General features: G+C 47.7%; 1 protein-coding gene across 1 annotated transcript; it reads right to left on the reverse strand.

Annotated features, from left to right (window-relative positions):
- Positions 1 to 25,082: 25,082 nt before the first annotated feature.
- Positions 25,083 to 57,263, reverse strand: LOC126527521 (microtubule-associated serine/threonine-protein kinase 3-like). Its single transcript, XM_055068714.2, has 12 exons — positions 57,005 to 57,263; positions 56,197 to 56,448; positions 54,563 to 54,830; positions 50,975 to 51,140; positions 47,237 to 47,409; positions 46,544 to 46,614; positions 41,796 to 42,278; positions 40,422 to 40,552; positions 38,057 to 38,183; positions 36,772 to 36,920; positions 27,620 to 27,970; positions 25,083 to 25,708 (listed from the first exon to the last, which is right to left on the reverse strand). Exons 1-12 carry the CDS (start codon positions 57,042 to 57,044, stop codon positions 25,415 to 25,417), a joined length of 2,505 nt encoding a protein of 834 aa, XP_054924689.1. The 5' UTR covers positions 57,045 to 57,263; the 3' UTR covers positions 25,083 to 25,414.
- Between the last annotated feature and the right edge of the window lie 14,826 nt (positions 57,264 to 72,089).

Raw genomic sequence — 72,089 nt, forward strand, 5'->3', positions numbered from 1 at the left:
TTCTTGCTGAACGTATCTTTCAATTAGCTTAGCACTAAAGAAAGCTTACGCATATCCGACACCCAGTTGGGGAGCTGCGCACTGCAGGAAGTCGACGCAGCGATGTCACGAGGCCTAAAAGAATGTAAGGTGCTTGCCGAGGAAGTAATATATATATATAGTGACGCATAGAATCACATGAAATGTTCAAAGCATAGAAGCACGTAGGAAAGATAAAAATACTTTACTGGCGTTTCGGCCGCGGGACTCCGCCGAATCCTGTTATTTTTTCCTACGTGCTTGTATTCTTTGAAAACCAGTAAGGGATCTATATATATACACACGAAATCGTACGTGTGTCAGGACACTCCTTTCAGGAAAGACAGACTGAAGGAGGCAGAAAGCAGGAGGAAATGACGGAAAGGAATCGCTGGAAGAGCAGGTTCCAGCATGTGGGAACAATATTTTCCGCGACAGGTGGCGGCATTTCATTCGCGCATGTGCGGAAGGAATAAGGGTGGAGAGGAGAAGCGCTAGGGGAGCCGGGGTTTCTTTTCCCCATTGTGGGGCCTAGGAAGCAGGAGTGGGACCGCGGAGCTTTATTTATTCTTTATATATATGTGTGTGTGTGTGCATGTGTGTTTTTGCCCCGCGTTTTGACCTCCGCCTTCTTCGGGTCACGCGTTTGCACTCCCTGACGCGAGCCCTCCCGTCGCTGCACAACAACGGGGTTCTGTGCCAGCGCAGACCTTTGAAGCTTTCTTTTGTGCACCCGTGCTCCCCGACACTGACTTGTTACATGTGGATATATATTTCTTTGTATTACTTCCTTCTTGAATGCTTTATTTAAGATGTGCTCGCGTGCATATGTACACGCTTGGCGCATCTTGATGCAACCTGTTCGCTAACCTGCGCTTCGGCTGTGGCCGCACTGCACGATGGACGGATGGGCTACCTTGGGGAGGTTTAATAGAAACGTGCTTCTATTCCTTGAGCTATTTCTGTGCCGGATCCTGTTATTCTATGCTTCACAGTTTATATATATATATATATATATATATATATATATATATATATATATATATATATTGATGGAAATATTACACACACAGGACACAGGTTTACTTTTGAAGATATGGGGCGAAGAGAGGCACTGCAGATGGATGGGCGTTTGCGTGTGACAAATTGGCAATGGCATCGCACTTTCTTTCTTTCTTTCTTTCTTTCTTTCTTTCTTTCTTTCTTCTTTCTTTCTTTCTCTCTTTCTTTCTTTCTTTCTTTCTTCTTCTTTCTTTCTTTCTTTCTGTTGACGTGAAACGTCTTTAAGAACGGTCAAAGGGGGCCGCTTGCTGAAACCAATGTCACCAAAACGTGTTTTAGCATCGTCGCTTGTGTACCTCAAGGTAACCGTACTGCCCGCGAACCTTACTTCGACATCTTTGCGTAGAGGAGAGAAGCCATTACTCGACCACGCATGTGTCGCATCCGCAGAGGGCGCCGTTGTCGCGTCCCACTTGACGCAATCGGAGCCAAATGTTCAGAGAAGCGCGCGTAGTTCGGCATTAGGTAATGTTTGTTTATACAAGCACGGTCGGCTTGAGAGAGCTCACTACGTCACAGCAGGTATAATTTATCATAGTCAAAACTATATTGTTCATAAGGAGTTGTGAGGCCTACCAATGTGCAATATGTTTGCAAAAATTTCGCGCTTGCTGGGTTATGCCCCTCCCTCCACCAAAAGGCGAAGCTTTGACAACTTCTTATAGGTTTAGTGTTTGGGTGCTTCGGAGCACGACATAATTTCTTAACGACGAACAGTTAACGATTTCCGAGCAGGCTTTGTGAAAATTCGTGACGTCGCCAGTAGCCGTCTGGTGCAGAAATTTTGGGGTGGCGCCTCATCTTTCTCCGGCTTACCGAGCGTCCTTTCGTGAATGGATGGATGGATGGATACAACTTTCTTGTACGTCCTGTACAAAGTTTAACGCGACCCGGGCTCAGGCCTCCCACGGGGGAACGTCAAGGACCTGCCTCAACTCCGCCTCGCGGGCTTGCTGGACTGCCCACGTCTGGATTCCGAGGTCTGAGCTGCGCAGAGCGGCGGCCCACCTCGACGACAGGGTGTCCGAAGCAAATGCCATCTTTCACTCAACAGCACTCTTGCACTCCAACAGCATGTGTTTGAGTGTTGCTGGTCCTTCCTGGCACAATTTGCACGTGTCGTCCTGATGCTTATCTGGGAAGATACGTTTCAGACGGAATGGATTAGGCAAGGTGTTCGTCTGGAGCAGTCTCCAGGCGACGGCCTGCCTCCTGTTCAATTTGAGACTCGGTGGTGGGTATATCCTTCCGGCGTTTAGATATGCACTGGTTATATCGTTGTATCTGGTGAGCCTGTCCCGTTCTGGGCGAGGAGTGTTCGCTATCGTGCGAGAGGCGTTGCCCTGGTCGGCGCGGCGGGTCATGTCTTGCGCCGTCCGGTGCGCCGTCTCGTTTAGGTTCGGGATCACGTTGCCTTCCGTGGTGACGTGCGCGGGGAAGCATATGATCCTCGAGCTCGCGGTGTTTGATCTGCCCGCTTTGGCCAGAATGGACAGGGCTTCCTTGGAAATTCTACCTTTGGCGTAATTCTTTACTCCCGTTTGCGAGTCGCTTAGTACGATTTTGCATTCCTGTTCTGTGAGGGCCAGCGCGATCGCTACTTCCTCCGCTATTTCCGAGTGTTTGGTGTATACACTGCATGCGATTCTGATTTTGGAGTTAGTGTCTATGACTACGGCGGTGTATTTTTGGCCGTTCGGATGCGTCAAAGAGCGCGTTTTTGTCCCTGCCGAATGAACGGAGCAGAGCCTCGGCTTTTGCCTTTCTTCTGCCTCGGTTGTAATCGGGGTGCACGTTTCTTGGAATGTCTGCCACCTTAACGGTGTCTCTGATTTTGCTGGTGATTTGCATTTTCTGGCCGTGCTGGTTGTGGTACGTTATGCCGAGCTTGTTCATAATGCACCTTCCCGTCGTGGTGGTCGACAGGCGTTCGATCTGCGAGATGCGTTGTGCTTCGGCTATTTCTTCAATGGTGTTGTGTATGCCCAGCTGGGCCAGGAGCTCGGTGCTCGTCGATTCCGGGAGGCCCAGGGCTATCTTGTAAGTTTTCCTTATGAGCGTGTTGATCACGTTCTTTTCCGCGACGTACCAGTTGTGGTAGGCGGCTATGTAGGCGATGTGGCTGACAACGAAGGAGTGGATCAGTCGAATGACGTTTTCTTCCGTCATGCCCGCGTGTCTGTTGGTTATCCTCTGTATGAGCCTCGTGGCGCTAGTGGCTTTGCCTTCGACCTTCCTCACGGTTTCGCCATTAGCTCCGTTGGCCTAATGATCATTCTGAGGATTTTGATCTTGTTTACGTTGGGGATTGCGTTTCCGTCATGGGTGTACAGGCCGATTTCCTCGTACTGCCGGGGTCCTCCATATCTCTTTGGTGGCATGCCTCTGCACGTGGGTCGGTAAATGGGTAGTTCGGACTTGCTCGGGGAGCATTTGAGGCCCATTCCTTGGAGATACTCTTCGACTTTGAGAAGGGCCGTTTGTAGTGCGTTCTCACTTTGGCCGTCACTGCTGCGATCCGCCCAAATCGCTATATCGTCTGCGCATATAGCGTGGTGGATTCCTTCGATTTCCCGTAGTTTGCTGGGGATAACTCGCATGACTAAGTTGAAAAGGAGCGGAGATATAACTGAGCCCTGGGGAGTACCTCCACTTCCCTGGGTCCGTTCTTCGGACTCGAGGTCGCCAACCGTCAGGGTGGCTTTGCGATCGTTCAGAATGTCCCTCACGTAGTTGTAAGTCCTTTCCCCCAGGTTCAGATTAGACACTTGTTTCAGGATCGACTTGTGAGTGACGTTGTCGAATGCTTTCTCCGGGTATGAGGATAGCCTTGGACGTCTTCTACTGCTCCGGGATGCGGCCTTCTTTCCAGCACTTGTTCGTACAGCCCGTAAGTTTGGTGACGGAGCTATCGTCCAGGTTTCTGAGCGTTTTGTTGTTAACCCTGTCCGGTCCTGGGGCTGACTTGCCGTTGAGCCCTTGGAGTGCCGTTCTGATTTCCGCCTTACTAAAGTCTTCATATAACTTGGGACTGGGACTGCCAGTTTACCGGCCGTGCTTGACCGTCGGTCGTTGCGGAAGGTACTTGACGCAGAGTTTCATGGCGATTTGCTTCTCGGTCGCCGCCCCTTTCTCTTTGTGCAGAAGTGTCTGCATGTCGGCTCTTTGCCCGGATTTGCTTTGCGTTTCGCCCAGCAGGTGCCTCGGCAGTTGCCACGTACTTCCGTTGTGGAGTTGGCCATCCGCGGCGTTGCAGACTTCGTCCCACTGTTGCTTGTTCAAGGTTTTGCAGTGCCCTTCGATTTGTTTGTTTAGTTCGGCTATCTTTTTCCTCAGCTTTGGATTGAGCCGCTGGCCGTGCCATCGGGTGTGTATGGATTTCTTGGCTTCCCAGAGGTGGGCGAGGGGACTGTCCATCTTCTCCGGCTGAATTTCGGGAGTGATGGTTTGTGTCGCCTCCCCGACATCTCTGGTCAGGTCCGCGATCCATGTGTCAATGTCACCGATCGGCTCGTCGTCTAGCCTGATAACCCGGTGCTTGCGGAACTTGTCCCAGTCTGTCCATTTGAAGCTTTTGAGACTAAACTTTTCGCTCTGTGCCAGCAGCTGCAATTTACTGATAAAGCTTGCCCTGCGATCCGCGGCGGCTGTCTCTGTGAAATTGTGCTGCTGAACACGAAGGTCGCGGGCTCGACTCCTCGTTTCGGCGGCAGCATTTCCACGGAGGTACCGCTCGTGTATCTACATTTCGATGCACGTAATATAAATCCAGGTTTTTCATATTAATTCAAATCCCTCCACTGTGGCGTCGTCCATTGTGCCGACTCGCGATCATTAAACCCTGCAACTTGATTAAAAAATTACCTGTATCTGATTCGGCGTAACTTATTATATACGCTCTGGTATTGCCTTTTAATGTCTATTTCAGTTTAAGATGCACGTCTGGCACAGACATTGCTAATCCCGCATTTGTTTTGCATCAATATTCGTGCGATGCAAACAACGATCGCGGCGCATTCAAGGAGAGGCCGACACAGCGCTGACAACTGTTCATCCTTGACAACACAAACACTATATATAGTATATATAGTATATATAGTATATACAGTATATATAGTATATATAGTACATATGGTATACACAGCGTGGCCACAACGTGCTTTATTATCTTCGCAACTTATTCATTACATACTGGTGGGCTAGTTGGTCAATCGTGATGTAATAAGGCGGCGCACTCCGATACAGGGACGTAACGCAGTGAACAACAGCGCTCGTGCTTGTTCACTGTGTTACGTCTGCGTATCGAAGTGCGCTGCCATATTACATCGCAACTTCACTATTTTCTTATTTAAAACATTCGCTATATCGCGCATACGAATATCAAGGCAGCGATGTCTGGCATCATGATCTCATTTCAGACCCATATAGCGAGAGTGAAGCTTTACGTTACGTAGGCGCTACGTCACGCAGTGGACGCAATTAACCTTATCCGTCGGCTAGCCCAACGACAAGTTCTACCAATGTATTGACTGTAATTGAGTGGGTCGCGTTATTAATGCTTCTCACGAAATATCATTATGGCAAAAATTTTTTTTAGATGCGTTTGCGAAGTCATTGCCTGGCTTAAATCTGAAATGTTGATCAAGCATTTCGTATCGGAAACTACGGCTCCGGCGATAGAAAATTGACTAAGGATCGACGGCATTCCAATTCGGTCACTTTAACTTGGCATGCTCTACGTTATCGCATCATCAGCGGTTACCAATCCTTCTGACATACTTACACTTGAACGCGTTAAAAAAACAAAGAAAAGAATACATTAAACTTTGGAAACATTGAGTAGTAAATATCACTTCTTACATTATCGAAATAAAGACTTGGAATTCTCCGAAATGTTTGTTCTCGAATATAAGCTCCAAATCGAGGAATCTGGGCTACGTTAAGCGTGTACAATAATGCAGTTGAAAGAATTGAGCAGAGACGATGTTTATTTGCAATGTTCTGCAGGGCGGGTCGGTTTGCAGGCTCACTGAGGACAGCGTCTGGACGGGACGACCGAGACGCGGCCAAGATGCTCACCGGCCTCGTAAAAGGAACTTGTTTACGTTCCTCGCAAGCTGCGGCAGGCATCCCCGGGATTTCTCGGAACCGACGTTTCTTCGGTCCGGCTCTCGGTGAGTCACGGAGAATCTTCATGTTCTTTTCCTTGCTTTTTTTTTTTTTTTTGCGGTGCGGACGGAATGCTTCGGCTGTGCATGTAGTCGTTGCCTAGCTATTGCGACGCCTAACACGTGCACGAGCCGAAGGCGTGATTTATGCTCGTGACGTCACTCAGCGGCCCCGGCCGCCGTCGCTGTGACTGCGTGAGCACTCGGTATACTCCCTGGCTTCCGTGCTTGGTTGCTCACCGAGTGGATCATTAGATCACACAGCCCGCTTTTCTTTTTTTTTTCTTATTTTTTTTTGAATAAATGAAGTTATTGTCTCAAATGTTCACAATACGAAGAGCTCGCTAAGCAGCTTAGCACCCTTGAAATAAGTGACTAACTTACCTTATTGCGATGTAAGAACCATATATAGATAAAATTTCAAAACAGCAAGCGTTCACTTCTTTTGACTGCTTAATTGAAGCCCTGACTTGAAATTCAGCAGTACTGGTCTCACGATGACTCGTCGCGTTAGTGCGATTAGCATACTCAAGCAATGTATTTCACCGTATTGCTTAAGACATATATATTTATTTAACAAATTTTAGCGGCCATTCTGAGATTTCCAATGCATCGGCTTCGTGACCAGTTACACGCAGGAGGGGTCCTTTCATTTACCCCGGCAGCTGGTAAGGCCCATTTAAGTGTCATGTCCTAGCTGCAAGGGTGGCGCTGTAACCGGTTTTATACGTGGTCGTGATTGACGTCATAGCGGGTGCAAGGTGCAGCTGTTGGATTTTGCATATTGGGTGACCCATCGCATGCGCCGTTGTTTCGATAGCGAGAGTGGCGTCTCTCGGGTTAGATTGCAAGACAGCAGCACCAGCAGCACGCAAAAGTGTGTGGAAGTAGGCTAAGAATGCTAATCGCGTCAACGGAGTTACGACGCACAGTAACCATCGTTCACATTTCGCCTGACGGTTGCGTCCGTATACTCGGGGTGAACGCAACATGTGGTGACACCACGTTCCGTGCATCGTCATCACCAGTGGTTATTGTCGTAAAGTTATTTACAGAGAATCCTCACAGGTGGCGACTCAAAGTGTCGAGGTGAATCTCAAGGGGCCGTGGGCATAGATGTCAGTGAGACTCTTGACGAGTGCCAGCTAAAGTCTTAAAAGTTCGTAAGCAATCGACAGAGTAGGGAAGAACTTTAAATTGAATTTGCAATTGAATTTTTTTTTCACTTGCAATTGCAATTTCAATTGCAGCGCTCGGTCTCAAGTTAACCCCGTCTTAATGTATGACCACCAAGGGTTTGACCAGATCTGTTAAAGGGTTTCTTATAGCTCTTTGATGCGGCTGTTTACAAGTAGGAACGTTTAAAAAGCTCTCCCTACTTAGCATCCTGGTACATGACGCATGCGTGTGCTTCCTTATATGTATCTCTCGTACTGCACCGGTACATAATATATACATGCCAACTTTCCCTAATGTCCCGTGTAGTTGATGCATTTGGACTTGTCCCGAGATTTTACGAATGTTGCTCGAAGTTTTACGGGAAGTTCTGAAAAAGAAACATAATTGTTCGCGAAAATGTTTCGCTCGTCGATCCCCCAAACGTTCCCTTTGGAAGTATTCTCGTGGTTAAGTTATACAAGAGGGTGACTCGCTTCGAGCAAGATTATACAGACGAATTCCCGAAGCACGCGAAATCGGCAGTACCAAACCTACTGAAATAAAGTAACTCCACTAGAGGAAGGGGAAGTGTGGGGCCCGAATTTTCTTACCCACAACTATATGAAGACAGCATATAAGGAAGTCAGTGAAAGCGCCGGGTAAATTATTTGTTGTTCATAATTGATGCGTAGAAAGGATAAGTTAAAGGTAAACGAAAGTTGACGAAAAGCAATTTGCCGTGAGCGGGAAATGAAACGACATCGGCATTACGCCTGCGTTGTACTGCCAACTGTGCTACGGCAGCGGCTCTAGCCCGGTCCACATTCTTCGCTATTTATGTGTACGAGATATAACCTTGGGAGTGTTGGCTAGTGCCACTCAAGTACATGGCTGTGAATGTGTAACATTATAGCCTCACGTAGCGTCACGTAGCGCGTGACGTAGCGCGTGACGTATCGCGTGACGTATCGCTGGTGGCGTACGTAGCGCCGATGGCGTCACGTATCGCGTGAACTCTTTCAGAGCAGGCAACTGACCAATAAGCCCTCGTATGCTACCAGAGGGCATCAAACCTAGTGTAGTAAAGACCCTCGCTATGCAGTGAAAGAAAGGGAACCGAGGGGTCCGATTTTTTTGTTGGTGACAAACGTAAAAAAAGAGCAATGACCACGCAATTTTCACGCTGCTATAGATATGCTTGTCCCTCGCGATCCTTATCGCCCTGCTCATTTTCGCGCGTTCGCAACTCACCTTCTTTCGCAGCAGCAAGGTGTTATCGGCGAGAAAACGCGGTAGACACAAGCGGCGCACTCTCCCCGTTTTACGCCGACAGAGAAAAAAAAAAACCGCGCGACAACCTCGTAACAAAACGGTCCGCAACCCCATCGGTCCAAGAAACGCGAAGAAGACGCCGCCGCCGCCGCTTCTAGAAACGCGGCATTGTACTACACGCGAATGGCGGCTGCCATCCTCGTCACAATGGATTTTCCGGACTGCCGCCCCTATCCGAGTCCCATTGTCTTGAACACAGTCGGTTCCGTGCGCCCCGTGAGAAACGGAGCCCAGCACCGCGGCAGTGACGGCGGCGGAGGGGATTTCCCTCCCACCACCATTTGAATAACTTTAGCCGCGCTGGCTTGCGATGCCATATGCTACACTCGACGCCTCCGCCGCTCACCACCGTGGAAATCATCCTCCGGCACTTGCCGTGCCTCTCACCATTGTACGCCATTCGAAATAATCGCATGCCCACTGGTTTGACTCTCGTATTGCAGCGGTGAGAACGAGGAAGGAAGAAAGACGCGTTCGCACACGGTGTATTAGTGGCCCCCGGGCGTCACTTCTTTTTCTCCTCTCCCCCTCAGAGTCCGTCTCGTCTTCCACTTTGCGCAATCCTTTCGGCTTCCCGCGTCTGCCGGCCGATCCGGCGCGGGGAAAGACCTCTGCCTGAGGTGCGTGCTGGGAGCGAAGCTCGTTCCCCTGCCTTGACGTTTGTTCTTAAATTTATTTCTTTTTTTTTTTTTGCTTCTACTCTCGCTGCACCGTGTTCTTCGTGCGCTTGCTCTCTCTTCTGCACCTGCTCGCCGCAAAGCTAAAGAAGCAACGTTGCCTCATTTCCTTTCCTAAACATTTTAGTTTCTTTTTGTTCGTTTTCAGCTTCAATATTTCGCTACTTATGTGTATACACTGCAGTTCACTGTTAAAGGGAACTCGCCAATTACTGGTTACCGCTTCGCTGGCGCTCTAGCTGCAATTGGCGGCTGAAGTTATGTCGAATCACTGAACGGGGAAGTAGAACAGTGTGAGTGTCACCAACCCCAATTCGTTTGATGCGAAGCCGGCCGACCGCACATTTGTACAGTGTACAGTGCGAATGTGCTAGTAGATTGCCAGCCCATGTACTTCCTCGTAGTACTCCCGAGACTGTAATTTGCTTTCGCATGTTTTCCTGTATTTCCTGCCTCTATTTATATACATTTACTACTGTTTTATTTCCTCACCTGCCCTGTATACGCTGCGGCACAGTCCTTTGTCAACCCGATTTGTGGCTTTTTGGCTGTGTCCTCGCGACATGTTCGTTTCGAAAATAAGGATTTACTTGATTTAAATAGTCATAATCGATTTGGTGTGAATGTATCGCCATTCGATCACTCCTACTGTAATGTGGCAAATCTGTCCTGCGCTGCGAAAACCCGTGAGGCGTAGGGAGGCTCGTGAAAGGGAGATATTCTTATCGACCCAAATTGTAGCACGAACCTACAAACGAAATCTGTATGGGCTTCTCAGAACGAAAGCTTAATTCGCAGTTGAAGAGAAAAAAAAAATGTTTGTCCCGGTGTGAGGATCGAACGCAAAACCAACGGACAAGGTGTTTCCGTGACGGTCGCGCTCACCATCTGAGCTAACCAGTAGTTTCTCGAAGGTGACTAAGATTATTGGCCTAGACTTCCGCCACATAGCGGTCTGTATCGCGTTTCCGGTCTCTTTACTCCGGCAGTATTTCTAATAATAGAGAGTTTTAGTTTAGGGGACGCAAGCGGCTTGCGTACGCAAGAACTAAGGGCCACTGTACTGCGCATGCGCAGACCCCTACGTCTGAGTATGCACATGTGCAGTGCCGGCGCCCCTAGTCCTTGCGTGCGCAAGCCGATTGCGTTCCCTAAACTAAAACTCTCTAAGAAAAAAATTCCGGCACAACCCATCTTACGATGAATGTCGACGTTAGTGCTAGCATTGAAGCAACGTGTAGTGACACAGAGTGCACATGCAAACGTCGGAACATGTATGCAGCCAGACTCTCTCGTTCGCGCTGCCTGCTGTACATGCTGCGACATATAGCGGTGCTGCCTTAAGGGCCGCGTGTGGCGCAGTTTCAATTTCGCCGAGCATTATAGAAGCGCAACAGATCACTTTATTGGCTTTCTAGGGCAGCACATATGCCTATTGGTACATTCCTAGTTGCCCAACACATTCTTCAGCAAACGAAAGTTGCTAAATGTAAAACGATGGTTGCAATGCGAAGGTTGTGGGATCCATGCCCAACTGCGGCAAGTTGTTTTTTCATCCACTTTCATTTCCATTAATTTATCGTTTCTTTATTTCATTTATTAAGCACAAGTAATTTCCCCTACGTCGTCCTTGGTGTCAGTGTGTTGGCTTCTCATGATATGACTGATAAAAATCGGGCCCCTCGGCTAACTCCCTTTGTTCTCGTTTATTACATAACGAGGGTCTCGAATCCGGCAACATTGATGCCTTCAGGTAGCACTTGTGGGTTTATTGACCGGTTGCCTTCGCCCATATAGATCACGTTCTCGTGACGCCTGCTGCAGAAAGGACGTTCCACGTCCGCCGCCAAGGTCTGTGAGTGGTGGCGATGGCTAGCACTCCCAGGATTTTACTAGGACACATAAATACCCAAGAAAGTGGATGGGGAAACGGCGCCGCGGTAGCTCAATCGGTAGAGCATTGCACGCGATATACGAACGTTGTGGGTTCGGTTCCCACCTGCGGGAAGTTGTTTCTTTATCCACTTTCATTTCCATTAATTTATCATTCCTTTATTTCATTTATTAATCACAAGTAATTCCCCCTATGCTGTCCTTGGTGTCGGTGTTTGTTGGCTTCTTATGACGGGACACAGAAAAGAGGCACACGACACTCAGTCAGTCAGCGCATTTATCGTGTGTCTCTTTTCTGTGTTCCGTTATTCGCGCTGTTTGCTAAAGAATGTGTTGGTACCAACTAAGCCCGGCTAGCCAATATTCTAGTTACCCAAGTAGGCATCAAAGAGGTTCGCTGAATAGCGAGCACCACAGGCCCGAGTGACACATACCCAGTGCTCCAAGTCGGCTTCGAAGAAATGCTTATTGAATAAGCGGCACGTAGGTACGGAGTGCTGCTTGCCGAGAGACCCCAAAGTTGGTCCGACAGTTGGTTTCGAGCCCTGTTCCCTCAGCTCGAACAAGCCCGATGCGCTTCCGATTTGACCGCGGGCCATCCATGACGCATGTTGGCGGTGGAGAATGGTTAGAGGCGCAGATAGGCAGCCCGCCTCCCCCAAAAGTGCGTTAAGCGCCCAAGGAATGCTAATCGCGTTGAAAGAAATACTCGAAAAAATATTCGGTCCTTGTCGGTGTTGCACCTGGGTCCCCCTCGGCCACGATCACGGGATGGGCAATGGGGGATTAATTCTCGGCGTTTAGTACGCACCGGCATGCACATCACCGGTGCAATCTCGGAGGCTATATATGCACAAGGAAGGGGACTTCACGCGCACCCCTCTAGAGGGCGTAGCGTGTCCAAAGAGAAGCGCGAGATAGAAAGCTGCAGGAGACTGTTTGTACATACCAGTTGAATGCTGATCTCATTAGCGGTGATGAAGATCCCGAAGGGATATAGGTTCTGCCCGATTTTTTTCTTCATTGCATGGAAATAATGTCAGCAGTGTGATATGAACATTATTTAAATTACATTTACACTTGCTCGCAAGCATGCACAACCGCGCAGATGCACAAAGAGACTCACAGCATGCTAGCGAGCCCAACCAAACATCAAGAATCGGGCCAGCAAACCGAAACGGCCGGAAGGGCAAGCCACTATGGAATGTTCTCGAAGGTTTTGACCACGCTACGTCCTTCACCAACTTTTTCTCGAAAAAAGAGAGAACAACAAAGAACAGACTTCGTCGATGTGAGTTGGCTCAGTGTGTCTGTCGATCGTATGGCTGTTCCACAATGCAGAAGGTACTATTAACCTGAATAAACCGTGTGATTTATTAACGGTAGACAAGCCGATTGCAGATGGTGGCCGAACTAATGGACAACTAGACGCAAAGGAGCACCGAATGTGGCAAATCAGTTCGGCCCATGCACGCAGGTAACCAGTGTGGGTTTCCTTTGCTAGTTCGCGCTACAAGTCAGGTGGATGACAATTTTCGATTTCGTACACATGCTTTAAATTTATGTCACTTGAAGCAAAATAAATAAATTAAAGGAAAACGGAAGAAAGAAAAAGAGAATGGGATAGTAGGGTGAACTCAAAACATGATCTGCGGCCTCCCTTTGTGAAATGCTACGCCGAGGCATGTTATGCTTCTCATTTTGACGATGCCTTTCTTTTTTTCTGGAATAACGCCCCGCGCTCCAGCGGATCTCATTCCGAAGGTCGGGCCACTATGGAGGGGCTAAAGGAGGCCTATAGACATGGTTGCACGCATTGCACCGCTAGCAAGCACTCTTCTCCTCACGAACTAACAAAAACAACTATACTAAGCCGAAATGTCATATCCCATTGCCATTCGGTGCCAGGGCGGGCCCATAAGGGGCGCATAATAGACGCGGCATCTGAAACGACCCCCGAAATTGCATGCACCGACTTCGAATGAGGTGGGAAAAAAAAGTTCCTCAAAAAGAAATAAGGAGGAAAGGTGTTTTCCCAGGTGTTATGCTTTTCTTTTCTTTTATTTATTTATGTATTTTACCTACATCACTCAGTGATGGGCATTAGATCAAGGGTTACTGCGATACAGAAATGCATAAGGATGATAATACAAAGTGAAATTTACAAAACGAAGTGAATGAGCGTTGAAATTGCCTTCCGCGCGTCGACTTTGTGCGCGATTCGACTGCTACGCCTTTTTGCACCCCTCTGTTGCCCATTGTTGATATCCAGTGCATGGGCTCGGCTCAAATGGGTGCCCACCCCTGGTGCATCTAAGGTGCATCCACCCGCTTCCCCGCTCCCCAACTAGCAACTCCCCACGCTATAGTGTCATTCGCATTCGCGCGCAAGTGTTGCGTTTTGCTCGACAAGAAAGAAAGAAAAAGGAAAAAAAAAAAGGAAGGCGAACCGCGGCCCTTTCGCTTCTCTGCGCTCGCGGCAGGTTCAAGGGTTCAGGTGGGAACATGGCATGCGAAACCCCGTGAGTCATGCGCTTCACATTCCGGCCAGCCGGGGGCTTTCTCTGACTTGGACCGCGTGAGGCCGAGCAACAAAGACCCATGGCTTCATTCAGAGCCAAGGACGTGCCCGCTTGTTGCGACTTTTCTGTGTTTTATTTTGTGCGCGCTGAGGGCCATGCGATATGCTTATGCAGGCGATCGCGTAGACGTAGCAATGTGGGAAACTGTACACCTGCTCGGCGCTCGCGTTTGGTTGCGTAAGAACGCTTCTGTTACAAATAATTGATCTCGCATCGGCAGGTTGCTGTTTTAGCATGCAATCATACATACATACATACATACATACATACATACATACATACATACATACATACATACATACATACATACATACATACATACATACATACATACATACATACATACATACATACATACATACATTTTACCTCCAGAAATAGATTTCTGTTGAAAACCATCGCTAAAAGGCATTGAAAACAGCTCAATTAAGCCTGGTCAAGGTGTCGCAAATTTTGGTGGGTTTGCACTATACGAAAAAAAAATGTGCTGCAGGGCGCGTCATCACGTGCGTTAGCCAATCTTTACCGTCACCATATCGTCTTACTTTATGTACACTGCAGGATAAAGGCCTCTCAGCGACCTTCTGTTAGTACCGGCGTGCGTCAGCTGGCCCTATCCTCTGGCCACAAATTTCTTAATCTAACCTCACAATCTTTTCCTCTGCCCTCCTGGACTACGCTTCCCTTCCCGTGGCCCCCATTCTCTTCCTCTGGTGGACCATAGGCTATCTCCATTACGCATTTCGTTATCTGACCAACTTTTCCCCTAAATCTCGACTACCTTATATGTAATCATTACGGCTCGCGTTCACAGGCCCTTCCTCTAGATGCGCCCATGGCCTCCCGTAATAGCTTTGTAGGTGTAGTTAGTACAACTAACTGTAGAGGAAAAATCTGGACGAGAAAGTGCACTCTTAAGAGGAAGCTTTAGCTCGGGCCCAACTCCGACGCGGCCTATTCAAATATATGTAAAACGCAAAAACGCTTTTCTGAGATAACCCCTGGACCAATTTCAATGAAATTTATTGCATTTGAGAGAGAAAGTTAAATTACAGTGACTGTTGGAAGCGGAATTTCGATTTAGGGCCTGAAGTTTGTTACAAAGTTTTCAAAAATTCGGAAGTCTGAAAAAAAACATAGAAGCACAAAGTTTACAAATTAATAGCTCTGCATCAAGAACAGATATCGTGTTTCTGTAAACGGCATACATGAGATCGTTGAAAGCGAACAAATTCGGTGTGTCATTTTACATCTTACGTGAATTTGTTACATTGTTCACAAGCGTTCTGCAAGAGCTGCATTTCCATATTACTAAATGTATTTAGATTCATGAGTAACATATCAATTTTGTCAGCTTTAAATTCCGTACGTTGTTTTCGAGGAAGATCCCACGGCTATTTATAGAATTTATTGTGCGCGAGAGGGTGCGTTTGCAGGCACCTTAACTAGATGGCGCCACCATGCTCGTCCCGTCTCGGGATCGAGTTCGATTACGCGTCGCGTTTGAAATCGCATCTCGTCTTCTGCTCTCCCGCTGTCGACTCGCGCCGAGACTTTTCTCATACTAGACGTTGCAGACGCGGCTTCGTAAAATACTATGAAGTTTTATTGTTCCACCACAATGTGCAGTCACTTCGTGTACCGTTATTTGTTTTAACTATCGCCTTACGGGCGCAGTGTTATTACGTGCTGTAAGTTTCGTTCTCTTGAAGCGCAGAATAAGTCATCTTCAAGCGCGATACAAAATCTCGTACATGCATTGAAGGTCTGTGAGTTATCGCGGGATGTCCTTGCTTCGGGACTACCACGGTGACGCACCATTTGAACAACGTTTTACTCACATATATAGCGTTATATTTTATCTGCCATCCTCTTCTACAAAAAGTTGACGCGGTGCTGTTTTGTTTCGATAAAATAAAAAAAAAAGGGGGGGGGGGGGGTGGAAGGCATCTTGTCTGTCGTTTTCTCAATCTGTCTCTGCCTCTTGCTTGCAGGTGATTTCGGACCGTTTCATGAAAGCGACCAGCCGGACCATTTAGGAAGCTGCACCGGGGCAGAAAACGATACTTAACATAAAATAATGTGAACCTGCTAACTATAACGTAATTCTGCATTTACATAATCTCAACAAGCTATGACGCGGAGCGACAGCGATCAACTTTGAGTAAAACATTGACCTACATAGGCCGGGGCTCCCGTTGTGGTCTGCACTTCGTGCAGTCAATCCTCTTGTGCCCAACTTAAGTACTGGTGCAGCTTCGAAGTATCTCGATTACGCTGGTATTACCAGCGATGCGCGTATGACAGTTATTTAGTGGTTCAACAGGTTAATCCATCGTGGAAAGGAATTACATCGAAACAAAGGAAAGGGCAAGAAGCGATACGAAGAAACAAAAACCATACACTATCTTAAACGTCCTCTAGCCGCGTGCCTTTAAGGTATTGTAACAAAGCGTATTAAGCATAGAGCCCGTACAACTGACTCTGAACATCACTGGTCGAACTGGATATCGGGGTCGATGGAGCCAAAGAGTTACTACACCCAGTGGCGTAGCAAAAGGGGGGGCCGGGGGGCCGTGGGCCCCGGGTGCATGGGGCCAGTGGGGTGGGGGGGGGGGGTGGCATATACGTCTGAAGACACCCTTTCCGCGGGCTACACCCGGGGGTGGGGGGGTGACAGAAGACCTATGGGCCCCGGGTGCCAGACGACCTAGCTACGCCACTGACTACACCCTTAGTTGAGGTAAATGTATACACGTACCACACGGTGTCATAGGTTGGAAGATTATAGCTGGGTACGTATCGCCAAGTCTAGCAAGCGTCTCAGGAGCTCGCTACTTTCACAGCATTTTAACATTGGGGTCATGGTGGCGCCCTTGAGGTTACTGATTTCAATGCATGGGCGCTGTGGGGTGCTTTTCCTCTAGGGTTGGTCCTATTAACGTTTCTTTTTTAATGTTAATCGAGCTTATGCGTCAGCGAATTGAATCATCGCACAGTCAGGCTTTCTTCGTGGACCAATTATTTCGGCTCACATCGCCTAAGAATGGCAGTTGCTGAACTTTAAACGAAGGGTCGATCACGTAATTGACCTCAGTCCACCAGAGCTTCGAAGTTCCTGTGCTTGAGTCCGTGCTGTGGGAAGCCGATAATGCATTAGGAAGCGATATTATGATACTCTTAGCGTTCCTTGCCTACCTTCTTCTTGTGACATCGGTGCATTTGAACGCGATAATGAGTGTTGTCACCTTCTAGCGTTTTAATGCGCCTGTCGTGGCCTTAGGGTTCGGCATTGACCCTTTATTCTTGTCATACATTACTTCGCTATCTGTGCCCCAAATTGAAGGCTTTCTCTCGCGCTTTCTCCGAATTGCGCCTTTTCGCTTTTCACTTCCTACGCCGCACACGCCTGTCCTTCTGGAACCACGCTTATTATTTATGCTACGAAAATGTCGTCTCTTGATTTCCTGATTAGACGCCTTTCTCTTCCAAGTAACGCAGCGGCTTGCGTTACTTGTGCCGGATAAGTTCAAGCCTGCCCGTTATCGGTCGAGGAAATCTCGTCCTAATATGGGACATTGTGAAACACATCCCCCCATCCCCCTCCGCCAGTGACGTATGGGCGGCAGAGGAATTGAGGTCTCCATCTGGGATATCAAAGGTGGAAACTGTGATCCAGAATTTTTGCTCGAATCATCACAGTCCCTAGCGCATCAGCATAACATAATTAAGCGGGGACTAGTTGAGCACAACAACGAAATTTCGTTACTCAACTAATCCCATTCAGGGGAATTCCAAGAACAGGAGAACATTGTAGGTGCTTAACCGAAATGCGCTTTTTATTAGCTTCTAAAGCGTGCTTTAGGCTTTAAAAAAGAGAAGTTCGCGATGCATTCACATTCCTTCCACTGCAGTACACTCACTGAATAAGTTAGCAGCCATACAAACACACAACGTGACAATCGAGCTGACCTAGCTAGCGCTGTGTGTGTGTGTGTGTGTGTGTGTGTGTGTGTGTGTGTGTGTGTGTGTGTGTGTGTGTGTGTGTGTGTGTGTGTGTGTGTGTGTGTGTGTGTGTGTGTGTGTGTGTGTGTGTGTGCGTGCGCGTGTGCGTGTGCGTGCGCGCGCGAACCATGCTTGCGCTGTTTCTTTCCCAAACCATGTAGCTGTCATCCCACACGAACTCGACGTACTGCATCTTGCAGTAGTCAGGATGTTACGCGTCTCTAGAGCTGCCGGTAAACTTTATGACTAGCGCAGTGCCAGAACCACGCACATTTTGGCGCCTACACTGTAGCCTATGTATTGCTTCTGTCGATTCTCTTGCAGAGGAGCAGTTCGCGCCGGTTTGTGCAGTGCCAAAACCACGAACCTTTTAGCGCCTACACTGTAGCCTATATATCGCTTCGGTTGATTCTCCTGCGGGGGAGAAGTTGGCGCCGGTTTGTTTATACACAGACCACCCTCCTCTTCGTCCTATCAAGGTGTGTCGCTCCGTCGTGCGCATATCCCAAGGCACACACACATAAAAATATTAATGTGCATAACACAGAAACGGCGCGCCAACGAGAGCGCGACCTCGACTTTCGCCTGCAGAGACCACTTTCGCTTTTTAGCCAACGCCCGTCACAACAATCTGACGGCGACGCGCGCGACACGTTATAGACGACGTCTTACCCGGCGTTGTTCGGTGCAGCGTATAGGCTAGCGCTTGGCTCATGTTGGCCACGGAGTGTTTAGCGTGTCCGGTATTCCGGTATACGCGATGGCTTTTGCGTACAATACCGGGTTACCGAACGCCGGTTTTCGACATACTGTGACGCATCGTCTGAACGCAACGCTTTATAGACACTTCATTTTCGTATACTACGAGTGTTCTTGAAGCAAAAAAAAATCATTTAAAAAGTCAACGCGTGTTCGCGATTACGCTGCTGCCGGAAAGTTACACAAGCAGCGAAATAGAATACACTTGGTTACTGAAATAGTAGCTCTGCGTTTGGCTGACCTCTGGGCAACCAGGTCACGCCACCAGCCCGCCGACTCACGTACACAACTCCGCCGCGATTGTGCACGTGCGCGAAGTATTATTGCCTCGCGCGTTTGCAACAAAATTATGATTGCTTCGGAATTTTGGGCCAATAGAGACGGAAAAATTGTAGTAGACAAAGCTGCAAGAATGTCTGAAGCCACAAAGCACGAAGATGGGACAAACTCATAGCTAATAAAGGCAATGTAGAAAATGAAGAAAGAGCGCTCTTTCTGTCGTCACCTTTTTCTTCCATGTGTTATTTTACATTGCGCCACATTGCCTTTGTTATTCATGTACTAAACCATCATTCTCATGTTAGCCGAACTATCTCAGAGCTGAAGTTCTCTCTAGTATAATTTTAGGAAGGAGACTCTATGCATTGAACCACACCATCGAAGCCATGCGAGTCGGTCCAAAACGTGATCCTCCCTGCAGAGAGAGAGAGAGAGAGAGCAAATGATAAATGAAAGGTAGGAGAGCGCGCAGTATGTTTTAGTGCTCCCGTTTTGCAGGCAGAGCCACGGCAGAGCATTCGGACAAGTGCTCATCGATTGAAAACTACCGAGAACCAAACCTTCTCGGCCAATGCGCAGTCTCAGAAGCCACGTGTTGGACCAGCTTTTCGAGCGGAAAAAATAAACGAAGGGGGTGGCTTCACGGGGAGCTGTCTCGCCAAAGCTGGCTGCGTGCCGTATTGCTCGCTCCTAGTTTAATTATTTCCTTCCTCCATGTACTCAATCCTTCCGTGAAGCTTCCGATCCGTCTCTTGCAACCACGTGAATCCAAAAAATAAAATAAAAAGAAGGCTATGAAGCCTTGGAAAGCATAGGGAAAATCAATCTATTTCTTTTTTAAGTGAAATGTACAAAGAGAGAAGGAAAACGGAAATGAATGTGGATGAAAAGACAACTCGCTACCGGTGGGAGCCGAACCTACAACCTTCGCGCTACGCGTGCGATCTTCTACCAATTCAGCATACGACGGTGGTTGCTGTCCCGCCCACTTTCGTGAGAGAGAGAGAGAGGGAGAGAGACGAAGCGGAGTGCGTAGTGTTACGGGACGAAAACAAGAAAGAGAAAACGCTAAAGCCATCGCTTCGTTCTGAGATGCACATCAAAAACTATAACTTCGCTCACTGAGAAGTACGTCTGTCGATTTCAGGAACTGCAGTGCACTTTCGTGTGTGCGCGCATGCGTACTAGACCTAACACTGGGAGCATTTGCCAGCGCCACTCACGACACGTCGGAACCTCCTTTCAGCCGCTGGCGTCGCGCAGAAGCGTAAACATTGGCAATAGGCAAATGTCCAATAAACCTCATGGCGTCTCACGTGGAAATGGGGGGAGAAAAGGGGAGATCATAGGCTGACGTGAAGGAGCCCATCTTCAGGTTGTTCAAACGTATCTATTATAGCACACATTCTCCTCCTCTCTTGACTATTGTCATCACGGATAGACGAAGCCGGAGTGTCCTGGAACCTTAGAGTAGGGCCACGTACGCAGCCCGCCTCACCAATTGTCTTTCCATCTTGGCTGACGGTATACCCGTATAGTTACCGCTGCAGTGCACGGAACTTGGAAAGACAGCTGGGGTGTACACGCACCCCCTGTAGGCATACAGGGGGTGCGCGCTCACGTGCGCCCTGCCCACGCCTCCGGTCCAACAGCAACACACGGCCACGCGCATGCGGTCGCCGCAGTGTCGCCAGACACCGAACGAAACCGCGGCCACCACCACCGCCGCCACACCTTGCGCGTGTTCCACTGCACGCGCGCCCTCGCTTTCGTTCAGTGGGTCAAACGTCGGGCGCGCGCGCCCCAATCCTATATCGCGCTTATCGCTCGCCCGGAAAGACACACGCACGCACGTATTATAAGGCTGCGGCGGCGACGCGAGGTCGTCGCTTTCATACCGTCTTTTCCCGAGGCGCCAGCGCCGCAACAGCAGCAGGGCGCGACACCAGACGCTGCATCCTTCATGCCCCCCCCCCCCCCGCCTCACCCAACTACACCCCCCCCCCCCCCCGCGCCACCTCCGCCCCTATTGAGATTATACTTTCGCTCTCGGCGTTTCGTATTACGGCGCTATCTGTACAAGTGAGGAAGGACAGTTTGCGGGGGCTTATAGCGCGGCAATGTGATACCCGCGCCTTGCGGTGGCTTTAAGCGTGCCGCTGGAGATCCTTGCATGGTGTTCTAACCAAGGTTTGATTTGCGACATGAGCCGAGGGCAACATGGCGCGAGGCAGCATGGGGCACATAACCGTTGCTGCACGGCCAGCGCAGTTCAGCCTGGCGGAAACCATGACGTGTGTCAACAGCGCTGGCGCGATGCCGGTGCGTCGCATCCTCACGACGATGTGACAAAACGCTAAGCCGGCGTCGTATACGCGCTTTGAACACCGCCCAAAGAACGGAATTAGGTTAAATTTTTGCTTGACGTCCACTGCCCCGTTCCGCTCGGACCAGTGCACACCACAGAATGTGGCGTGCACTCACTAGCTCGGCAGCAATGCCAATGTGCGTTCGAGCAACGGTCATACCAGCATCGCTAGGCTGCCCTGCAGCCCTTACAAAAAATAGTTGTAGAGAAACTGTTGTGCTTCTGTTGACTTTCTGTTGCTTTCAATGTAATGTCTGTTGATATGCAATTGAACACCGTGCGCTATTTCTGTAAGGGCTATAGCTGCGCTGCATGCTGCAGAACCGACTGAGCGGAGCGCGACGTTACGCCTCGACTCCGTCGGCTCTTGCAGCCAAAACACACTGCGCGTTTCCTGGATGCTTTCTAACCTTCCACGCACTCGTGACATGCAAGCGCCGCCAGTGCCGTGACATCACGCCGGCGGCGACGCGCTTCGAGTGTCCGCATAATTGGTGTCGAAAGAAAGAAAAGCAACACGAATATGCTTTCGGATTTCCTCTAGAGACCTCCTTGTATTTACACTATCAATTGACACACAAAAGTCCGAGAAAAAAATATTTTTTTTCTGATCACCAGCCGATAAGCAAGATGTACAGTCAACTACATCAATCAGTGCTTCTCCAGGAGGGTGCTAACAACATACATGCACTTGGTCTCATCCACTAAGAAGGCTAGCTTCTAAAGAAAAAAAGAAGTTGAGTATCGCATGTGCGGTGGCAAACTGTTTGAGTGAACCTGCTGCTCTTGTTTAGCGACCATTTGCAAGTGTGGAGTGCCACGATTAACTACGCCCTCTCGTTAGAACCCCCGTACCTTTCCCCTGCCACCCCAAGCTGCAAATTCCAAGACGGTACATCCACAGCGCACAGAAAATGAAAACATTTGTACCACCACAACCAAGTTGGACTCTTATTCATCGGCAAATACGTCGCTCAATACGAACTTGCTGTGCTTGAAAATGCGAATCCATGCATGAGTACGATGTAATGACGACGGCATGAGGGTACTGGGATCACGATGCTGAACTGCCGACGGAATGTGACTGGGGAACGACCACGACGGCATCATGACGGTGGTGCGAATACAAGAAATACACGAATACACGACCACGACAAATACACGACAAGTACACGACCACGACGGCATCATGACGGTGGTGCGAATACAAGGAATACCTGTAGGATGACGGCGCATTGACGGCAATGGCATGACGGCGACTGCACGACGATGCAATGGCGACGACTGCAGATTACGACGGCGGCACGATGACTGCAGAAGTGGCGGCGACAGAATGAAGGTGGCACGGCAACGAAGAAATGATTACAAAGGAACTAGTGAAGGCGATGAAATGACGACGGTATGACAACGCTTGTGTTTTTGTTGTAGTTCAAGTCCGCGCTTGCCACCCCAGGCTGCCTTGTTCGCATTGTATTCGGTTCCAATTTGCACAATTTTCGATAACCACTAATTGTGGAAAACAACAACAACAACAACAACAACGACGACGACGACAACAACAACAACAACAACAACAACAACAACAACAACAACAACAACACAACAACAATAATAACAATAACAACATCAACAATAACACCACCACCAACAACAACAACAACAATAACAACAACACCGATAACAATAACACCACCACCAACAACAACAACAAATAATAGTAATAATGTCCACTCAGAACAAGGCCTCTCTCAGCGATCTCCAATTACCCCGTCTTGTACCACCGGACCCCATCTTAAGCTTTCGAAATTCCTTTCATTACGCGACTTAATTCTCTGCCATCTTCGACTGCGTTTTTCTTCTCTTGGCATCTCAAACTCTTAACAGAACGCCGATTATCCGTCCTATATACGCATTACGTGGCCTGCCCAGCCCCCTTTTTTAATGCGTTAGCATTAGGAGTGTCAAAAGGGGGGGGGGGGGGGAACAGTATGTGAAGTGTGGGAAGCTGGTCACGTGGTAGAGGTATACCGCGCGTCTCAGCTAACGTTAGCCAAGCTGCTTAAAATAAAAAAAAAATGATAATAAGAACACAGTCCGAGATACGATTATGAGGCCTACCGTTCTAGTTCATCAGAGGTCTGGTTACAGAACACCGTTGGTGTTATAATCATATCTTGCACTGTGTATTTATAATTTCTTTCTTTTATTCTATCATTTTTTTTTTCTTTAGGCAGCTTGGCTCAAATTAGCTTGGACACCCTATATATGTATAGTGCAACTGACGCTGATCTGTGCCGGACCACCGTGAGTTTCACTCTGCTCCTAGAAGAGGCAGGACGTATTTATTTATTTATTTATTTATTTATTTATTTATTTATTTATTTATTTACATAACCTTATAGGCCCATTGAAGGGCATTGAGTAAGGGGGGCAACAGTAATTACATGACAAAAATAGCAAAGTGCAACATCGTTATACAATATTAATACGCAACGAATTCAGGTTATCACGGACTGTTTCACGATGGGAGATGGATGCAATGTGATCACGGAGACTGTTCCGATGTGCAAGAGCACTTGGTAGTGGTGATAACTTAAATGCCTGCCATGAAAGCGCATGCAACTAAGTGCGTTGTGAATGCGACGAGATGTGCGCACAGGAGCATGAAGCGGTAATCAGTGAAAGTCATTACTATAAATGTACCTGTGAAATAGGCATAAAAGAGCAATGACGCGGCGATCTTCTGACTGAAATGCAAGGTCTTGTTTTATTCGGGTAATGCTCGAATGATAGTCGTAGTTGCCTGAGGTGAATCTGGCTGCCCTATCCTGAACGGTTTCCAACATACGGAGTAGACAATCTTGGTATGGTGACCGTGTGGATGAAGCGTATTTTAGTTGGGGGCGAACATAAGTATGCTAGTTTTCGTACATTAGAAGGCGCGTTGCGCAAGTTTGTACGCAGGCAGCCGAGAGATTGAGAAGCCTTGGATGAGTCAGTTGCTACATGTGTTGTCCAGGATAAGTCCGATGAATGATAAAGGCCGACATATCTGTAAGATGGAGCAGTCGAAACTACGGTATTATTAATCGAATAGTGGAGCACTGAACTCGTGCGCTTTCGACTAAACGTCATTAACTTGTTTTTGGAGGCGTTAAGGGACATCTGCCAAGTTACGCACCATCTATAGGTTAGTTCAAGGTCATTTTGGAGAGTAAGATGATCATCGAAACATTTAATATTGTGATAGATGACGGAGTCATCGGCGAACAACCTAACTGGGGATGAAAGGTTAGTGGGCAAGTCGTTAGTGTACGTTGAGTGAGCTCCTGAAAGAACACATTGCAATGTAGTGCAACCGATTTAAATTATAGATCCGGGACCTTACAGAGGTGCGAAGTAAGGCTAACGCATTTATTTCGCATTTACCGCAGCATCGCCATTGACTGTTTTTCTTCTCTTGATCAAATCATGACCGGCAGCTTACCACCATATTTTTGAGATAATTGTGCAATCATTGCATTATACTGGACTAGCATAGGGCGGAAGCTTTTAACAGAGAATCTTGAGAATTAGTGTAAGACCGCCCAACTAGTGAAGAAATAAAACAAGGAAATGTTATAAAAAATAGAGACATGGAAGACATCGGAGTCGATTACGGGTGTGGCAGAATTTCTAGTTGACAGTGTCAGTGTATAAATCCACAAATATATCCGACGAGATACGGACCGACCCAGCAGCGGTCACGCCTACCGCAGGAGGGTGTATAGGCAAAGAAAACTTCGCTTTACAATATGTATCCGTGCTAAGCAATGGCACCTTGTATACGTCCATGGACACAACAGCTTACAGGTAGTGAAAAACCCTTGCCGGACAATTCACTGCGCTCGTAATTTTTTTTTTCTTTTGTCGAACGTGCACACTTGATCCGTCTTTGCACAGTTTTAAGGAACGCAGCCGACACAGCCTGGCCTGTCGTCCATACTTTTGATCCTCGTAGGTGTTTCACGCCTCATTTATTCGATTCCACATTTGCCCGCAAAAAAGAAAAAACGTATGTCACGCCAATGTGGCCGAACGTCGACCGGTGGTCGACCGTGACGAGGTCGGCGCTCACGGTTTCGCTGCCGCCGCCGGCGGCGGCGCGTTTTCGATGTTGGCCTTGGCCGACGGTTCCGGCACGTTGGCGTCCGTCATCACCGTCTCGTGCAGACGGGTGTACGAGGGCCTCTTGAGCCTCAGCGGAGACATGGGCGCGATGGTGATGTTCAGCTCGTTGGCCCCCTTGGACATGGCCGCCTTGACGCCGTACTGGTCCATGTTGTCCACGGGTACGCCGTCCACCATGACGAGCACGTCGCCCGGGTACATGCACTTGTTGGGCGTCACCACCTGAACGTCGCAGGTCTGCACGCCAGGCATAGAGAGAGAGAGAGAGAGAGAGTCATTAGTATCTGTGTGAAACAGTTCTTGACAGTCCAGGACCAGCTGTGGAACAAGATGTGAGCAGGCGATGGGTGTGTTGTCTTGAAAGCGGTGTCAAGGCTATGCGGTTTTTTTTTATCATGAAAGATTAGCTACGTAGCTGTGACAGATGGTCAGCAGTCGTCTAACAAGAGGCACGTCAGGCAGGAGCGAACGTTTCGACAAATTAACTTTTCAACAGGGTGTCCACTTGTCAGTTCTGGGAAATTCAGTGTAGGACAGGAAATTTTTCCGTCGGTTGCTTCGAATCCGAGAAATTGCAACTTACAGCGAATGGCAAAGCTAGTGGTAAGCTAATAAATAGAGGGAGCCACATTTTCAACTGAACCTGCGGAATCGTCGAATAGCGGTGTCTTAATTGCTGGCTTTGTGTGTGAGGGCTTGGCCCTGTGGGTTAGAATATCGTAAAACACATGGTTCCGTCAACTCTGGTATTTCATCTCACGGGATTAGCAGCTTATACTAGTTGAAATTTATGTGCTGGCATGGCAACATATGAAGGTATAAACTGCCATTTCTCTTTCTTTGCGCCTACCACTCCAATATCATAGACTTCAATGAAATTGTCACAAAAGAAACAGTCAACCAAAACCACAGAAAATAAGGCAACTTGAAAATGACAATGTACTTGACATCAGCAATCCTTTCTCCAACCAATATTGATAACATGAGGCCTTTGCCCTGCTATGAAACTCTACTTCTATAGCTTTCGCAAGACATGTATCTATAAAAGACGATGAAGCGCATACACACATGATGTTGCGCATTGTTTGATGCGCGTGTGATCATACATCTCTCCCTTGGGGAAGGGTGCAGCTAAGCTTGACTTCCTTGTTGTCGTGATCGATATGAAAGGAGAACTAGGGACATCTCCTGCCGCAAGCACTGTTAACTGTCCCGCTCAGGGCGAACTGATCTACGACGTCGATGCAGTCATGTGGCAGCGTACATGTTTGCGCTTATAATACACAAGTCCTCGGGAGTGTAGGGAACTTTGAGTGCCATCAATGTAGAGGGGTAAGAGAATATGAAAGCATCTCCTGAGCAGTTTAATTGTTGAATTTGAGCGAGAAGCTATAGCTGCCTGATCTGAGATATTAGGCGATTATGAAGTCCGAAAAGTGGGACGCGTTCGAAAGCGTAGGCAATATACCATGAATACCCAGTTGTGTGGCTATAGGCGCAGCTATTCAGAGAGGCAATGAGAGCCCTTTAAGAGTCATGTGACAGAGCAGGGCTTTTCTTCAGGAATGATTTACCACTTTCGCGATAACTAAAGTTATGATTTCAAGCTACGTACATCAACAACAATAAAGAAAGAAACAGAACAGGGTGGCTCATAAGGAACTCCTGGTGCCAGAAGTAGTACGCATTTCTACTGATGCGGTTATTGAGCCAGCGACCTTCACCGAAACTTATTAAAACGTCAGCTTGAGCGCAACTGTGTTCAAATCTAGCATGGTGTCCATTCCGCGATCTTCCGTGATGGCACAGAGCTGTTCTCTTACACAGAAGAGGGCACTCTTGAGTGGAAGTTAGATTAGGTACGTCACCGAAAAGAAAAATTAGGAAGCACTTGAACACGTAAACAAGGAATCGAGAATGTCTATATAAAAGAAATCATTATACGCATACAAGGAACGTGTCACAACCGAATATCAGGGAGACGTCAGTGGTGTGCTTTTTTCATGCTCTGTGCGCGCGTGGTGCATGAAGCAGCTCACAGTGCGAAATACCGCCGCGGTCACTCTGAGCTATACGATTTCTTGTAAACGCTTTATAAGGACTACGCGTTCCTCATTATTGCGAGAAAGCCACAGGCTTGCTTCGTACCTTCTGGATGACGTGGCAGTGTACCAGGGCCTTCTTCTGCTCGTTCCACGCCTTGGCCTCGAACACCTTGAAGCCGTAGTAGCCACTGCCGCTGCATGCGGTCCTGATGGCCCTCACCTGGATGGTGTCCTGGCCGGCCGCCTTGAGGATCTGGTCCCAGTCGCGTCGGGACTCGAGCAGCCTGAAGGCGCTCGAGGACAGCACGGTGACAACGAGCTGGTCACCGCAGTCCTGCATGCGGCGCTTGACCTCAGCGACGGGCAAATCCGAGGTGTCGGCTCCGTTGACGGCCACGATCACGTCGCCCTCGAGCACGTGCGAGACTTCGGCAGGACTGCCGCTCTTGACTTTCTGCGCGGGGTCGAGAGGAAGATCTCGTAAATGGACAGTAAAGGAAAAAAAAACACAATAATTTGAGCAAGATCGATCTGTTATATTCGTCTAGAAGTCTAACATCACTTTACGGTGTCACGATAAATGACATTTGGTGCACAGAAAATTGCAGCCCAAGGTGTCGCCGCTGCTTCTGAACTTGAACCACCCTCGCAAATACTGACTACGTAATCCCTACGGGACTTACCCTCTATGCCGCTCTCTGCGAAGCAGCTAGCGCTCACGTCGTATGAGAGGTGCCGTCGTCCACAACAGGTGGCCCCACTCCGATAATTTATGTGAGATCGTATAAGAGGCAACAGTTTATAAGAGATGAATACGGCAACATCCTTGAAGGAAATGACTCGCTGCGGTATGTGAGTGATGCCATTAGCTATAACTTCGGCTAGAAAGAAAGCGTGGTCCAGACGTGATCGGATCCAGCAAAAGACAAGCGTCAGAGCTGGAAATTTAACCCAGAAACGTTTTACGGGAAAAAAAAGCTGAAGGAAATGCCCCTGGAAATACGGCGAGCAGGACAATATAAAATCCGAATTCAGCTAATCAGACAGCTGGCCCTAAACAAGTCGCATCTGAGCAGTGCCATAGAGCAAGTAATTGAAGCGAAGATAATTCCAATTGGGTGAGGTGAAAGCAGGATGAACCTTATATATAAGGGCAAATGTGACCAGGATAAGACAAGCTCGTACAGGCCGGTTCCAGTAACGTCGGGGATATATAAAATGACAATGCAAGCCATAAATGATCCGTACTGTACATCATGGTATAGTACGGAGCAGCACTTGTTAGCAGAACATAAGTCCAGGGTCCATGACGTTATTAAAGTGTGTCGTTGAACTTTCTGACAAATTGTACCAGAATTTGCAGTATTGTCTCCAGTTATGCTGGCTAAATGCAAGAGAACGACTAATCGCTTTGCTTGGCATACATCAAGCTGATATTGATCAAGTTCCCTGCTTTTGAGAGAGACAGCAAGTTACCTATTGTTAGGTGGTGATTTGTATTTATACCTCGAAGCTTTTCGGTTTTGTTTATGAAAATTTTCGTATATTGGTTACCGGCTAACCGCATGGCAACGAATATATAATGTAGACGCTTTTCAAACTGATGGCGCTGTTCAGGAGGTGTCGTTATGAATCATATTGACACGTGGACTTGTTTATCTTTTTCGGGTGACTGCTTTTCACCGTCTAACAAATGTTATCGCTCAGCGCTGGACGCGCCTGCATGTATCGGAAGTTTCTGGAATGTTATCGACGGTTACATCCGCTGTCTGTTGTCACCGAAACTTCTGTAATCTGAGTGCGTGTATGAGCGACGCGAATGGTGTAGAACTTTCTGGAAGACAAGCAGGCATGAACGATTACTCTGGAACGTTCGATGGCTCATGTATAAAAGCCGACGCGCTTGACCGGTAGATAAGATTTCGACTATCGCCGAGCGTGTTCGCCGCTATCGCTGTGCTTTGAGTGTAACTTGCTCTTGTGGGCACAAGTTCGACCAATAAAAGTTAGTTTCGTCATTGAAAGATTTGCCGCTTTATTATTCCCCGTCAATGCTACGTGACAATATAGAAGCCCACGATGTGGAGAAGGATTTGTAAGTAGGGAAGTTGTCATTCAGCAATCTGTGGCGTGGTGCAACACAAAGCGGATCCATGCGATCTCCCCTGTAAGACAGCTTCTCAGCTCAAGAGCGATGCATCCTAATTCGAGAATGTAGAAGATGCCAATATACATAAACTAGAAGTTAAAGAAGACACTCCGGCAAAGTGACAATTAGTCCCCTTTAGTACTTTACTTTCGTTACAGTTCTTTCTTTTTTTCCTTCTGAGGACTATCTTAAAATGTGAAAAATATGCCATTTACGTTTCCTAACTGTTTCTGCTGCCTGCCAGGCACTGCCGCTCAAGCCCCCTGTGGCTTTGGTTATTGAACCTCTCCCCTCATTGCGGGTATCAGCACTTGGCTACGTCATTGTTCCCGGCATCGAGTTATTGCTTAATCCTCTTTCGCGCTGGCACCTGCAATACGACTGGCTAGCTGGCCAACTCGTAGAGTGACTACCTCAGGAGGGCAGTGGTGCTGGGTTCGATCCATTGCACGAACAGGGCCAATTTAAGCTCCAGCTACGAAACTTTCTTTCCGAGAAACCCGTACGGGTGCCCTTTGCAACGTCGTATTTGCTATCAGTCCACATCCTCCGTGGTTTCTTTTTGGCTATGACATTGTACTGCTGAGCATCGATCAGGTCGTAGGGGCAATTCCAACCCAAAAGTGTTTCTACATTGACCGTTGCGCGCACGTTAAATAACCCCGCACAGTGAAATATTGAACAATCGAATAAGTTTTGGAGAATTCTGCAAGCTAGAGAAATATTCAGTGAAAGAGAAAATAGTCGTCTACCCGAAAGCACCACGAAGTCTCTAAAGGCTCATCAAGCTCAGCCGAGGATCCTGCTGCCTGCGTGTAAATAAATAACTGGAATGGGCATATATATATATATATATATATATATATATATATATATATATTGTAAGCACTATTAACGTACTTCGTCGTTTTCATTTGTACATAGCCATCATCATCTTCCCTGCTCTACTTCTTCACGCGTGAGCTGGGGCGTTCCCTTTTTTGGAATAAACAGCGCTGGACAACTTGATCGGTCTCGGTATTATAAAGTGGTGGGGGTACGTCAAGACCCCGACGTCCTCTCGCGTTCCCGTCCTCCCTGGAGCTCCGTTCCGGTCGCCGCCTGCGCCCAGCTACCCCTACAACAATGGACACTTCCAACCCTGGTCCTTCCGGCGCCTCTAACCCTACCACACGGACGACCCAACCTGCGGTGCCCTCTTGGACTCTGATGAGCCCTCAGCGCGATCCCCATGTCTTTGCGGGACTCCGCGGTGATGACGTCGATGATTGGATCGACCACTACGACTGCGTGAGTTCTTGCAATAAGTGGAACATCACCCAGAAATTGAGGCACGTCGCCTTCTTCTTGACCGGTGTTGCAAAGACGTGGTATTTCAACCACGAATCCAACATCGCGGATTGGTCCACGTTTACCTCCAAGCTGCGGCAAATCTTCGCTTCCTCGTCTACCCATTAAGTCGCCAAACAGAAGCTGGGAACGGACCGCCAACTTCCACTAGAGTCTTACACCTCATACATAGAGGATGTCTTGGCTCTGTGCCGCCGTGCGAATCCTAGCATGACGGAAGCCGAACGCGTTCGCCACATCTTAAAAAGCATTGGGTCTGTCGCGTTCAACGCCTTAATAGCGCAAAATCCGGCTTCTGTCCAAAACATCACTTCAATGTGTCAACGCATAGACGAGCTGCAGTCTATTCGTCTTCCACATTACAGCAGCGATCCTCAGGTTCCCCATTCTCCAGATCTACGTGCTCTTATCTGCACCATCATCCGCGAAGAGCTTCAACTACCAGACTTAAGGCGTCCACCTGCTGCCTGCACCCCAACCCCCACCTTCGGCTTGCGCGAGGTCGTAAAGCAAGAGTTGACAGCGATGACTACACACACGACGTATCTTGCTCCGGTAGCGCGCCCCACACGTATACCTACGCGGATGTTGCTTCGTTACCCACCCCTCCCGTGACCTCCGTGCCTACTGACGTTTCGTATGACCATTTGGCTTCGATGGGAACCAGAGCACTTGCTGCGCCATCGTACCTTCAGTGGCGTCCACCTCGTCTGGTATGTTTTTACTGTGGTATGCGCGGCCATATATCTCGCTTCTGCCGCCGCCGCCGCCGCCAGCAGGATGAAAGACGAGGCTATGCTCAGCACGAGAGAGACTGCACTCGCCGATCAGACGCCTACTATCCCGGATCGTACTCGTTCCCTCAACAGCGTTCTCCGTCTCCTCCAGCTGCTCCCAATCTGCCTTATATAGTTCCCGTTCGGCCAAACGTCGTTCTCCATCGCCTTACCGGCGCTCTACATCACCACTTCGCCCTACTTCCCATCTTGTCGACCAGCACTCGGAAAACTAACTGTTGCACTTTTTGGAGGGGAAACTGCTTCTTATCGGTCTTGAAAAATTCCTTCTGTTCGCCCGGCCAACATGCTTTCTGTAACTGTCGAAGGTGTTCCCGCGTCAGCTCTCATTGATACCGGGGCCACCGTTTCTGTTCTTCGTGGTGATCTGTGTTCCCGGCTCCGGAAAGTAATAAAATCGCCTTATCTTGGATCTATTTCGCGTGGTGCTAATAATGCATTCATTCACCCCGACGGACAGTGTACTGCTCGTGTTCTCATCGACAGCATACTCCACCACATTGAGTTTATCATCCTTCCAACGTGTATCCATGAACTTATACTGGGTTGGGACTTCCTACATTCTGCTTCAGCCGTCATTTCATGTAGAGAGGAAGTTGTCCATATCACGGATACAGCGCTTGCACCTGTTACGGAGTCTTCACTTCCATGAGTGAACTTTGCCATCGCTGCAGACTACGTCCTGCGTCCTGGTCACGAAGACGTTGTAGCCGTAACATCCAGTCAGATCGCCGACGGAGACGCCCTAGTAGCCCCTTCTTCCCGCTGTACTTCTCGCGGAATTCTCATTGCCACCTGTCTCGTCCGGTTTTCACGTGGCCGCGCCCTTCTGTCTGCTTGCAACACGACCCCAGATCTTGCGATGCTGCCCGAAGGGATGACTGTGGCAACCCTCGCCGACACTCAACCTATCTCTATAGTCACGCTTTGCCCTTCTGCATCGCCAGCACCAACCTCAGGTTTTGATGATTCTTTCCCTCCTCCAGCCGTCCTTGGTTCTGACCTAACAGCCGCGCAGTCCGAAGCCTTAATGGTGGTCTTGGCAAGGCACAAAGCCTGTTTCGATAGCTGTTCCCGTGTGTTAAGCCAAACTTCTGCGGCTACACACCGCATCGAAACCGATGGTTCCACTATAATACGATGACGCCCCTATCGTGTATCACCGTCCGAACGAAAGGTCATTGAACAACAGGTTGCTGACATGCTTGCGCGGAAGATAATACGACCTTCATCTAGCCCGCGGGCTTCTCCCGTGGTCCTGGTAAAGAAAAAAGATGGCTCCGTTCGCTTTTGCGTCGATTATCGAGCGCTCAATAAGATCACACGCAAGGACGTATATCCAATACCTCGAATTGACGACGCTTTGGACACACTGCAAGGGGCGGAGTATTTCTCCAGCCTTGATCTTCGATCAGGATATTGGAAAATTCCGATGAACGAGACCGACAAAGAAAAGACCGCATTCGCTATACAAGACGGACTTTATGAATTTAACGTGATGCCTTTTGGCCTTTGTAACGCTCCTGCCACATTTGAGCGCATGATAGACAACGTACTTCGTGGTCTAAAATGGAAGACCTGCCTCTGTTATCTGGACGATATTGTCATCTTTTCGTCTGACTTCAGCCAACATCTTCATCGATTAGACGAAGTTCTCAAGTGCCTTGCAAAAGCTGGTCTCCAGATCAGCACAAAAATGAAAATTTGCAAGCAAGACTATAAAGATATCGGGGCACGTCATCTCAAAAGATGGTATCCAGCCAGACCCCAAAAATATTAGTGCTGTTCTCCACTTTCCTCGCCCCCAGCAACAGAAAGATCTACGTAGTTTCCTTGTGTTGGCGTCATATTTTCGTCGATTTATACGCAACTTCGAAGCAATAGCAGCTCCTCTACACAAGCTACTGGTTACCGGTGCCTCTTTCACATGGACTAGCGACTTCGAGTCGGCTTTTCAAGCTCTTAAGCGATTTCTTACTTCCGGACCAGTGCTTCGCCACTTCGATAATCGAGCTCTCACCATGCGCCATACTGACGCAAGCGCACAAGGTATTGGCGCAGTACTTCTGCAACGTAATGCCGCCTCTAAAGACCAAGTCATAGCATATGCCATCCGAACACTTTCTCCAGCTGAGCGGAACTACACCATTACAGAGCAAGAGTGCCTGGCTATCGTTTGGTCGATTCAGAAATTTCGCCCATACCTTTATGGCCGCCACTTGACCATCGTCACCGACCATCATGCTCTGTGTTGGCTGTCATCAATCAAAAACATGTCAGGACGCTTAGGACGCTGGATACTCCGCTTGCAGAAATATGACTTTACTATAACGTACAAGTCTGGAAAAAGTCATCATGAGGCAGACGCATTGTCTCGCTGCCCACTCTCGCTCTCTCCCGGTAACGCGCCGTCGTCTTCCCCACCAAGTCGTTCCGATGCTACGCCTGCCTCACACCAGCTCTCGATAACGCCCCTGGACCAAGTTACGCTTTCATCACGCTCTGATTTGGTCTCGCTTCAGCGGGCCGACTCCTACTGTCGAGCTCTCATGGATCACCTTATGGGTTCGCCGAACCACCTAACAGCCGCTTGCGACGCCAACTTCCACAATTCCGCCTTCAAGGTGGCGTGCTACACCGCTACGTTTACCGTTCAACAGGTCACCGGTGCCCCAGTTCTACCTCGCTGCCTTCGCCTGCGGGTATTAGAGGCACTTCCCGACGACGCATCGGCTGGCCACTTATGCTTCCACAAGACTTACGACCGCATAAAGATCCGCTGCTTCTGGACTGGCCTATCCACAACGGTGGCCAAATACATTGCCTCTTGTGCGTCATGTCAGCACCGCAAACGCTCGACATCCCCTCCTGCCGGTTTACTGCAACCTCTCCCTTGCCCGCACGCACCTTTTGAATTTGTTGGTATTGATTTATATGGTCGCTTATCGTTGACACCCTCGGGTCACCATTGGATTGTCACTTCGGTCGACCATTTAACAAGATATGCCGAGACTGCCCCTCTGCGATCCAGTACCGCTTCCGAGGTCGCCGACTTTTTCTTGCGCTCCATCATCTTGCGCCACGGGGCTCCTCGCGTTCTTCTCAGTGACCGTGGCAAGGCGTTAATTTCACAAGTTCTCGAGGAAGTTCTTCGGGCCGCTAATACCCTCCACAAATCTACTTCTACCTATCATCCGCAAACCAATGGCCTTACTGAGCGCTTCCACCGTACGCTGTCTGACATGATCTCCATGTACATCCGTCCTGACCACACTGACTGGGATAAAATTCTTCCTTTTGTGACATTCGCATACAATACTGCTATTCAACGGATTACCGGCTAGAGCCCTTTCTTCCTTGTGTATGGACGATCTCCTTCCACCATATTCGACAGAGAACTCTTTTTCGCACCTTCTTCGCCTAACGCGTCGCTTCCAGAAGATCTTGCTGCCCGAGTTGCACATTGCCGTCACATCGCCCGACAAAGCACAGAAGCTACCCAAGCTGAGCGCAAGCGTCACTGCGACAACAAACGCCGTGAGCTACGTTTTCACCCTGGAGACCAAGTCCTGCTTTGGACTCCAGTCTGCACCCCAGGCCTCTGTGAGAAGTTCCTTCAACGCTACATTGGCCCATACACCGCTGTGCAACAAGCATCTGCATTGAACAATCTCGTCCGCCCGGTACACTCCGTCACTGAACGGCGCCGCCGGAATGCCGAAATTGATCACGTGTCGCGGATGAAGCCCTTCACTCCCCGTTTAGATAATCTCTAATCTGCGGCCCGGCTGGCCGCTTCCATGAGGGGGGGAAGTTAGTGTAAGCACTATTAACGTACTTCGTCGTTTTCATTTGTACATAGCCATCATCATCTTCCCTGTTCTTCGACTTCTTCGCGCATGAGCTGGGGCGTTGCCGTTTCTTGGTATAAACAGCGCTGGACAACTTGATCTGTCTCGGTATTATATATATATATATATATATATATATATATATATATATATATATATATATATATATATATAGGGCTGACATAAGCACATCACTTCCTGATATGTGCAGCAGTGAAGTGAAGCATGGGAAGCTTCAGCGGCAGGTCAGACCACGTTCGTCTTTAAGGCGAAGATTTTTGTGACGCTCGTTCGTATTAGTTTGTATAGCTTCTGTCTACTTTTGTATGGACGACTGATTTTGCCTTGAACAGTCAAGATTAATTCGGAGGCCCGGCCCTTTGCCGTTTCTCATAGGACGTTCATTTCTTTGGAACGGTGCAAGTAATTCACTTTATATAGAAAGTCGACTCTCGTTACATCAAGCTCAGTTAACTCAACCTTCTGCGTAATTCGAACGCATTGGATACTCCAGGCGATAAACCATACATTTCTATAGAAAGAAAAAAAACCCGTTTACGGGTTAATTCGAACGCTAAAGCATGCCGCTTCGGGTAATTCGACCCTGTCGCGTGCCTTTATGAGCGCAGCGGTTACTAAAGCTTGGAAAGCGAGACAATCAGTAGATGCCGCTACTGCTTCCCTGGCGATGAAGCTGTGTTACTATATATTTTTTTTACTTTCATTTTCAGAACCTTGAGAACTTTACTTTTTCTTCCAGCTAATGCTGAGGCAGCGATTAAACGTGTCGGCGCTCGGTTGAGTCGAGCTTCGAAAGCAAGAGGCAGGAAAATATTACAGACTGCCTCAGGCAACAAACAAAAAACCAGAACTCGTTCATTCTGCCGCCGTTTGTTAATTCGACCTTTCGGATAATTCTACCGAATCTCGCGGTCCCGCAATGGTCGAATTGACGGCAGTCTCTATTGATACGTGTACACGACATGCCCATGGCATGTGACGAAATGTTGCCTCCCTGACAAAGCATCCACAGTAGTACATTGCACAGTCGGCGGTTAATTAAGCGAAAATATGCATTGACGAAAACATGCCCCGTCCAAGCACTGACCTCGACCATGTAGAACCTCTTGTTGTTCTCTCCGGTTACTTCCACGACGGTGATGCCGAAGCTCCAGTACTTTCCGAGGCTCTTGGTCCGCCACATGATCAAGTCCATTCTTTCCTTCGCCGTTATCGACTTGTCGGCGGAGGCTCCAGCTGCCAAGCAGATAAAAAAAAAAAAAAGAGCTATGCAGACAGCTTTAGCGCACTTAGCGTGCGCGTTTTCCAACCGCGTTGGCTGATTGATACGGCACACTGCTGCTCAGCGTAAGGTCGGGGATCCGACTCCTGGTGGGTGATGGCGCACTGACCACGCTATTTTGTCACATCTTTTTTTTTGCTAATATTTCACGCTCCTCCCCATTCCAGTCTCGCCTTTAAGAACTTGCAGCTTACCTAATCAACGATAACAGAGAGGGTGCGCACTATTTGCAGAAAATTAAGTAACTTTCGTACCCGATATTGTCACGTGGTGGTTGTGTTGCCTCGCTTCATCACACAAACATTTTCTTTTTCTCGTGTATAAGCTTTACTACAGCTTAGCCGAATTTCGGATACCGCGTGTGAAGAGCGGTATACGAAAGCGGTATACCCGGTATACCCACTTCATAAGCGCTATACCGCTTATGAAGTGCATAAACCCCTTATGAAGTGCAGTTCATGAGTCATTTCCAGAAGCTGCCACTAAGCTTTAAGTAAGCCAATCTCGAAGGCTATGCTTTCTCTGACTGCAAGCGCCGGAATCAGTCGCAAAGCCTGAGAGACGTCATGGGCGCCATGTTTTATGCACCCACAATAACCGGCACTTTCTTTTATCTACTTAAGTTTAAAAAACATCAGGCCCATTCAGTAGCAGTCGTATACCGCCTCGCGTCAATCGGAATTCTTTCTCGGCATCGTTGATGAAGCCGTGGGCAGATTCACTGTGCAGCTTTTATTCATGATTAGAAAAACGCGATGGTCGAGGACGTTAATTCTGTTAACAACCGTTTCTTTGTAACCATGTTGCGCATTGTTGGAATAATACTGTACCACGAAGCGTATAAGAGAGCTATCATGCGCCTGTAAAATCGTTCTTGACGGTAGATCCCCGGCCGAAACGTCGAAGTATTTTTTTTCAATGCATGTAATGTGCAATGTGTAACATGTTTGTCTTTATACCAAAGCCCTTTCGGGTAATAGCGAGCGCTTGCCCTGTATTATTCACTCGTCTTTGTCCCTTCGTTGTTTGCCGACTACGAATCCGCGCCAATTCGTCCAGGTTGGCGATTTCGTTGAGGCTCTGCACTCACTCAGGCCGCTGATGCCGGCTTTGACGTCCACGTCCGAGGCCTTCTTGTAGTCCAGCTCCTCTGAATCCCCGGCAGTTGACTTGAACAAGGAGTCCCTCACTTCCACGGGACCAGCGGCCGATTTCGCCTGCAGGGAGTAGTAGCATAAACTGTAGTAAACCAAGCCTACTGCAATTCTGCGTGTTCCATCAAAAAATGTTACTATATAACTCACAGTATGTGCCACCTAGTAGGACACGCTGGGGATCAGAAGTGATGGTCACGTAAACTGCATGGTTATCGGTGGAGATCAGTGAAACAAATGTATTACAGTAAAGCTTCCTTATAATGAAGTTGAAGAATTACTTGTTTATCTTAATTATTACATTATTACTTTACATTATTACGAATCTTTCAAGGTATTGCAATAGAAATTCCAGTTGTTTCGTTATGTTCAATATTTCTTCATATCTCGTTTCGTTATAAGGAGTTTAGCTGTATTGGTTTAAAAATGAAGAAAATAATTGGGGCAGATTTGTCAAGGCACAGGTAACCTTACAACAGAATGATAGATTGCTAGATTGCACTCAATATTGTCACAGCTCGAGCAGTGATAAAAAGAAACTTGACAACTGTGACACGCCGTCTCAACCACGGCGAGCACCGCTGGGACGGTGCTTCGTCTGCCGGTGCTTATGTCGCGGCTGAGCTATGAAGAACGCAATGATGTTGGCTTGACTGAACTCTCGGGTTACGCTGAAGCTGATGATTTCTGTATGCATATAGCTCGACGAATGCCAACTAGCTACTGCTGATAAAATATTCATCGTAACAACGTAGTTAAACGTAAGTAGGTCAAGCAGTCTAAGGGACTCTGACACCACTAGCGACTATCATCAGTCATCATCATCATTATAGCAGTGTGTTTGCGCGAGCCTCTACATTGACTCTTGTAAATAGTGTCTATCGAGTCTCTATAGCAGAAGCGCAGGTAAACTGATCTGCAGGGGCGAACAGTAATAGAACGCCGGGATAATTAATGAAGGAGTAGGGACGCCTACATAACAAAGAAAACAGTTTTTTAAGGCAAATGCGATATTATTATATTTGATGGTTTGTTAACGGGATAGAAACACAATGTGAAGTACGTGAGTATTTTTTAAGACTCGCTATGTTTCATTTTATTTCTTATTTTAGCACACACACACACACACACACACACACACACACACACACACACACACACACACACACACACACACACACACACACACACACACACACACACACACACACACACACACACACACACACATATATATATATATATATATATATATATATATATATATATATATATATATATATATATATATTATAGAACGCTTTTCCCACCTTTCAATTATATTCTACATAAGTGATTCTTTGTGCCCATTGCATAACTTATCACTGTTATGCGGAATAGACACGTACCTATCCGGTATTGCTACACATACTACCTAAACAACACTATGTTGTCTAGGGACCCCTGTTAAATATCATTCTGAGTTCAGGGATACCAACTGTTTGATTATGAGGTATAGGATTCTTCTTGCATCTGAACAAACTATTCTGTCTGCGTCAGGGATCAGAAGGGTCGACAATGAAAGCAGCAGAACTAGCAGCGGTACAGTACACTTAGCTGTAGGCTTGAGCAGTTGAGTTCGAGGCCGTGGGTTCGACCTGATCGTGCTGACCTCAAATCAGTGGGCGCAGCTTGCAAAAACACTCGTGTGTTTATATTTAGGTGCATACTAAAAAAAAAACAAAAAAAAAAACAGGTGGTCAAAATAGCCTGGAGCACCCGCTATGGCGTTTCTCATAACCAGATCGTGGTTCTGGCACATTGAACCATAATTAACTTTTTTGTAAATGAGCAGAAAGCTACCGTATTGTAGTTTTGGCACGTAAAACTCCAGAGTTCAATTTTTTAAGCATTAGAAGGCTATCCAAACGTGCTTCGTGGAGCCAGTTGCTGCTATATATATATATATATATATATATATATATATATATATATATATATATATATATATATATATATATATATATATATATATATATATTCTTAGTAAATCACCTAAATGTGTAGCAGAAGACCATCACCATGACGTGCGTAGCTTGGGGGCTTTGTGTACGCAATCCTCCATGTCGATAGGTTCTCTCACGCAGGCCGATATTGAATGTTGTCACAGAAATATGACTGAATAAAACGGGCCATACAGAATGGGAGTTTTACATACAAACTATATCACAAACACTAAGCGTATACGTGTAACATTGCTACCGCAAGTAGAGAAGAGGCCAGTACCATCGCTACCGCAAGAGAGAAGAGGCCAGTACTCACAAAGTTCATCATCTTCTTGAAGCTGGGGGAGGCGTAGGAGTAGAGCGCCTTCTGCGTAGATGCCTCGACGTCCACCATGTCGTCCACCTTGAGAAGCTTTCGCTTCAGGGTGTTGCTCGTAGCGCTGACAGCTGCGAATCAGCAACGAGAGGCGGCACGCGTTAACGTTGTCTCTGCATGTTCGGAAGGGCTGAGCAAAGTAGTGGTAACCGACAAAGATGCCATAGTTGACGAACAGGTGTGCATTGCGTGGTGGCTCACTGGCTGTGACATATTGTTTTCGTAACCTCGTTCCGCATAAGCTCCTCTAAGCAAGTCCAACACATTCGCAGACATTCCGCGAAAATTTTCCGCTACGTGGAACATTTAGTGTTCCACCAAGTAGAACACTATCACTCCTAATATCGTTCCACGTAGGTAAACGCAGATTTCATCAACCAAGTGTTACCACTCACGTGGAACGAGATTGAGAGCGTGCTGCTGAACACGGGTACGTCGGCTCGACTGGCGGCCGCGGCGGACGCATATCGACGGAGGGCTATGTCCAAGAACACTGATGTAATTTTAGGTGCTCGTTTAAGAACTCTACACTACCAAAATTGACAGTTAGTATTCGTACCCACAACCATGGCGTCTCTCCCAACCTCAGTGCTGCAGGGCGACATGTAAGCCCACCAAGTAATCAGTAAGTGCACTTCCAAGTGCAGGTCATTAGCCACATTTACATAGCATGCGACACAACACAGCGTGTCGCATTCTCTAAAGCATCGCGGTAATTACAATTCGACAGCGTTTGCAAGCAGCGCATTATTCTTAGTTGGAACCTGTTTCCGGCGGCTTGCATTGCACCGGTGAGTGGAGGAGAGAACACGGCGGCAACCTTCTCGCTGCTTCAATGCGATACGCCAAGCGTTTTAGACGCACCACACGAGGCGGCTTACCCAGTCCTGAACTACCTTCTGCTGTCGCATCGACACGATTCACCTTCCTGGCGCATTACTCTCTCTGTTATTTCCTCTTTATGTCCACCTCCCCTTTCCCAAGGCGCTTAAACGCGCTCCCTAAGGGGCTGTAGGAAGAGCGCCTATTCCTCGCTTCAACCACTTTCTCTAGCCTATTTACCTCCGTTTACATCAATGCGACGTGCTATAAGTTCCACATGATGGGCAAGTTGTCGTATTCATGTAAACGCCCTTATAGGTATTGCCCAAATCCATGACCTGTGGGCGGGGCTCTCCGGCTGACAGAAGCGGATCTCGAAGGCCGTGCTTTTGACAACTACGCGCACCAGAAGTCATTGCGGAGCTGCAGACACGTCGTACAAGCCATTTTCTCAGCACCACCAATTGCAAGAGAGGAGAGCGGCCCACTCACTGAATCGTTCCGGCTTGTCCCCGTCCTTCTTCTTGGTCATGCACTCTCCGATGGCGGGAATGTTGCAGAGATCCTTGGTGGTGGCCAGCCTCTTCCAGTTGAAACCCGCGTAGAACGGGTGCTCGCGGATCTCCGCGTACGTGGCCGAGCCGAGCCGCTCGACGGGGTTCTTCTTGAGCATCTTGAAGACCATGTCCTTGGCTTCGGGCGTGGCCGAGTGCGGGTGCTCCTCGACCTTTGGCCACTTGAGCGGCTGGTTGATGATCTTGTCCGTCAGCTCCTGCTTGGTCTCGCCGCGGAAGGGCACACGGCCGGTCATCATCTTGTAGAAGGTGGCGCCCGCCGACCACCAGTCGCAGGACCGGCCGTACGGTCTCCGCTTGAGGATCTCGGGGGCCATGTAGGGTATGGTTCCCGCGGACTCGCCGTCGTAAAACTCGAACGCCGTTTTGGTGAAGTAACCCTTGCAGACGCGCCTCGAGACTGCGCGTTATGCGGGGAGGAAACGGGTCCGCAGTGGTAAACCAGCAACACACACGAAAGTTTTGAAAAGCAAAGAGTTTTCTAGAAACATTACTAGAGGGAACTCTGATACGTTACAGTGTCTTCAGGAGCTGCAGGCAGGGCGGTTCAGCGAGTGTGTGAAAGACTGGCGCATGGATTTGCCTAAAATTCGTGCTTCTGGCTCCGAATGGCTTTGTGACTTTGCAAATTGGTCATTTTCAACAATCTATTGCGTCATAAAGGCCACTATTCATAGTGATTATACTGTGCTCACAATCTCATTGCTTTCTGCGTTTACAAGAAAAAAGCAATTGCACAGAAATTTCCGCCATAAACAACCAAAGCATTACAAAGCGACGAGAATGTCGGAAACCACCAGCACGAACGTCAGATGAATCCATGAGTACCAAACATCATTGCCATGGTGGCTGAGCAATAGCAGTGCAAGAGTTCGGTTCATTAATTTTAGTAGAAAACGGTGTGATCAAAAGGACTAAACTATCCCCTTCCAGGTGACAATCAATACTTTCAGTTTACAATTTAGTTCAATCAAATTTGTTGTATCTTTAGAATCATGAAAAGCATGCCACGATGCACGGTGGATGCGGAATTTTCAATGGTTCAGTGAGTTTTGTCAAGTTTCCCGAATGTCGACCCCGTGATCTACACAGAAGCGGTCATACATGCGAACGTCGACTATTTCATGTCTAGCATGCTCGGAGCGCACTTATCTGGCCACTTGGAAACTAAGCGTGGTGCTAAGCATCGTCAATAGCAATATAAATAAGTCAACCCGCTACACGATGACATGAACCCGCTACTTGACGATTTAGTAAGACCGAGAGCAAACAGCTGTATGTATTGCAATTCGCCTTATTGAAGGGCTTCACACATATTCAAACTTGCAACGCAGGTTCGTGCACAGGTGCTTCAAGATGTCTACGAAGAGTTCTCAATATTATGTTCATAAGCACCTTTGCTTTTGGTGCTCTATATTTGCGTGCACAATTCTGCACACAGCGCCTGAAGGGGATAGCAGTACTTGCGGACGACTTTCTGTGGAAATATAGGGATAACTACAGAGGCGTAGCGTAGTTGTGAAATTGCTGCTGAAGTTAGTCCCACAATGTCTCATTCGCGTTTGCTTAGAACAAAATTAACGCTTTCCTTACTACAGCACTTATATTCAATTTGGATATAACAGTTATTATTTTATTTTCTTGCTCTACTTTTCGATTCGTCGCAGTCGCGAAACCAGCGCAACTGGAAGCTACGCTGATTCACTGTCTGCTCCAAGAAACTGAAACCAACAGTGCTGTCAAACTCCGCCGCAACTGCTTGGCGCTGTAACACATGGGCAGAAGCTGCGCTCCCCGTAGCTTGTTTTGCATTGACACAGAAGGCTTGTCCCTGAGTGCAGGGGAGTAGACAAGTTCTTCAGATAGGGTGGCCCACGTTTCGATACGGAGACCATCGTTCGGATTCAACCAATTCTCAAAGTGTGACTTTTTGCTACAGAACGTCAGTGCCTGACATCACAGAAGAGCAGCGCTAGAATACAGCAAAGGACAGGAAAGAGAACACAGTCACTGCGCTGACTAACAACTGTATGTATGCGTGTTTACTGAACGCCTGATTGGCAGCGGTCAGGGAAATGGATCGAGCAACACTTCCCTGACGAGCACCGGCCGGTCAGGCATATGTGTTTGTACGATAAACAGAAAGCACAAGTATAACGTTAGAAAGCTTGCAATCTATAGAAACGTCTTGCACTGTCGCCAGTGCAAATGTCCGCCCGTGTTTTCCGAGTGCGAACCGCTACACAAAAACAACGATTGACTAGAAATCTTATGCTCATCTAACGTACAGTCGAGGTGCAAAAGTCTAGAGACCACGGCATGTGAAAAAAAAAACGAATTAATTTCTTCTAGCACAGCCATGCAACGTGAAATTGTATAAAAGCAAGGCGCTGGTCAAGCAGGCGCACGTGGGCAGTACACTTGATTTCGGCCTTTATGCCTGGGCTGAGAAGAAAGAAAAAGAAATTTAGCGGCAACATTGATCCCCAAACTTTTGCCCTCGGCTGTACATGTTGGAATTTCTGCGAAGCGAAGCCCTCGTGAAGCCGTTGCATAATTGCTATAAAGCTAAATGTGATACGCACAGTCGCCTTCATCGTCATCTATTCAGCATGTAATCTCGCGCAATTTTCATGTTTACACACCTTACTGTTCACAAACTTTAATGTGATGCAATGTTTGTGTTTACGCGCTGCACTGCGCACTATGTACGCCGTAATGCACACGATAGAGTTCATGCTAATAGTGCACGATATAGACTCGCGCGCAGTGATGTCGTGAGGACGCAGGGGATGTTTGTCGATGGAAGAACGGTGAGGACGGATGCATGCCACAGGAAGTACAGCGCGAAAGACAGGGCTAAAATTAAACCAGCATGCTTGCCGTTTCATTCCCGAATCCACGGCTTATTGGAAACTGACGCGCGCACACGTGTTGTACATGATGTCAGGCATGCGCTTCTTCGGCAAGCCGGCAACTACGGTCAAGACAGTCTTGTTGGCTTCACTAGGAAAGATTGATTTCACGATTTCAATGATCGAGATTGATCGTTCAAAGATGATAGCGTCAGCATTCCTTCCCTGGAACATTCCACGAAATGAATTGATTCTCTTGCTACGGTCTCCTGATATGAATGCCTCGTTTGCAACCCATTTTAATGCGTTTAGCGTTCTTTGTGAAGCTAACTGTGATTTCTTGCGAACGTCTGGAACTGCAACCGGGGTTCGTTCCTTTTTCTTTTTTTATGCTGCTTTTCACTGGGCTACCTAACCGCGCAATAAGAAATGCACTTTAACTTGAAATCAATGCTTTACTTGATTACTTGATCTATATAGATGACTCTTGGCGTGAACGGGCCGAAGGAAACGTGATTAGAGTCTTGAGCACGTTCATGCCCGAACGTCATCTAGATCAAGTGAAGCGTGGTCTTCAAGGTTAAGGCACGTTTCTGAATAAAAGGCGAGTCTCTGTATGAAAGGCACAGCATGATAATACATACGTACAGTCTTTAGTCAGCGCTGTATGGTGCGCATTCCTTCCCATTTTGTCCCTTCTTCTAGCACTAGTTTTCTATGTGATCATGAACGAAGTAGCCCGCCAAGTCAATCCCACTCTTTATCAAAAGTGTTGAGAAATAAGTACTCGAAAACTGCAGCGAAAATCCTTTCGGTCCCAGTTAATATGTTTCCGCACTCTTGAAAAAATTATTCATTGTGGAAAAAAGGCTTTCTACAACAGGAATGCACTTCACGGTACCTTTGAGTTTCCGCATTTCTAGAAATAGTGCGGAGTACGGAGTTTCTAGCACAAGGTTATGTATTGTGCAATGGCTGACTTCAGCTATGCAGTGACACGTCCCGTAAGAAGAATAATTAAAGCACTGAGTGTAGTTTTTACTAATAACTTTATTGGTCATTATGGCGGAAATCTTGATGTTCTCCAGTGCTACGGAGCTTGGTGAACAAACGTTATCATTTTATAACTTTGGGTAGCCTTCGCAGGGACACGTTATAGTTTTGGCACGTGCAGAAGGAGCAGCACCACTACTGTAACCTTTTAATGACGACGCCTATAAAAGCCAGAATTTATTTCTGTCTAAAATGTGCAACCAGATCGAGAATAGGCATAATCAACAAAAAGAAAAAGAAATATATTGCGTAAACTTATTTCAGCGATACGGGGAAACCCAAGGCAGAGAATTGGAAGTGGCCTTCACCCCAAGCCACCTATGGCTTAGTTTTGGAACTGGTGCAGACAGCTGTCATTATATGCAAACCATAGTGTACATTCCAATTGCTTTAAGTCGCGTGCGCGACACCACATCAGCCGAAAATACTGCATAGGTATGTGTCCTCTGACTGCTTTCAAAAGAAAGCAAGTCGCGTGCCGAATCCCTTCTACCGCGTCCTGTGTTCCTGCTCTAAACCGACAAATGAGGCTTGCCGCCTGTAATTCAGCGTTGGCCGAAGAGATTTTAGCCAGAGACTTCGTGTTCAGTCTTGAAACCCATCAAGCAAAAAGTAATTCCTTGTATGTTGCCTGTAGGCAGCACTCGAACATAAATGTTTAATTACTGTCGTTGCTGTTAATTACTATTTCGGCAGTGGGACATTAAAAATGTTCACAATTTTTCAGCAATAATCAGATGCGACCGTTGCGACTTACAATGCCCGATGCAGACCTTGTTGGTGTCGAAGTCGATGACCTTCACTCGACCCCCTGGAATGATCAGCATGCTGAAAGGAAACAATTGGCAATTGCACAGATCCCACGAGCATGTTGGAATCTCATGGAAACAGAATTTCCTAGACTGCAGGTCTTCAGTTGCCCAAAGTACTCTTAGTAGTAGCAGGTACGAACGCGAGTATTGAAATAAATTTCAGTGCAGTTGGTTAAATTTTTCAAGGCGAGAAGACATGCTTAAAGCACTGTCTCTGGAGAAGCTTTTGTTTCTTCACAAATCAATGTAGTTTTATCAGCCCTGAATAATGTCGGGCTTAGTATTGCCTCACCTCCGGAGATCTTAATGCCAGAAAATAATATAACACACATGTTAAACGTTTTCTTTAGGCAACGAAATTATTAGTGCGGAAGCATTACGCGGCTCATGAGGCGGAAAATCCGCCCTAGTTGTCGGCATTGCCGCAACCAACAATGGTCCAAAAGATCATCGAGCCCTCGACCTCTGGTGGGAGTGTAGCCCACACGACCTTTGGTGTTAAGATAGAGTTAATTAGGGCACTCGAGCCCATGGCCATTGGTGTCAAGGCACGTGAAGCGAAGATTACGTGAAAACGAATAATCAGTGGTCGTGCAACTGCACATCTTCATCGGCGCGGAAGTGAGTCGGCCACTCACTTGGACACTTTGATGTCCCGGTGGAGCAGGCCCCTGAGATGCATGTGCTCCAGCGCGAGGATGAGCTGCGCCATGACGATGCGGCACTCCTCGGTGGGCAGGTACACCGCCTTGTCCACCACGCGCATCAGGTCGGCGCCACAGATGTACTCCATCACGGTGATGTAGGCGTCCTGATGGCATAGAGACACCTTACGTCATCTCCATGCGGATCTATTTGCTACAGATAATTGCAACAAATGTTGGCGAGTGAAGAACCCCCTCACTTGCTCCTGTGGTGCAGTGCATTCGTAGCACCACGGAAGCAACTCTTGAGCTTCTGTGCTGCGCCACGGGCTGTCGGCCGACAGTAAGACTAAGAGTTAAGTGCTTATGAGTCAGCACCGAGGCGCGCTAACTCGTAGTTCTGGTTTTACTTGGGAATTCCAGCTATAAGTGAATTCTTTTTCCAGTTTGTATCTACCTATGGTGCCGCGTCCACATAAGCTATCAAACTATTGTCGAGTTGTAGTGACGGTGAAGGGTTGTGAATTACCTTCTCGTTGTGCCCTCAGCACCACAGCCAAAGGTGCCGCATGTCCTGCATGGGCATCCGACAGCTGGGCAGCTCGGTTTCTCTCCTACGCTCGCGAGGATACAAGAGAAGTATACTACTCGCCGCAACTAACCGCAGATCTGAAGTATCGAGTTTTAAGTACCTAGGACTATTAATTAATCATGATCATCGTTGGAATAATCACGTGACCTACATAATTAAGAGAGCTATGAAACGCTTAGGATATGTACGCAGATCTTTAGGTAAATCAATGGCAGAAATTAAACTCTTTGCCCTATAAAATTTACGTAAGACTGATCCTCGAATACGCTGCAGTAATTTGGGACCCCCATACAAAAGCTAACATGCAAAAACTCGAGAAAGTACAGAGGAAAGCGTTCAGATTTATTTATAACTCTTATAGTTGAAAACATCCCCTACAGCACTTTTACAGACAGCCAACTTGGAGAGCTTGGAGCCAAGGCGTTATCGTGCTAGACTAAAACTCTTCTATTTACTGTATCATGATTTACTGTATCAGGTAAGAATTTATGCTTTCAACCACTGCAGCGACGGCAAACTCGATCCTTCCACTCCAGGAAAGTCTGTGAACATTTGGCCAAAATGAATGCTTTAAAATACTCGTTTTTCCCATGTACAATCCGTAACTGGAACGACCTGCCCGCTGAGGTGGTCGAAAGCCCCACTATTTCGTCTTTCATGTGCGCGCTTGATCGTTCGTGATAAGTAATTGCCTTCTATTTATCAAGCGTCCTTTTTTTTTTCATGCGTTTTCATTCATGTGAATTCGTTCTGAGCTGCGATATCGAATACTCACTTTGTTATGCGCAGTGCCAGGTGCGGCTACGCGCAACGTTAGGATGCTGTTAAGGAATTTTTGTACCCTTGTAATTATTATTTACTCTTGTATTGGTTTCATAGGCTGCTGAGCACGAGGTCGCGGGATCGAATCCCGGCCACGGCGGCCGCATTTCGATGGGGGCGAAATGCGAAAACATCCGTGTACTTACATTTAGGTTCACGTTAAAGAACCCCAGGTGGTCGAAATTTCTGGAGTCCTCCACTACGGCGTGCCTCATAATCAGAAAGTGGTTTTGGCACGTAAAACCCCATAATTATTTTCGTTGTTTCATATATACCCGCTCCTGCCCAAGGCCTGACACTCAAGCCAGCAGTATGTACCAAAAAAACAAAAACAAAAATTAATAAATTGTTAGTGTCACCCGGAACAGCATTCCACATACTTCCAACCCCTGTCCAGAACATTGTTCCACGCACTTTTAATCTGCGACAATGTTACATAATAAATTTTAACGAAATACGCGGTATTGTATTCCAGTGAAATAGTCCATGCCACTGGAAGCATTATTTTGTGCGTAGGACCCGCTTGCCAGTGAAGCACCGCGCGTACATCAAGACACAGGAGGTTTCTAAGACATTTGTAAAACACTGTACACAAAGTGGAGACGAATGACAGCGCTTCTTCCGTCTTCTTCCTACGCCCTGCGTCCTGCGCTGTCATTAGCCATTTTTATACAACGCAGAACGCAGTTCCACGCGCAATTTTTTTTATCTAATCTGCAAGTTCTTCCGTAAACTTTCACCTATTGAGACGTCTAAAGTGGGCAAGATTGATGTAATATAGACCACTCTGAAATATACCACTGATTTGTGAGTAAGACTTCTGCACAACCCTCGTAAACGGAGTCACAACTTCACGCAACCCGTAAATTTCTGTGTTAAATTTGTCCGATTCAGACGCTCAAATTGATGCAACGACGAAATTTTGATGACTGTTCTCGGTGTGAAGTTATGAATTTGTAAACTTTGTGCTTGAATTTCTTCTTTAGTTAGGACCCCTCTGCAATATTATTTTTCAAATTTGACATCCTTCATTGTAAAAGATGTTTACACTCTTAAGGGTGTTTTTTCGTCGCACTGGTAGCACCCTTACCGTTAGGGCTTTACAAAAATTTATGGATTCCGACAGCGGAGCTCTAACTAGACGTGCGATGATAAAAGACGTAGTCGAAAACTGTGCGATCATTTTGACAGTCTTGGGCGCACACAAATACGCGACAAGATAATTTCACAGGGAGAGATATAAAACTCTCCTGTCAGATATTCCTGTGCGCCCAAGGCTGTCAGAATGATTACATAGTTTTCAATTACTTCTTCTGTCATCGCGCGTCTAGTTATAGCTCCGTTGTCGTCCTCTATAAATTTTTAAAGCCCTAACAGTAAGGGTGTTACCAGTGCGACAAGAAAACATCATTAAGAGGAAGCTTTAGCTCGGGCCCAACTCCGACGTGGCCTATTCAAATACATGTAAAAACGCAAAAACGTTTTTCTGAGATAACCCCTGGACCAATTTTAATGAAATTTGTTGCATTTGAGAAAGGAAGTTAAATTCGAGTGACTACTGGTTGCGGAATTTCTATTTAGGTCCTGAATTTTATTAAAGAGATTTTCAAAAATTCGAAAGTTGGAAAAAAATAGAAGCACGCAGTTTACAAAGTTATAGCGCTGCATAAAAAACAGGTATCTCGATTCTGTAAACGGGATCCATTATAGTAATGAAAGCGGACAAATTCGTTTCGTCATTTTACATCTTACGTGAAGTTGTTACATTGTTTACAAGGGTTCTGCAAACGCTATATTTCCATATTACTAAATTTTTTGAGATTAATGTGTAACAAATCAATTTTGTCCGCTTTAGATGTACTATTAGATGTAATTCACGGAAATGCATAATCAATTTTCGTTGCCGAGTTAGAGCTGTAAACTTGATAGTTTCGTTTTTTGATAATTTTCGATTTTTGGCAATTTTTTTATAAAAAATTGACGACCTAAATCAAAAATCTGTAACAAACAGCCACTAGATTTTATGTTTTTCTTTTAAATGCAACAAACCTCGTCAAATTTGGTGCGCTGGTTGCCTAGAAAAACGAATTCTCTTTTTACGTGTATTTAGATAGGAGCACCCGAGCTAAAGCTTCCTCTTAAGGGTGTAAACATTTTTACAGTGCATCAACGTTCTGCTCCCTTCAGTCGGTAGAATACATTCTCGTAAACTCAACCAATTTCAGTCTTACCCGTCGAGCGGTTATTTGATGAGAGCATTTCTGCGTTTTACGTGTATTTGAATACGACATTATGGAGCCCCCTTGTGTGACACTTACACGAGTACAATAGCAGGAGTAGTATTTGACGAGAAATGGGCTCCCGATGACGGACGCGCACACTTTGTCGATGCAGGCCTGCTTGTGCCTCTGGAATCGGTCGCATGCCACCAGCTTCATGGTGCAGGTCAGGTTGGTCGGCTTGTAGGCCACCTTGTACACTGCACTGCGACGGAACGACTCGAAGCATGAATCCCTTTTGGCATGTCCTTCGAGATAGCGTGTATCTACAGTCGCGATCACGGATGCCATGCTTTCGTCAAAGAAAGCCGTACTGAACGTCCTAGAAGGAAATCTGGCGCTAGAGTCTCCTTCCGTAGACTTCTAATAGGCGCATTGTGCTATTTCACTGTCTCTAGGATGGGCTCACTTTGCCATGGCACTGTTTCTAGGATACGCACACCTTGCTATGACCCTGCCTCTAGGATAGGCTCTTTTTGGTATGGCACTATCTGTAGGATAAGCCCACTTTGCTATTGCACTGTCTCTAGGATACGCCCACCTTGCTATGACACGGTCTCTCAGATAGGCCCCCGTTGCCATGTCACTGTCTCTGTGATAGGCCCGCTTTGCTAGGGCATTGTCTTTAGGATAGGCCCACTTTACTCGTCGAGAAAGCGACAGTGAAGACGGTCGCTTTTGATGGTGTTTGGGTGGCGTGTGTTGTTTCATGACGTCGTTGAGTAGAGAACAGAGGCAGTGACCGGCATATCTGTGAAGGTAGTACAGATGTCTATATAAGCCCATTCGTTTGTATCGTATGTGCTTTCCTTATTTGAGCTCTCCTTGAGATATTTGACGAGACACCAGCAGCAGCAACAGCAGCGATGGTCGGCAAAGTCCTGGGGGTTTCGCCATGAAAGCTTCGCTTTAATATGGGGCGAGAGGCGATACATAGAACACCAGGCTAGTATGGCAGCGCAGAGTCTTTGGATGAATGCGCAAGTATCAACCAAAACTGTTAAAAAAACGTATATATTTTCCCGCGGCGACGTGAATGCTACGCAAACAATCTCCTATGTGGCTTTCGTAGCCATCGTGGCTTTGTGATCCATACATTTTCAAAACGTCTGATCTACAAAAAGCGCGAAACGTTGACCCACGCATTTCCAGCCTCGGAGTAGATCCTTTAACCCAGCAATATAAGTTTAAGCGATCAAATGAGTCCAAAGTGATACTTTACCCAACGTGACAAAGAGCTGATTCTGTGAAGGTAGCTGTTTCGTCATTCAGGAGTAGACTTCGCTAACTATTCCATGGCTATAGCAAATATATGGGCACTCAAGGCGCATTTCTGTCGTCGGCGTCACCGTGAGGTTCTGTATAAAGTCCAAGGGCGATAAAACCGCCGCCGTGCGCCGTAGCTGTGTGTGCGAGTGAAAGCGCGTGAAGGTGAGCAGGCGAACGCGGTTCGATCTCGACCTAGGAACCCGGGCCGGCAGCGTGCCCTCTCCTGTCGCGCGCGATGCATGGGGGTCAGGTGAGGGAGGGGGGTGGGGTTATTCCCTGGCGGGTACTAAGGGTGCTTCGATGTCCTCCTCGCCCGCCACTCCGTACAGGGTTGAGACATCCGCGGCGTCTACTACAGCGTTGGGCACGCCAATGGGGGACAGCGTTGTAGACGCCTTTGGCAGACTCCGTAGGGATGCGTTGCCGGCGCTCGTGTCTTGAAAGCGATGTGCGACGTGGCCAAATTGCGTGCCCGCGCGGGCCTCATCTTCAAAGGGATCTGGGATGTTTGCACAGTACGCGTAGGGCCGGTAGCTTCGTATGCGCTGTGCTTTCGACGTTTCGTTCGCGTTGAAGCGAGAGATGCAGGAAGGTCAATTCGCTTGCGTGCTGTCGCGATTCCTCACTCCAGAATTTTGACAGCGAGTTTCCGCGCTCGTCGTGCGATATGTGTTCATGTTTACCTGTGCACGCGTGACACCGTGTTTGTTAATTCAGGTAAAACACGTTGGCGGGCTTGTTGGTTTGAATCTATGATAGAATGTGTAAGCACGACTGAACAAGCACGTAGAAAGAAGAAGACACACAAAGACAGCGCTGTCTCTGGGTGTCTGTTTCTCTCCGTCCTCGTTCAGTCACGCTTACACATTCTATCATTGCTAATTTGGTTAGTAAGCGAATGTTTACAAGTTCATACGGCTGACCAAACTACTATCCTTGCTTTGTACAGCTATCTACTAATTTTCTATCGCAATCGGTGCTTAGCCTTTCGGGTGTAACTGCGACTCCTTTTTAGCCTAAACTTAATGCTTTTCTTTAGTGTTAATTTAAAGGAGTATGTAGACACTACATTTCCCTACTTTTTCAAGTTTTGTGTTACACGAACGTCGTCGACCTCGAAACCCCAGAAAATAAAATGTTGGCAAGGCTCAGAGCAGACTGAATAATTTACCATAACAATTTTTTTTTTCGGAGGACCAGTCTCAGTTTCCCTTAGCTCTATGTGCCGATGACACGATGCAAAAGGAGTCACGTGGTAGCAGGCCTCGTGATGCTTTTACACTCGCCGGCTCTGTCTCGTTCGGTCGCATGTAAAGCATTTTTTTTTCTTGCGTGGCATAGCAGACGTGGCAGCAGCATATAGCAGACAACCGAGCCTGCCTGAGCGAGTGCCAAAATGGTCTGCTCCCGTGTGACCCAACGCACACTTCATGACGTCATAACACAAGCGACTCCTGCGAAACGATGAACTCTCTCATAGCAGAACTATTATAGTACAGCTGTTAAGTCCGTGTATAAGGCGGAACTAGATGAGCGGCTTTAGTAGGGTCGCCATCTGATGTACATAAGCATCCACTTCTTCACTTCTCATCATTATCATCTATCCAAGTGATTCCATTGCCCTCTCATCTTCCACAGTGCAGAGTAGCACATTAGAGCGCACTATCTTAGATTGAACTCTGGGTCTTTCCTGCAAATAAAACCTTTCTCTTTTTATTTAATAAACTTTCATGGATTTCTCTGAGGTTTGGCAGTGCTGTGTTTTTCGTCGGTGCGCTGTGAAAAATTCTTACTCTCTGAAGGGAGTAGGAATTAAGGGTCGCCGATGCTCACCCTTAAGGGTGTTAATTTGTCTCATGAGTAAAACCCCTAACTTTAGGGCCACAAAAAATTTTATTGCACACAACAGCGAGCTGAAATTACACGTGCAGTTAGAAAAGGCGTAGTTGAAAGCTGCTTACTGGTTCCGACCACCTTGGGCGCGCAGAATTATCTCGCAAGATAATTCGACAGCGATATCTTTGAAAGTTTATCTACCGTACTTTTCGTGTCGTCTGTACCAACTGTCATAGTTTCTACTTACCACACACAGACACAAGCACACACACACACAAAAGAAAATGTCGGGAGAAAACGTCATTGCTCCTCACCAATCTTACCCATTAAAACAAAACATGAGGGGTACGTGTTATCAATGGAACAACCAAACCCCTTTTATACACCCAATTAAGGCGTAAAAAACGTCAATGAGGTCCAGGACCTTCGGACGACGCAAAAAGTAAGAAAGAGAAATGTCCTCCCAGTCAGTGTGAGGCTCCTTCAAGTAGGAAGCGCCTTCGGCAGTGAAAGAGGCCTTACCCGAACCCTCCGGCGCCGAGCAGCTTGATGGAGAGGAAGTCCTTCATCTTCGGGATGTACGACCAGAAGGGCGCGATCTCGGCCAGGTTGAGCTTCTCGGTCTTGGCCACGACCGTGTCGCCGATGCCCATCCAGTCGGTGGGCGGCACCTCGGAGACCTTCTCCAGGGACGTGGCCAGCTCGCCCACGATGATCAGCAGCTTCCGGATGCTGTCGCCCAGGACCTTGGCGATCTCGGGGCTCTTTTTGTGAGCCAGGTTATGCAAACCTGTTTTTTTTTTGTTTGCGTGTGTGGGACATCATCAGCGACCCCGCGGATATATAGCCGACGGAATTTAGTTCCTTAAGTTCCGCGACTTCCATCGTGCCCAATACCCCCGATGTAATCACGAAAAAAAACTTTAAAAAGATACACACTGTAATGGGGAGAACCATGGATTAATTTGGCCACCGGGCGTTTGACCACCCGGGGTTCTTCAGCGTGCAATTAAATCTTTAAGTACACGAACGGTCTTTTTTTCGTTTTTTTTTTTTAATTTCGTTTTTCCATAGTGTCATCGCAATGCGGTCTGCAACAGTCGGATCGAACCCGTGACCTCGCGCTCAGCTGCGCAACGCGCCGCATATCCACTGGGAAACCGCGCTGCTTCAGCCGACTAAATATGCGAGCGTATAAAACCTCAACGCTTTTCTGTGAAATGCCTCACTATAGGAGTCGTAACTCTCCCAAAACGCGATGCCGTCTGCGAAAAAAAAAAAAAACCTGATTGCAAAGGTGGTGGATGGACTGGAAACTAATTTACAGCCTTACAAATGCATAATGGTGTAAACAGGTTAAAGGGTGTAAACAGGCAAGGGTGTAAACAACTCGCAAACTTATACCTAAAGAAAGAGTGTAAGGGCGTGAGTTGTAAATTGATTTACACCCTCACGCACACTTAGGGGTGTAAATCAGTTTTCCGTATGGGGTGCAACAACGATGGTATATAGATTACGAGACAAAATGCCTCTTTTTTTCCTCGCCAAGCTTCTGTGCCGAAAAGACGCGTGAGCGGGATATTTTCTGGGGTCACGATCATACCGCTGCGACACCGCAGATAAGGGCGTCTCTAGACTGTCTATAAATACTTTATATGGTAAATTCAATAAGCGTAAAAAGCACCACGTATCACTTTTTTTTTTCTGTCAGAGTTCGGTCCCGCCACTTCGTTCCCAGAAAACCTGTTCCTCGAATGGTCGCCGTGGCTCGTCGCGGCGAGTAACACCTATGCATGAGGGACATTGTGTGAGCGAAATAGCAGGACTACAAATCAAGAAACATAGATACGCATCGCAGCAGGCGCCAGTCCGTACGTGGGCCCCCCTCACGTGCGCTTAACTGGTACCTGAGACGTGTGCACGTCAACTGACACGTGTCCTTCACAGGCGCCAGTTATTAGTTAACCCCAACGTCACAAGCATCCGTGACGTCGGCATCCGTGGTTGACGTGGGTCCATGCTTCTCTCTGCCTTGTGACTGTCTCGTTGTGCCGCATGACGTCAATAAGCAGGCACCGCGACTAACCCCTCCCCCCCCCCCCCCCCACTCCTCCACAAAATAAAATCAGTTAACCTCCTACGGTGTGTGTGCATACCTATGAGGTTCTCGGCCGTGTCTCGGACGTCCTGGAACGTGACGACCTGCTTGTTGAGCTTGTCATGAATGTCCTGCGCGGCGAGCAACACTTCCTCCATGCAGAAGTGCATGAGCGGCTCGCGGTCCAGGTCTATCTTGCTCTCGCGCCGGATGTAGAACTCCAGGAGCACCGTGGTCACCTTGGGGATGCGCGGGAATAGCGTGGTGACGACCTTGGCCGCAGTGCGCTTCTTCTCCTCTATCGCTTCGACTGCATCAGAGCGCGCCCACGCATCAGCACAGACTACGAGTAGCCCGTTAAGTACGCGGTACACAGAAAATAACTGAAGAAACATCTATTTAAATAAATGTGCACAATACACCAACACTAGGGATATTCAACGGCGCGCGGTGGATCGACAGCTCTTCCGCACACAACAGCAACTCCAGCGTTTCGGCACGATGTTAGTTATGTAGATAGATACCTGACGAAGCGTAATAAGTGACCCTGCTGCAACGCCTGAAGCCACAAGCGCGAAGATTAGATAAATCCACGCGCTTCCACTTCTCATACGTAGTGTCCAAATCCACGCCCCAGCGACGGCTCTATCTGGATATGAGAAACAAATCTCAGAAGCTGTGCTTTCGCCGACTGCACGCGCCGGAAGCAGTTCGAGAGCCCGAAACACGTCATAGACGCCGTGTTTCACACATCACCCATTCCTGCGGTTAGCTGACCGATCGGAGCGCCCCAGGGGCCCGTCTATTAATTTCTCTGCAGGAAAGCTCTATGGCGTTGTACGTGCTAGACCTGCGGTCTGACTCACCCTCTGCAGCCGGCGGCGGGGACGCCACCGCGGCAGCCATGGTGTCGGCAGGAGACGAGAGCGCAGCCGGTCAGCAGCAGTGTACGAGGTCTTGCCGTTCCCAGCTGCCGCGGTGTACCGCGCCGGTCTCGCGTCGGCGGAGGCCCGGTGGGTCAGGAAACCGACGACGGGCCGAGAACGGGGGAAACCGCCAGCGCGCGAGCCTCGATGGCTGCCGCGCTGCCTGCGGTTCAGGGGAGCATCGCAACTACCACGGCACGCGTTCTGATGGCGATGGTGATAGGGATCACGATGATGATGCTCACCTCAAACCGTGGCGCATACCCACTAAGGGAGATTGGCCGAGAATCGAGTGGGTACGCTGGCAAAAGTGCGTTAGTTGAATTGAAGACACACTAAACAGAAGGCATGCGTCCTGATGATGATGATGATGATGATGATGATCACCTCAAACCGTGGCGCATACCCACTAAGGGAGATTGGCCGAGAATCGAGTGGGTACGCTGGCAAAAGTGCGTTAGTTGAATTGAAGACACACTAAACAGAAGGCACGCGTCCTGATGATGATGATGATGATGATCACCTCAAACCGTGGCGCATGCCCACTAAGAGAGATTGTCCGAGAGTCCAGTGGGTACGTTGTTCAAAAGTGCATCAATTGAATTGAAGACACAATGAACAGAAAGCGCGCGTCCTGATGTCGATGATAATGATGCACACCTCAAGCCGTGGCGCATGCCCACTAAGAGAGCTTGGCCGAGAATCCAGTGGGTACGCTGGCAAAAGTGCGTCAATTAAATTTAGAACACACTAAACAGAAAGCGCGCATACTGATGATGATGATGATGATGATGATGATGATGATGATGATGATGATCATCACCTCAAACCGTGGCGCATGCCCACTAAGGGAGATTGGCCGAGAATCTAGTGGGTACGCTGGCAAACGTACATTAATTGAATTGAAGACACACTAAACAGAAACGCACTGAATCAGTTTAGATGGATAAGCATTCTTGAAGAACGCTGTACATTCGTTGATTTTGCGTTGATCCGTTGATTTTTGGAATGATTACCACAAGAACTACCGGATTTCAAAGTAATCTCTTGCACTCAGGCCATCGTGTTTGGTAAATGTTGCCCGAGATTTCCGAGTACAGGTTTTGGCGCTTTCCGAATACAATGTACTCCATCTTTTAACAATAAAAATCTAACAAGGCCCGAGCAGACGGCGTCAAAATCCATGTGTTGTCCGCTTCCCTCCTCTGGTGTCGGTGTCTGCACGCCTAACATTTTCTAACATTAAATTTCAGTAAATGAAACGGATAAGGTCAGAAGGTCAGTTTTGGAAGGTGCAATGGCGTGCCGCTGCGCGGTTGAATCCTGATCTACAACAAACGACGGTAAATTCTCTTTTCTCAATCACTCTGTCTTCACCTACCCTTCAAACATTTTTCTTTTTCTCTATTTCATACCTCCCGCAGTCGTTCATCGCTGATGTAGCCTGGGGCCGCGCCGACGCGAAATTGAGGAAAGCGTCAGACAGATATTCTGCAAAATGGTGTCAAGTACGGTCAAGCGGGCTGTGCACTTCTCGCAAAAAAATAAAAATAAAAGAATTAATGAAACTCAAGTAAAACGCTAGCACGTACGCACTCTTTGACGCGAAATAAACAAGCGGGTCACAGGCGAAAGGAAACACCTCGCGACCCTGTAATGCTCGTATGTCGGTCGAGGCGTTTCTTCGAGAAGTCAACAGCGTGGAACTGAAGCGGGCGGCACGGCGCTCCCTGCCTACGCCTGAAGCTAGATTAAAAAGAGGATCAAGAAGGGAGTGTTTCGTGTGGCCGTCTGGGAATCACTGATGATTGTGCCCGCTTGTGTGTGTGCTATGACTAGCGCAGTAGCTATTTCCTCTGCGGCTTCTGCGTGTAGGGTGTTGACTGTAGCGCTCGTCGTGCATTTTCCCTCGTAATTTATCACCACTGCTGTGTAGGCGCGCTTGTGTCTGTACCCAGCTGCGTCTGCAAATATGGTGTCCTTGCTATTACCGAATTTCTTCTGCATATTGCGTGCTCTGCTTTCCCGTCTACCCTGATGGTGGGTAGGATGCATATTGTTGTCTATTGGAGGGATGGCTATCATTTCTCTGATGTGTCTGGGCATATATACTTTGACGCCATGTTGGGTATGATATATTATACCTAGACGATTCAATATTTGCCTATACCTGTTTTAGTTTTGGACAGGCATTCGTATTCTGCTATTCGTTGTGCCTCGATTAGCTCATCCAGTGTATTGTGGAGACCTAGCTGTAGTAGTCTATCGTTGCTGGCGGTGATGGAGAGTCCGATTGCTTGCTTGTAGTTTTTTCTGATTAAGCAGTCTAATTTGTATTCTTCTGACGAGTACCATATAGGTACGATGCCACGTATACTATTCTGCTTATTACGAACGCTTGCACTAGTTTAAGCAGATTGCCTTCTTTCATTCCACTATCGCCAATGGTCGAATCTCCCCATAGGCACTATGACTCCTAAAATTAGCTAATAACAGCGACAAAAGGGTCGATCTCATCTGGACACCCGCTCAGCAATGAGGCGGCGCACCGCATGGTTTGAGAGCTTACGGACCGAGCCTCGGTTAGCCCCGCCTCACCGACTACTGATGAGTGGGAGCGGGAAGATCGAATGACCAGATTTCACGAAATTACACAACACCATAGATTGCAGATGCGTACCTTCCCGCCTCCGCACCCAAAATTAATAAAAAATCAGTCTGTCGAATGGCGGCAGTTACAGACCAGATCCTATCCGAGTCCGGCTATTATGCACCTAATACACCCAGATTTATACACGATGGACAAGTGCAGACATTGCGACTCTAAAGCCACCCTTGAGCATATCCTATGGGAATGTCCGGCTGTAATACAGGATAACCGTGATGCAGCCTCAAACAGCGACAGCCTCCGCGCGCGCTGGGAGTCTGCGTTGCTCAGCTCGGACCTGCAGCACCAACTCTGGGCCGTCCAGCGAGCTGAGGAAGCCGCCAAGGCCCAACAATCCTTGGCCGAAACTTTGGCGGGGTTCAAGCCCACCCCACCACATCTCAGGGCGCTGAATAAAGTTATTTGAATGAGTGAAGAAGGGAGTGAAAAGGAAGTTCCGTTAAACGGTGTCGCTTTCGGTACGAGAGTACACTCTTAAACAAAACTACACCCTTTCGGTCGTATCTTGCCACACAACGATAATCGTCATCAGTCTTGCCCGCATTTCCTTTCTTTAACGCTGCAAGCCCGGTAATTTCAAGTCACAAATGGCATGCGCGTTATCAGCGTGACAGAGCATTCTCGACAGAAAAGTAGCGGGCACGGTGCTTTCAAGAAAGGAAACGCAAGCAATGCAGATGGCGATTATTGCTGTGACGCAAATATAAACCTCAAAGGGTGTACATTTGCCTAAGAGTGTATACATGCAGGGTCGCGTGTATTTACGTACATGCGAACGTGCAACGGCCTCCGACATCGTAATGGCGATCTTACGAGCAGCGTAAACGTGCGTACTAAATGATATCACCAGGGAGAAGTACAATAGACGTCTAGCAGGAGACGTGCAATAGAACAACGACTACGTCGACGATGGTGAAAGACACTTGCGTTTTGTGCAGCTGTATTGTTGAACGCAAGCCATAAATGGCATGTAGCGCCGACGCGAGCCAGATATTTGTTTGATCGCTTTATTTTTCTGCTTGTCTGTCGGTCTGTTTGTTTGTTTGTTTGTTTGTTTGTTTGTTTGACGTTAAGTAAAGCGCGGGACCAATGGTATTTCAAGAATCTCCCACTACCTCGATCCTGCATCAACTCCGGCCAAGCTTGCATATCTGCAAATATGACTTGTTCTCTAATGTTAACACTCGCATATTGTTCAGCGTTGTTCGGTGACAGTTTTTTTTTTTTTTTTTGCCGTCTAACCATCGCTTCAATGTTATCGCTCAGCGCAAGGCACGCCTACGCGTATTCGAAGCTCGCACAAAATCACCGCGGACTCTATATAGCGAAATAATCTTATCTGATCAGTTTGTGTGCGTTAGGTACTAACTTCTGGTGAATTCCAATGGCACTTCCCGGAGAACTTCCCGCAGTAGTTTTTCTGCTCCTCGCGGAGCAAGTCTCTTACATTGGGAGATTGAGAGTGCCTCCCGTATCATGCATTAGCGGATTGGAAGCAGCTCCGTTACTAGATCTACTCCAGGGAGCAGCTAGCGCCCTCTACTCCGCAAAAAATTGACGGGGTCGACCGGAAGTCCCTTGATGTCAGGCCACGTGGCCTGACATCAAGGGACCCGCAGCCAACGTACCGCCATGGTGACCTCTCGGAATCGCGATCTCTCGGAAGCAATTAATGTTGCATATAATGTTTAGAGACAGTCCCTGGCGTCCGTTCTTGCGCACCTTGAGAATAGACCATTGTCAGTTGAAACGATTTTCACAAGTCGCCGACAGAAGTCATCGCAGCTGAAGGCGACGAAGGGACTATACTTCGGTTTTTGAAAGAGACGGGCTTCGACAAGCGGCTGTGACAGTGATGTCACGTACCACGCAAGGGTGCCGGACTGCAACTGACGATGTGTGTGCTGTGCTACGTGCTCTCTCTCTCCTCCCCATTTTTCATCCCCCCATCCCGCTCCCATATGTAGGGTAGCAAACCGGTTGAGCTAAACTGCTTAACCTCCCTGCCTTTCCTTCTCCACTTTTTCCATCCTTCCTTCGCATCGTCAGCTTGCTTTTTCACTGCTTGCGGAGAGCGATGATTCACCTAGCTCAAGTTCCGAATAGACCAGCGGGGACCCGAGCGACGAATAAGCTTCGGAAGCCAGTGCATTCAATCAAGAAGTTTTCGACATCATGTTTCGGCCGCCGGCCAAGAGACCGAAAGTTCCGCATTTCGTCGGCGACGTCATTCGCCAATACTCGGACGAAGCGGTAACAACGGCTGCTTTTCCGAAGTTCGCATTTTTGACAGACTACTTTTTGTTGACGAAATGCAATCCCGAAGGCTACTTCGATGCGTTGCCAACGGACTTGATCACGGATTATTGCTGTTCTTCCTTCACCGAGTTTCGTTTGACTTCGAATGCTGATAGAAACTCCCATAACATCAAAACTCGCGCAGATTTCATGATTACTTAATGCGAACAACCCTGATTACACTGAAGATATACAAAAAAATGTCTTTTATAAAGCTTACCTCTTTTGCATAACACCGCGATGTTGCCTGAGCTTCTTTTCGGGACGACTGTTAACCTTCTAGACTCTGGATCATATTACATTACAGAACAGTCAGAGTATAGCAATTGTGTGGGCATGTGAGCAAATCTGCGGTGTTTAACACCATGATTACCCTCAAAACGTGCTGCTATTGTACGGGTATCTTCAAATCAAATCAAACATTATTCAAACATTCGGGATGATGAGGGCCGCGGTCATAAAGCCGCTACGCGGGCTTGACTAGGACCACGACCCAGTACAAATGGTAGGGACAGGCAAATACCGCAACGTAAGGATGCATATAAGGCAAAAAAGAAAAAAATAAGCAATTGCGCACAGTAAACCAAACAATAATCTCAGACATAAGTACAGGTCCAAAAGAAACCCAATTACAATGCATGGCGTTAATGTCAATAACATTCGATGAATACACAATATTCCAATAAAGGCAACACCAGCAGTAAAAATAGACCATACAAAAAAATACAAATGGGATGGACAGATATACCCGGTATCAAAGGAAAAACAGGTACAACAGGCATCAGTTTAGTAATAGCATAAGAAAAGCGATTATGTGGCATTAACAAAATAGTACGTTAAGTGTGAGTTCAAAAAAAAAAAAAACTATGAAGGGCCGTAATCGATAATTTCAGATTGTTAGATTCATACGGTAATATCCCTCCCCCTCCTGGCCGTGCCGAGGCCTGTGCTGTCATCCGCGAAGTGTCAAGGCGAGGGCGCGCTTTGCGCCTCCAGCTACCGCACAAGTCCGATCGCTTGTAGCCGAGCGTTTCGGACGGCGGTTCACGCCCCAAATGACCGAAAACGTCCGCCAGGGGGCAGTGAGTGCGGAAGCTGCGGGAGACAGGGATAATGACGCTCGCATAAGTACATGCCGTGCGCAATACGCCCCATTGTCGGTCGAAAAGCGTGAGGCTGCGAGGCAGTTCCTTGTGCCCTTTTTTAATGCGCGCGCTTTTGTTGCGCCGTAGGGTTAGCAAGGGCCCCGTTGCGGCGTGCCGATTTCGGCAGATAGAGTCGTGCTTGAGGTGGAAGTACGTTGCGCCTTGGCGGATCACTGTCGTTGTAGCGGGTGTTGCACTCAGGATTGGCTTTGCTTTCAACGCTGCTGTCGGGGAAGACCGCCGTCACTGTCGTCACGGCGAGTCGCTGTGCAGGAACCGTGGGCCACTCAACTTCAGTTCTTTCGCAGTTTTTTTTTCTTCTTCTTTTCGGGCCGAACCTACTCCGATGGTGACAGTCGAGATTTTACTTGCAATATCATTCATTTTTGTACGCACACTTAGCCTTCTTAGTCTGGTTGGGTCTGCGTTGTCTCGTTGGGGCGTATTCGCTGGGCCCAGACAGATGACACTGCAATGCTTCAACTGCTGGAAACAAACAAACAAACAAACAAACAAACAAACAAAAAAGGATCATGGGAAACTAAAAGAATGGGAAAAAAGAAATTGGAAAGGAAAATCTGCACGACAACACACAGGGCAGACGCCTGCTATTTGAGGTTCGAGCTGGTTGCCTAAGGGCAAAAACGTGCCGGAGCAAATATTCACATCGAGATGAAGCATGTGAATATTGCAGCGAAAATCCGGGGACCACTTAGCGCATCCTAATGGAATGCGAATACATTCACCCAGTGAAACCCGTAGGTAGCTTACACCTTCCAGAAGCGCTTGGATTGAAAGTGGACGGAAGTATCAACCACTCAGCAGTCAAGATAAGCAAAATACGTTTAGAGTATTCGTGGAAAAAAAAGAAAGACAGGGAAGGAATTGATACGATCCAATCCACTACAGGCATAGGTTGCGGTACAATGTGATTAGAAAATTTTCGAGGAAGCGGGCAAAAAAAAGAAAGGTCAAGGAGATGTATAGAAAAATGGCCAGAACGAAAAAAACATGTATAGCATACGACTGTTTAAATCAAGCAGGCTAGGTGACTATTTATCACCGCTCCGTTTTAAAGGGGATGCCAATAAATCATCATCATCATCGTCATCATCATCATCATTATCATCATCATCGTCGTCGGCGTTGTCGTCGCCGTAGAAGCTGCGAAAGAGGAGTCTCGCTGCAATACGCGCCTCATACATAATAACTCGTTTCGACGGCGGCAATACATTGTGTTGCTGCATTTATTCAATGTAACATTGCCGACTCATTACTGTCGAAAGTCATCGTGGGATGGGTTCTGCCCATTCCTTTTTCTCCAGCTAATTGACTATTTCCTATACATGCTTGCGGGTTGCGAGATGTCATTCCTCACCTAATTATCCAACGCCTTCACTACACGCTTCCCTTCCCTTGGCGTGCTTATAGTGTTACTCTCCCAGTCATCTGCTCTACGCATTACATCGGCTGTACAACTCTATTACTAATTTACTGTACATATAACAACGTTTTCTAACCTGCTTCTGAGTAACTACACGAAGCCGCTCGTTTCAGTTGCCAAATTGATTTCGGTAACGGCTATAAGCATGAATACGTTCACCGGGTACCTTCCAGACTGACACCAGCTTCGAGATATATCTCCCTAAACTTGCGGAGAAATTCGCCGGCATTTCGGTTTCATTTTCTTTTTTTCGAAAATGCTTTGCACGAGAGCAAGCTGAGTGAATCGACGGCGCTTCGATTGGCCTCAAGTTAGTCTAATTTGGTTATGGCTTTGGTACTCACCCATCATTATCATCCTTGAGTATGCCCACTCCTTGACTTCTCAATTTCGCACACTTCATTTCCGGTTCTTCAAATCTATTTATGTGAAATATTATCTCACTCTCTTTTTTTTAGCACGCCCGTGAGTGCGGTCCTAAAATGGGCATTTTTAGGATGTTCGTGTTTTTGAATTGGGCCTGTCCAGCGCAAGAAACAGCACGGACGACAGAGAAGCACACACATGGACCGCGCTGACTCTCAACTGAATATTTATCGAACGCGACGTAAACGTGAACGTGAATATATGCATGTCCAACATAAACCGCGAGATCAGACAAAAAGGAAGAACCCGCGAAAAGCAAAGCATTTTACCGTTTGCGCGCGTTTTTGAATAGTTCCATCTCCTTATCGCTTAAGGAGATAGACGGCCGACTGATGCATTTCGTAATGTTTTTTTGCTTAATGTGATAAGTCCATAGGATTATTCTTTTGTTCATGTCGCCACACGTGGGTGCCTAAGATCGCCGTGTTATTGAACAGTCGCTCAGTAAGCAGCGAACAAAATAATAATCCGCGAGACTCTCCAGTGTGCCTTGAATAGACTGGATGACAGGCCATTTACGGAAGCGAAGATCTTGGGAGCCTGGCCTCACAGTTCATTAGCCCAGAAAGCAGTTCGAGCGCTTTTTCGCTACCTGAAGGCAACAGACTTGAGTGCCCGACTATAGACATCCTACACCTAAGTTCTCTCTCTCTCTCTCTCTTTCACTCCCCATTCCCCTCCCCACGTGTAGGGTAGCAAACTGGACTCAGTCTGGTTAACCTCCCTGCCTTTCCTTCTTCCCTTCTCTCTCTCTCTCTCTCTCATGTGCGTCCGCCAGCCGTCTATGTTCTTAACAAGCGAAAAGGAGATGGCATTCTTCAAGAACACGCACAAGCGGTGAGCGGAATGTGCTGCCTGTCGTGTTTTCTCTTTTTTTGTTGTTACCTTGGTTTCTGTTGCACACGCGTATTCGTCTTCGCGTTTACGTCGCGTTCGATAAATGCCGAGAGTCGGCGCTGTAAGTGTGTGGTTCCCTGTCGTCCGGGTTGTTTCTTCCGCTGGGCAGGTCAGTTCAAGGATGAGTCAAGACCAACTAGCAAGGCTGCCAGTTCCGTTATTTAGGATGTTGCAGAGCCGCTATACTTACGCTACGGACGTTCGACACGCGAAAGAATCTTTCAATGTAAGTATGATTGCCACTATACCTCGAAATTTCGCAAGCGTTATTTTCAAGCTGGTGACTCTTGCTGTGCCTTCTTCTATCTGCGTAACTGGCTGGGTTTGGAAAACGATTTTAAGCGTGCACGAAGAGCTACGTTAGGCGTTTGTTCCTCCTACATTTGCTCTTCGACGTCCGTGGGCGCTTTTGCGAATTAAGAAGTGTTTTGTTCTGTGACTCAGTGCGTTCGAGAAGAAAACAAGGTAGTCTTATACAACGAGGAATGGGGCGCGTTCCATTGCTTCCGTTTATATTGGTTATTAGAGTGCGAAATTGCTTTCATTACTTTTTTTTAATACTTCGAACAGGATTGCCTGCCGCATATATGCAAATTAAGTATAAATTATAGGTCCTCCTCATGCAATGCGCAGTTCGACGCAAGTCAACGCATGTAACTGTCAGTTCGATGTATAGTGGGCAGCTCATGGGAATTCGCTGTCGCGCAGCCACCGTTCCTTCGCCAGAGTCGCAACAGTTGATAGATGTTCTCTCTCTCTCTCTCTCTCTCTCTCTCTCTATATATATATATATATATATATATATATATATATATATATATTACGGAGTTTTACGTGCCAAAACCACTTTCTGATTATGAGACCCGCCGTATAGTGGAGGACTCCGGAAATTTCGACCACCTGGTGTTCTTTAACGTGCACCTAAATCTAAGTACGTGGTTGTTTTCGCATGTCGCCTCCATCGAAATGCGGCCGCCGGAGCCGGGATGCGATCCCGCGACCTCGTGCTCAGCAGCCCAACACCATAGCCACTGAGCAACCACGGCGGGTCTTGATAAATGTTGCTGCGGCACAACGGGGGGCGGGGGGGGGGGGGAGAGAAAATGGGACGAGGTAATAAAGAAAGGACAGGGCGAGCGCTGGTACTTCACACTGTAATTTACATAAATTTCATTTTTGAGTCTGCGCTCGTCCTGTCATGTCTATGCTCGCTTCCTTTTTGTTTCTCGTATTCTTTCGTTTTTTTCTTCTTCTGTTTTGCGCGCTGTGCAGCAGCATAATGCAGTACAAGACTCGGCCATGCCTCCGTGCTACTGACTTGGTCAGTGTGCGAAGTAAATGATGGAGCAGAACACTTCGGACAGCTCGTGCAATGCAGTGCACAGTTAATAGTATATTGTGTCGGGCTGGCGGTACTGAGTCGTCATTGGGACTAGCAAAGTTCGCACATCGATTTCCTTAGATATCGTTTTCTTTTTTCTAAACACGCTTTACGCCGGCGCGTTAAACAGAGTACTGTAGATATTGTCATACTGTAAATGTGATGGCAGTACTATAGCTTAAGCGTGCTCTTTTTCTAAACTGCGTCACGAGATGCCGCTACTAGGGTTACTGCTGCAGTACAGCTCTCCGGTAACCCGCTGTTCCGTAGAGCAATACGTTTACGAACAAGCTATAGAGCCCTCTTTAGTTACGCGTGGCGTTGTGGGGGTAGCCTGCTATTAGCTTTAGCGCAAATTTTTACCAGGTGTAACCCCTCCCACTCCCTAAAAAAAAAAAAAAAAAAAGAACATTTCGAAACTGCGATGTTATTGCCCCTTAAATAAAGTTCCATGTTCGTTGAGGCCCAGGCACGGAGCGCGCAACGCCACCCTAGACTGAAACGCGGCCGCCTCAGCCTTGCACCGAACCCGCGACCTCGAGCAAGCCGCGATAACAAAGCGCTTTTCCTCGACGCGCAGCTGAACCACCTCTAGCGGGCGTACAAGGGCTGTGATAGCGCAGCGATGCATAAAATTTTTCGAGGGCTTTCCCAGTTCGTCCGCTGATGGAGCCACAGGCCGCGGACAGAGGGAGGGGGAGGGGGCCGGGAGGGGGGAGGGGGAGTAGTAGAAGGGTAATTGCAGCGAAGCTCAGTGGCTTCGAGACTGCGACACGGTCGCCGCAGGCTTACGTAACGATAACGGCGATCGCAGGACCTGTAATGAGAGTGATTGAGAGCAACGCCGAAGTTAACGCGCAATGCCAGTGAGTGTGTAGTATAATGCAAGGGTACAGAAGGCTGGGTGGGGAGTGCTGAGGCGGAAGAAGCGGATAATCAGCTGAACGGAAAAGATCGATCTAACGCCCCAAGCGCGGTTAAATGCTAGCCAACATTATTGCGTCGTTAGTCCTATTGTGCGTGAGCCTGTGCTTTGAGAAAGAGGCGCCTAGGGCGTAAGACCACCGCCTTCTTGAATGGTCGGAGCAGTGAAACTATAAGCGACCGAGGCCTATAGTCAGCAAAGGAAAGCAATAATTATACTTAACCTTGTGCCTCGTCATCTAAGCTACGTTTATTCCGCCGGGGCTGAACTGACGTTATGGTAGCAGCAGCGGCAGCAGCAGCAGAAGTAGTAGTAGTAGCAGTAGTAGTAGTAGTAGTAGTAGAAGTAGTAGTAGTAGTAGTAGTAGTAGTAGTTGTAGTAGCAGTAGTAGTAATAGTAGTACGAGGAGGAAGAACATCTAATCAGCGAATGAGAGTGACAAATGCTTTATTTTCTGGCAAGTAGTTCATTTACGAGATATTTTCATTGCGCTGCTGCTACCGTGGTATAGTTGAAGAAGCAGCAGTGGCAACTAGAGGCAAGTTTGCATTGTGGGACTGCCACATGAGCTCGTAAATGCGAGTATTTTTTTTTTTCGCCATGCTTTACAATGACTGGCGTCTGAGTGATAATATAAGCAAGCATCGCTGCAGTGTTTGAACAGTAAGAAAGGTTATACACTGTTATTAAATCTGAGCGTCATGGGTGGTATGCCTTATGTGTGATGCCGGCTTAGCTAAACAACGCTCGTCAAAATTAGACCGAATCTGGGAACAAGAAAAAAAAAAGACGCTAACACTACAATAAGATGCGAATAAAAGTCCGATCGCGCTCATGCATTGTTCAAAGAAAGTTAAAACAAACACATTATACGTCACAAGGCATATATTTTGTCGCAATGACAGAGAAAGTTGCGAACCCTGACTTAGGAAACGGACATAAAAGAGACGCCTCCTGAATCAGTAATGGTACGCCTGTCTCTAATTCGTGCTACTGTTTACAACATTCCGTGCTGTACAGGGGAAAGAGAAGTTTGCCTTAAACGAACGACCTGACTCATGGGCTGGTTTTCTTATGTTTTTAGATAAAAGGTAACAGAGGAGCTTTCGCCACCATTTTCTGGCGACGGCTACACCTTCTAGCTTGATTGTTGATATAGGATAAAACAATGCAGCAGTCCTGAGCAAAGAGTGATACATTAAGGTTCTTTGAAAACCAAAGTTAACATCTTTCTTTGCTTTGATTGCCCATATCATACCCCACCTTGAGTGACCGTTTACAGCTTTCGGTTGGGATCACTAACATCCATGCCTGCTTTTCTGCCTGAGTTAAAAAGAAAAGGATGTGGTAAAATAAATGAATACGACAAGTCATTTAAGTGTAAATACTTGTATTAGGTAATGCTAAACAGAAAAAAAGGAACTTCTAACACGCTGAGATAGATAGTCTCTTTACAGAAGTTCTGATTGAAACCAAAATCTATGGATGTCTCGCGCACAAAGGTTTCAGATGCATTAATGAGACACGTATAGAGCCCATAATCGTCGCTAATTCGAGCGTCTTTCGAGCAGCGTTGAAGTGCTTGCATAGCTTTGCGGTGCACTTTTGACGACCGTGAGCTTAGGACTATGGCAAGTGAAGAATGCCGATGTGAGTCAATTAAACGAAGTTCTTGTTCCGCGTGCTTCCTATCTGTAGTGTGCTTGGGACATCGAGTAGTATGTGGTATACATTCTCGTCGCGGGGGCCACGTGAACGTGTTGGTGATGCTACCTGTATTCCCTAAACTAGGACGCGTGCTTTAGTTAGGTTCTTTTTTTTTGTGTGTGTGTGTGTGTGTGTGTGTGTGCAGCCATACAAACGTTTCCCTTCATATTTCTATACTTTCTGGAAAGCCTTACAGACAAGTTGCATTTACAGGCGATAGTGGGTTTGACACTGATAAACGCGTGATACACAGCGCGTACAGACAGGCACGGACCTATCTTCTCGTGTTTTGTCGCTTATCCGAAAGTGATGTACACCAGGCGATAACACACGCAGGCACCAAGACCGGCAGGAAGGACTCTATGCGGACACAGGCTTCCAGCTGTAAACATGGCTGCTTCGACTTCCCGGTCTTCAACGCCCGCACTTCAACGCACACCGATGACAACGCCCAGTTTTTGGTCTGCCTTAAGCCGGCAAGATTTGTAGCATACCTAAACCACAAAAACCGCCTCCAGCCCCCTCTTACCCGTCCCTTGGGCCACTCCTCCGACTTCCTTTGCACACTTTGGTTATAGGATGCCTGTAGTCTACTATCCAGCTCTCGCTTCCTGCACCCGACCGTTATCTTAATAAAGCGCCTGCAAACCCCGCGGCTTTCTTTTCTGCCCGCGATAAGATAACGACGACGAGGCGGGGCCTTGAACTGAACGGGACCCCGCACGCGCGAACTCTGACCCCGTCGCTCGCGAAATCTTTAAACGCGGGGCCAGGGCGATAGGCGCCCGTCGACAGCGCCGATGAGAGCCGAAACACGCTGTAATTCCCTCGGAGGGTCAAGCAGTAAGCAGAGCTGCGGCTCGCGGGCGGGTACCCAGCGCGGCCTCTCGATCAGCTGCCGGCGGGGCCTGATCGTCGCGCTCGTTTGTCGAAGTGGCCGCTCCCGTGCCCTTCTTCTTCTCGGCGCCCCCGTAATCGGCCAAGATTGTAGCCAGAGGCCTGTTTCTTGTTGCGCCCTGATCGGAAACAGGCGTTCCATTTGGGGGAGCGACAGAAGTGGTGGGGAGAGGGCCTCTGGTCGTATATAATTCGGGACTGTCTTGCAGTTGTGCATCGATAGCTTCCGCTTTCGGATTAAATAGGGTGGCAAGCGGGCGGACGGACTGACTTGACTGGCTTACTGACTTGACTGACTGACTTGACTTACTGACTTACTTGACTGACTGACTTGACTGACTGACTGACTGACTTGGACTTGACTGACTGACTTGGACTTGACTGACTTGGACTTGACTGACTGACTTGACTGACTGAGTGACTGACTTGACTTACTGACTTACTTGACTGACTGACTTGACTGACTGACTGACTGACTGACTGACTGACTTGGACTTGACTGACTTGGACTTGACTGACTGACTGACTTGACTGACTGAGTGACTGACTTGACTTACTGACTTACTTGACTGACTGACTTGACTGACTGACTGACTGACTTGGACTTGACTGACTGACTTGGACTTGACTGACTTGGACTTGACTGACTGACTGAGTGACCTGATTGACTGACTGACTGACTTGGCTGACTGACTTGACTGACTGACTTAGGAAGGGAGGGCGGGGGGGGGGGGGGCAAGGACCCCCTCTGTACGATCCGTCAGTGTACAAGCAGTCGGGCACTCTAGTTGTATGTATTAACCGTGGCTGGCGCTCATGTAGCCTTAAGCATTATCGATGCCTCAGGTCAGCGCCGTACTGTCATTTTCGCTTTGAACGGTCGTGTACAAGGTTGTTGGCCAAGGTTGGTACATGTTTGGTAAGGGGTAATCTTCGGCCCATAAATATTGGGAAATAGGAGGTTGAATAGAGAGGTGACTTTTTTTGAAAGAAAAGGCTCGAGCGCGTTGGATTGTTCTATCTTAAGACAATGGCACAAGGAAGCGAGGTCCGGTAGCAGTGATCGATCCGATCCATCTTGATTTGACATCCCGGTACAACTGCTGGTCTACGACCCCAACGAGACGACGATTAGTAGACGGCTGCAGAATAGTTTTGACTTCATAGTGCAAGCGAATCTTAGCACAGGTACGTTATTGCACTCCGCGCCTATCCGAATTCCTTTAGGAAATCGAAC

This window comes from Dermacentor andersoni, chromosome 9 (assembly GCF_023375885.2).
Source record: "Dermacentor andersoni chromosome 9, qqDerAnde1_hic_scaffold, whole genome shotgun sequence".
Lineage (NCBI taxonomy): Eukaryota > Metazoa > Arthropoda > Arachnida > Ixodida > Ixodidae > Dermacentor > Dermacentor andersoni.

What these genes read in the sequence shown, in the direction of transcription:
- LOC126527521 (XM_055068714.2), bottom strand. Translation starts at nt 57,044, where the DNA reads ATGGCTGCCGCGGTGGCGTCCCCGCCGCCGGCTGCAGAGG. An exon ending in ACTCCTGCTATTGTACTCGT is followed by an intron (nt 47,410 to 50,974) that starts GTAAGTGTCACA and finishes CTATGCCATCAG; the next exon opens with GACGCCTACATCACCGTGAT. An exon ending in AGAGGTTCTACATGGTCGAG is followed by an intron (nt 27,971 to 36,771) that starts GTCAGTGCTTGG and finishes GACCCCGCGCAG; the next exon opens with AAAGTCAAGAGCGGCAGTCC.